Source organism: Pecten maximus, chromosome 14 (genome assembly GCF_902652985.1).
Source record: "Pecten maximus chromosome 14, xPecMax1.1, whole genome shotgun sequence".
Classification (NCBI taxonomy): domain Eukaryota; kingdom Metazoa; phylum Mollusca; class Bivalvia; order Pectinida; family Pectinidae; genus Pecten; species Pecten maximus.
The window spans coordinates 5,114,513-5,186,601 of NC_047028.1; the positions used below are offsets into that span (position 1 = coordinate 5,114,513).

The window sequence follows — 72,089 nt, forward strand, 5'->3', positions numbered from 1 at the left end:
TGATGGGTGGGGTCAAAAAGATGCAATGAAGTTGGGGGTGGGGAGGTATACTGGAAACAGGTTGTCTATCTGTCTGTCAGCAACATTGTACTACTCCTCCTTAATTACTGAGGGAATTTCAATGAAACTTGCTGTCAGTAATCCTTACATATTGTAGATGTGCATAATCTATATCAGTTTGAGTTATTTGCTGTTTCCTGAAAGTTATGTTCATTTAGGGTTGAAGGCAGGCTTACATCGGTTTCCCTTCAATAACTTCAGTAATTTTTAACGGATTAGCTCAAATCTTCATAGGCAAATTTATTGCCACAAGATTTCAGATAAGTTTGATAACCAAATGTATTCATGCATTATTTATAGAGTTATGATCCTTTGAAGATTTGTCTAAACAGATTCCACTCAATAACTTGTGTCGTGTGATATAACTCATTCTACCATGTTTGCTATGCAACGCCAGTTTTGATTGTTTGAACTGTGAGGAACCTCAGGGGCCCCAACCCCTGAGGCCCTATGTATGGGATATTAAAATTTTATTTTTAAGATAAAAAAAAATGGGTTAGTCTTTCATTCATTTTTATCACGACGCGAGTTCGAATCCTACGGAGGCCCACTTTTTCCCCCTTTTTTAGCTCACCTGGACCGAAGGTCCGTTGAGCTTATGTCATGGCGCAGCGTCCGTCGTCCGTCTGTCCGTCCGTCGTCCGTCAACATTTGCTTCAAATCGCTACTAGTCTAAAAGTTCTTATTGGATTTTGACCAAATTTTGCCAGAAACATCCTTGGCAGAAGGGGAACAGCACTAAATGGTGACTCTGACCCCCGAGGGGCCAAAGGGGCGGGGCCCAATAGGGGAAATAGAGGTAATTCCTTTAAATCGCTACTAGTCATAAAGTTATGAATGAATTTGAACCCAATTTGGTCAGAAACATCCTTTGGAGAAGGGGAACAGATTTTGCATAAATGGTGACTCTGACCCCAAAGGGGCCAAAGGGGCGGGGCCCAATAGTGGAAATAGAGGTAATTCCTTTAAATCGCTACTAGTCATAAAGTTTTGAATGGATTTGAACCCAATTTGGTCAGAAACATCCTTCGGGGAAGGGGAACAGATTTTGCATAAATGGTGACTCTGACCCCAAAGGGGCCAAAGGGGCGGGGCCTAAAAGGGGAAATAGAGGTAATTCCTTTAAATTGCTACTAGTTATAAAGTTATGAATGGATTTGAACCCAATTTAGTCAGAAACATTCTTGGAGGAAGGGGAACAGATTTTGCATAAATGGTGGCTCTGACCCCGGAGGGGCCAAAGGGGCGGGGCCCAATAGGGGAAATAGAGGTAATTCCTTTAAATCGCTACTAGTCATTAAGTTATGAATGGATTTGAACGCAATTTAGTCAGAAACATCCTTAGGGGAAGGGGAACAGATTTTGACTCTGACTCCAAAGGGGCCAAAGGGGCGGTGCCCAATAGGGGAAATAGAGGTAATTCCTTTAAATCGCTACTAGTCATTAAGTTATGAATGGATTTGAACGCAATTTAGTCAGAAACATCCTTAGGGGAAGGGGAACAGATTTTGACTCTGACTCCAAAGGGGCCAAAGGGGCGGTGCCCAATAGGGGAAATAGAGGTAATTCCTTTAAATCGCTACTAGTCATTAAGTTATGAATGGATTTGAACGCAATTTAGTCAGAAACATCCTTAGGGGAAGGGGAACAGATTTTGACTCTGACTCCAAAGGGGCCAAAGGGGCGGTGCCCAATAGGGGAAATAGAGGTAATTCCTTTAAATCGCTACTAGTCATAAAGTTATGAATAGATTTGAAACCTATTTGGTCAGAAACATCCTTGGGGGAAGGGGAACAGATTTTGCATAAATGGTGGCTCTAACCCTAAAGGGGCCAAAGGGGCGGGGCCCAATAGGGGAAATAGAGGTACCGTAATTCCTTTAAATCGCTACTAGTTATTAAGTTATGAATGGATTTGAACCCAATTTGGTCAGAAACATCCTTGGGGGAAGGGGAACAGATCTTGCATAAATGGTGACTCTGACCCCAAAGGGGCTAAAGGGGCAGGGCCCAAAAGGGGAAATAGAGGTAATTCCTTTAAATCGCTACTAGTCATTAAGTTATGAATGGATTTCAACGCAATTTGGTCAGAAACATCCTTAGGGGAAGGGGAACAGATTTTGACTCTGACCCCAAAGGGGCCAAAGGGGCGGTGCCCAATAGGGGAAATAGAGGTAATTCCTTTAAATCGCTACTAGTCATAAAGTTATGAATAGATTTGAAACCTATTTGGTCAGAAACATCCTTGGGGGAAGGGGAACAGATTTTGCATAAATGGTGGCTCTGACCCTAAAGGGGCCAAGGGGGCGGGGCCCAATAGGGGAAATAGAGGTACCGTAATTCCTTTAAATCGCTACTAGTTAGTAAGTTATGAATGGATTTGAACCCAATTTGGTCAGAAACATCCTTGGGGGAAGGGGAACAGATCTTGCATAAATGGTGACTCTGACCCCAAAGGGGCTAAAGGGGCAGGGCCCAAAAGGGGAAATAGAGGTAATTCCTTTAAATCGCTACTAGTCATAAAGTTATGAATGGATTTGAACCCGATTTGGTCAGAAACATCCTTGGGGGAAGGGGAACAGTTTTGTAGAAATGGTGACTCTGACCCCAAAGGGGCCAAAGGGATGGGGCTCAGAAGGGGAGATAGAGGTAATTCCATTAAATCGCTACATGCCACACTATAACCATATATAGCATTGTTTGAGATTTAGAAATAAACAAATTGAATATGAACATTATTTTGACATTTGGTCTAATCCAACCAGGTGAGCGATACAGGCCCCATGGGCCTCTTGTCTCTGAAAGTGAAATTTTATTTAAATATTAAACAATGCATGTAAACATTGTGTATTTAGGATTATATCATGTAAACCATAAACTATTTCAAAACATAAAGAACTTTTACTATCAGTCAGTATTACAAGTAAATGTAAGACGGTCGTCATTTGTTTGTATACATGTAATACAAATTCAGCAATTAACCCGCTGAAGAAAATGTTTTAAAGCATGACTTCACCTTAACCGTAACATAATGAACATTTTGGCACTCTGATATGATGGCAGACTGGTAGTAATTTGTATCTGCGTTGTTATAATATACAGCATTAACAACAGAATTAGAGAGGCTGGTAAGGCAACAGTAAATTATAAAACATTTATCAAGAGTACGTACATGATCATCCTGAGCAGTAATCAGATGGTCTATTATTAGGCGACGAGGACATGCTATTACTAGGCGATGAGGACATGCTATTATTAGGCGACGAGGACATGCTATTATTAGGCGATGAGGACATGCTTTTATTAGGCGACGAGGACATGCTATTATTAGGCAATGAGGACATGCTATTATTAGGCGATGAGGACATGATATTATTAGGCGATGAAGACATAATTTCCTTGTCGTGTCTAGATTGATAGTTGGGGTCTGGTCTGGTTGGAGGATGTCATAAAGTCGTGACGATAAGAGAGAGGAAATGATTAGAAAATGTCAATATTTCAAATAATTAAGTAAAAGACGTCCTACTTATCTAATTTTATTTGTATACGTATCATACTTTGGAGATTGTTATATGATCCAAACCAATTAATTAATTAACTAAAAACTCATATCTTATGTGATGACTTTGCACAAATATTGTGTATGTTCACATGAGTAGTACCGTTGTAAATTATATAGTCTCATTTAAATTCTACTTCTTCAATTTTAACAACAAAGAGATGACAGTGATACTTTCCTAGACTACCCGGTAATTAATGAACATACGATACATTGATACGTATATACGAATCAGCACTGCATCAGTTGATGAAACAAATAATGACAACAATGAAGTACACAAAAGTATGGTACATTCATTTTCCCTCAAGTAGATACCAATACAGCCATGTCTTTGACCGTTAGATCTGTCGAAGGGCTCAATTCGATGATTTGTTATATTGATGTCCTTATTTAGAATAGACGAATTTAACCATGTCTCTTGAATACATGCAATGTCAATAGAATTATCAATGACATAGACAGTTCTCGATTCCTGTTGTAGATACTGCAGACATTCCAAGACAAGTAAGTTGAAATTGTCCTTACCACAATTAACATGTCCATAAACAGATGTGCGTGTCTGTTATCTATATATGAATTAACAGATATATACTGATAATAGGTAAGGTCCACAGGTAAGAAAATTGTAGTACAGGTAGATTGTACTGCACCCCACATGATGTATATGCTCAGGCGTTCACACACTATGGGAAACAACAGTCCACATCAATTTAAATTGACTTGGAGGAGTACGAGGTTCGCGGGCACATGCCCCCAAAGTGGGCCCTTTTGGGTTTTTTCTAGTGTTTTACATTTTCATATTTTCATTTTCATTTTACAAACCATCAAATCACACATAACTTTTGATATCAAGAGTATGATGGTAAAAATGATGATCAGTGCAAAGTTTAAGGCCAAAGAAATGATGAAACCATAATAAATTCCATAAAACACAGGAGCAGAAAATTTCACAGCTCACCAGTCACAGTAGTGTCTTTCGTGTACCCGTGTGTTCTATTATACCATCACACCTACATACAACAACATCATTACTTCCTGTTGTCCCAGTGTTGTTGTGCATTGACGCTGAAACCTGACCAGTGTATTAAAAATGTGCCTGATTTTATCGAAAAACAAGTTTCAGGTTTAACTATCACTTCACCGTAGGCTGTAAATAAACAACTTTTCAGTCAATTTGTTTCTTCTTACAGAAAACTTTATACACAACAGAGTAACATAAGGTCGTAATAGTTTGTATTTAGAAAAAAAAACATAAATTAAACAGATATACAAACAATAACAACAATATATCACAGGACTTATTAGTTACAGTCACAGATATAGATTTAACTTGCATCACAAAGTTATGGATTAAGAAAACAAAGATCTAAGAATGAACGTCAGTATAACATAGACACTGTGTTACTAAGGTGTAAATTTAAACACTATAAAAAAGTGTAATAAACATATATGCTAATGTAGCAAAGAAAACAATACCAGAAAACATACTAATATAGTAAACATTTAAAGAAAAATAATCGTGAAAGTATTTCAAATAAATGAAATTAAACTGAAATGTAGAAGGATAAAATCAAAATATGAGACGAAATATATACGAGACACAACACATAAAATTTTCAGAGCAGAACATCACAAGTCATATCTCTGAAAGCACACATACCGAGCATATGTAATAAATAAACAGAAAGGCGTACACCACAGGACAAAAAGTTAAGCTGAACATATTGTACACTTACAGTCCGGGCCGTCCCACATACGGAGCAGACTCCGAAATTCTACATAGTTTTCAACTTTTCGAAGGGTATTTGGAAGGCTACTCCATATACGAGACGCCTTGTATCTGAAGGACATTTTGCCATACCTGATGGTGTTAACACTGGGAATGTGTGCTTTGTTCTCTGCCCTGAAATTATACATAGTTTCTTGTTTATTACTGAGATTACAAATATAAGCTGGAGCGATATTACTAATAATATTAATAATAATTATTAAAGTGATAAGTTTCATCTTGTGAATATGGAGGAAAGATAAATATAAATCAGATTTAGCAAGCAGTTCTCTCAGGTCAGAATCATGGTCATTAAAGACCAATCGCAAGCCCCTTTCTTGCACATTTTTAATGTTCTTTGAAGCAGAAACACTGCAAAAAATGCCAAATAAGGGGACATTAGTTGGATAAAACAAAGCATTTGTAGATTAAACATTTTGGTAAGAAATATTCTATCCTATCCTATTTAGAACTGCTAACTGTTTGGAGGCTTTTCTACATAGAGCTGAAATATATTTGTCAAACTTTAAATGATGGTCAATATCAATGCTAAATAATTTTACACTATCTTAGCAGACAATTTTAGTGTTTAAAATATCGAAATGATAAATTTTTCAGGTTTTCCTTTCATACCGTTGGCATTAAACAAGTTTATTCAAATACTGGCCTGTCTATCTAAACCAGCTCCAGGGCTCGAAATTGGCGGTATTCCGTAGTCACTCGGATACAAAATTTCTCCTCGGGATACCAGCTCCCGTATCCCAGGTATTCCGTCCGGATTACCGATCTTTCTCGTACCTGAATCGGTTGTTATTTATATATATATATGAGACCCCGTTTATTATATTTTTCTCTGTCTTGACTGGGTTTCATTAGGTAATACCTCAGGTAAGATGCCCGTGTGAGACACCTGGACAATAGGTCTGGCTAATTACATCGCCCGAGGTGAATACCTGGCTACTCTAGGTATTGTTTTTACATCTCACTTTCACTCAGTCAGTTCATAACAATAGTCTAAACAAAGCATCCGCGGTAATAGAGTGTTGTCTTAAATACACTGCAAGACAATTAGTATCATATTATAATAAAAGGTTGTTTTTTTCATCGTATTGACTGTTACATTACAGTATCGTTAGGTTAGATGTAGCATACCGATAGTTCAAAGTTTTTTGAAAGTTAAAGTAAAATTCAAAGAACTAATCGATCATAACGATGACAAAGTAAAATATGTTTTAAACTTGCTGATACACTCAGAAATCAAAAACGATTAACAAGCTATTCTAATTATCAATATATCAATTTGTATAAATATCTTCCCCTATTGCCACGTTAATTTATGGCTAGTGATTACAATATTATAGGGCAGACCTCACTTTCTGTTATGACACTAAACAAGATGTAAAATATCTTAATGACTATTATAATATATCGATTATTATGATCTTTTTCTGTGGCAAATAGCATATCATATTAAGCGGCTCCCACTGTATGTGTTAATTTTTATTGTAAGCAATAAAATAGAATAATATATGAACAGACCTTTTATTGTTTTAATTCGACAGAAAACAAGTACTGATCAACAAACAGAGATGGGATACCAGGTATTCAGGCGGGATACCGGGTCACTGTATACTGTTGTTACACTTGACTGTATTATGTATTTCGTCTAGAATACCATCCGTTTTAGCTGAATTTCTACCCCTGATCTCTCAAGGTATGAATGTTACTACTGAAATAACCTAAAGTGTTATCATCTGAATAATCACAAAGATTTGCCTCTTTAGTACAATAAAGAATACCATTCATAAAAATATTACAAATAAGAGGCACGTGGATGGAGCCCTGCGGTACCCCTTTGATGAGAGACATCCAATCGCTAGTGTTGCCTCCAAGTCCCTTCGCTGCTTCCTGTTTCCAACATAGCTACACATGAGACTAACTTCCTGTTTCCAATATAGCTACACATGAGACTAACAGCCTCAGTCGAAACCCCATAACATCAGAGCTTCCTGGGGATTAAGTACTGTTGAAGACAGTCAAAGGCCTCTCAGAGATCAATAAGAATGGCCCCAAATTGGTTGTGACCATCCAAGGCCTGTCGTCAGTCCTCAAGCATGCGCAGCAAAGTGGTTTGACACCCAAAGCCAGTCCATAGGCAGCTAAAAAAAAGATGAAAAGTATCTTTGCAAAAGGTAGACAGTTGATCATGCAGAATGTTTGAAAGACTTTGGAAATACTGAGAAGTATGCTGACTGGCCTATACTTACTTATATCTAAAGAGTCATTTTTCCTGAATACTGGAGTTACTTCAGCATACTTCAAACGATCTGGAAAGGTACATTGGGAAATAGAACAATTTGGAAGATCCTAAAGCATTGGACTAATGGAATCAGTATATAATATGCCGGTAGACCCTGTGACTTTCTTCTTTTTGAGTTTTGATAAAGATAAAACCATGGAGGCATCATTAGTATAAAGTGAAAGTGAACATGATTTTCAATGTTTACAACACTTTCATGGGTATCAATATTAATGGTTTTTTTTTTTATGTTTCTCCCTATGTTTTCTGCCACAGTACTAAAATGAGAACTAAAAATTTCACACAATTTGCTTTGATCAGCCAAGACTGTCAGTTTTATACAAAATAATATCATTGTCTCATTTTACCGCTGTTATGGAAAAATGGTTTGATAATGGGCCAAAAAAACTGTGAGTAATCACTACACCAAGATCTAAAGTATTCAAAAATAGACAGTTTCTTTAATCTATTTACTAAAGTTCTCTGTTTCTTACAACATTCCCAGTTTTTGGTAGTTTTAAGATTCAATAGTCTTGAACAATTCAGTTCGACGTAAACATCCGGTTGTTTTTCATGCTTAATTTCTTTGCAAACCCTTATTTCTCACTTAATAATTGTAAAATCAAACACAGATTCTAACACGATTCGTTTGCAACGCGTATTTTTATTGGTTACTGACCAGGTTCTAATCTGCGATAGAACCATGATCTATCCTGTTAAGCCGCGCCCCGTTTCTAATCAAATCAATATGGCGTCAAGTTCGACTCGTACCGAAATTCAACACTCTGCACCATTTATGATTGATGATCCATGAGATTGGAATCGAAAATGAAGAAATCGAAAAGATGAGATAACTGAATAAATTGAACAAAAATCGTTAACATCATAATTCTTACCGTCATTTATTGATTGAAACGTTCATTTCGTCCGTGTGTAGGCATCTAAGCTTAGGCCTACAGTATCCAAGTAAAATCCGAAATGAAATGAAACAAGTGCACATAACTTTCACATAACGGTTGAGCCCATAGAAACACATCAACTCTGACTTTGTCAAAACGCCCATGTCGTTATGCATACTGCATAAATCCAAATATGTCGTTAAATCTTCGGTAACAGGACTTTCACAACAATCCAAATACACCGCTTCGTCAACATACAGATCGAACTCTCGCCAGTATGGGCGTAGCCAATTGACCGACTTTGAAAGCTTCTTTCTGATTGGTCAATCCGCCACAGTATGACACGTAACTAGCGGAGGTCACAGAGTACTTAACAGCGTACTTGTAGCGATGTAAAACAATGTTTCTAAATATATGCGATAGTAAACGTGTCTCGAGTTCAAACCAAATTTCATGTTCTAATCGCCAGTATGTCACGAAGTCGTGACATTTGTATATATATAATGTGTGACTTCTCTATTTTGTGATTGTAAAACTGAAGGGGTAATTTTTTTAGTGATAGGTTATTTACGGTAATTCAGTATTGAGCCTAGACTGAGTGTGGAATAGATGTATTACAAGAGATATTACGGTATTTTATGGGGCTTAACTTTAATACAGCATGGCCTGTTTACTCAGTTCTGATTGGCCTATGCTCAGAGTGTCAACCAATCGGAGCACGCCTTGCTCTGGGTTGGGGGAAGCACATGGAGAAAATGGCGAGGGACGGACGGCCACATTTTGGGCCATAGAAAACACGCATTATGATGAGATAAAAGGGAGTTCAGGACGTTCCCAGGGTTCAATTGATATGACCAGAGATGTCACGAAGTCGTGACATTATATATATACAAATGTCACGACTTCGTGACATCTCCCCCCTTTTTGGATAGACCAACTACCTTGTTGTCTATCCTATTGGTTACACAGTTCTACGGATATTTACAAACAGTCTTCTAATCACAGTACACCCGACACGCTGTCGGGCTCATACCCGGCTAAGAAAGTCGGCTCCTACATTTTCACATCCAGGAATGGCTTTGATTTTCATCCGAAATGGCTGTAGCAATAAGGCCGATCGCATGATTCGGCTGTTGGCCACCTTTTTGTTTGAAAGGCATGTTAATGGTTGGTGATCAGTCTCAACCTGAAACTCGCGTCCCAACAGATACTGTGCAAACTTGTCAGTTCCCCACACCATTGCTAAACACTCTTTTTCCATAACCGAGTAACGGCGCTCTCGAGGTAACAATTTGCGACTAGCATAGGCTATCGTGTGCATCTCATCATCAGTATCCTGCAGCAAAATAGCCCCGATTACCAGGTCTGATGCATCCGTACGTAGTGTAAACGTTTTCTCCAGGTCCGGTAGACGAAGGATAGGGGTTGAAGTTAGATGTTTCTTCAGACTCACGAACGCATTTTCCTGTGCTTCGGTCCATTGTACATGGTTTGGCATGCCCTTTTTAGTCAAGTCGGTGAGAGGTACCGCTATAGTAGCAAAGTTTGGAATGAACTTCCTATAGTAATTGGCCAGCCCAATAAAGGATCTCACTTGTTTTTTCGTAGTCGGTCGTGGGGCTGCTTGGATGGCTGCTATTTTCTCCGGAGTAGGTTGAAGTTTGTCTTCTCCAACTATGTGTCCTAAGCACTCCAGGCTGTGAAACCCCACAAAGCACTTTGACGGTCTCGCTGTGAGATTCGCATCTCGCAGTCGTTCACACAGGGTTCTGAGAACCCTGACATGTTCCTCCCAGGTTATGGTGAATATCAATATGCCTTCCAAAAAGTTGTCTATGTGCTGCATGCCTGACAAAAGTTTTCCCATTAGACGACTAAAGGTGCTGGGTGCATTCTGGAGACCAAAGCTCATTACCTTGAATTGAAATAGGCCGAAGGATGTAGTAAAAGCTCTTTTCTTCTTCGCATCCGGGCTTAAGGGAACCTGCCAGTACCCCTTACTAAGGTCAAATTTGCTGAAATACTTGCACTGAGACAGCTTAGCAAACAAGTCGTCAGGGGAAGGCATCGGCTCTGCGTCGAAGATTGTGGTTTTATTCAATTGGCGATAGTCAATGCAAAACCTCCAAGTACTGTCTCGTTTCCTTATCATTACTATGGGAGATGAATACTCAGAGTCGGATGGTTCTATTATGTCCATGGCCAACATTTTGTCCACTTCCTCTTTAATTGTCTCTCTAGTATGTAGTGGAGTCGGGTAAGGTTTTACCCGTACTGGTTCTGATGTCGTAGTTACAATGTCATGCGTTGCCAACGAGGTACGACCCGGAAGGTCGGTAAGAACATCCTTATGTTGCTCTAATAGCTCCAAAATTTGTGTACGCTGGTCTCGCGCTAAATCGTCCGATATATGTACACCAGATACTGTTTCCGTTGAGTCAACGTTAGGTAGCAAAAGGGGATTTTCCTCGTTTCTGTCCATTCTTCCATCGCGACTGTCCTCATATGTCTCCTCAATGACTGCTATGCTGGCACATTCAAAGACTCCAGCAGGTTTCGCCTCTGCAACACGGCTATGATACTGCTTTAACATGTTTGCATGGAAGGTCTTCAGTTTACCAGACATGTCGATCTGATAGTCCACATCACCAACCCTAGATACTATTTTGTAGGGTCCCATCCATTGTAATTGCAGTTTGTTGTGCTTTATAGGCCTCAACACCAACACTTGATCTCCGGCTTGCATCCTCCGGTCTCTAGCATGCTTGTTATAGTTACGTGCCTGTTTGAACTTGGCCCCTTTCATGTTTTCATGAGCTAGTTCACAAGTTTTCTCAAGTCGGTCCCTTAAATCCACAACGTATTGGTAGGTAGATTTCACATCCGGGTCCTGGATATCTTTAGTCCAGAGTTCGCGTAATATTTTCAGAGGTCCCCTGACGCTGTGTCCGTATATAAGCTCAAATGGAGCAAAGCCAAGGCTTTCCTGTGGAATCTCCCGGTACGCAAAAAGCACGGGGTTGATGTATTTATCCCAGTTCCTAGGTTGTACGACGCACATCCGTTTCATCATAAGTTTCAGGTGCCATTGAACTTTTCCACTAATCCGTTAGAGGCAGGGTGATAGGGAGTGGTTGTCATCTGCCGCATTGAGAGTAATCTGCTGAGCTCCTTCATAACCCCCGAGGTGAATTGAGAGCCTCGGTCTGACAATATCTCTCGAGGAACACCAACCCTACTGAACACATCCACTAGGGCCTCTGCTATGTCCTCTGTTTCAATATGTTTTAACGGTACCGCATCAGGATAGCGAGTAGCGCAATCCACCACAGTAAGGATATACCTGTGGCCACGATCCGAAGCGGGATATAATGGTCCAACTATATCCACAGCTACCTTGTCAAACGGTTTGTCAATTATAGGCATGTCACCCAGTGGCACTTTTCTGACACTCCCCTTGTGCACCGTCCTTTGACATACATCGCAGGATCTACAGTATCTCCTAATGTCTGACCGACAACCTGGCCAGAAGAATTCTGCTAACACCCGGTTAGTAGTCTTTGCAATGCCTAAATGTCCCGCCATGACAGAATTATGGCCTAGATTTAACACTGTTTCACGAAATTTTCTCGGCACCACCAATTGTCTTCTCGTACTACCCTTCTCCTCCAATTCCCTATATAATAAGTCTTTGGACACAACAAATCGGGTTTTGACTCCTATTTCTTCCTTAGTATGGTTACTGTTTGCCCAAGTCCTTAGTTTCATCAACGTTTTATCCTGCTGTTGCTCTTCCTTTAATTCCTCATGGGTTGCCACATCTTTCAGAGATGGAGCCACCCTGAGCTGAGTTTTCCTAAGCACCGTCTCTTTTTGTTTCTGTGCACGCGTTTCCACTGCAGCTACTGTAGATGGCTGATCGAAGTTCTTATTTGGTTTGTTCGGCGGTTCAGCCCCCGGGACATTCCCAATGATCACGCTATACAAAGGATTGTCCATGCACCACACGTTAGTAACCCCACTGAAATACGGAGTGTGGACGACCACATTGGCAACGGGCACTTGTCGCTCAGTGCCGTCTACCAAACGAAGAGTTTGAGTCATATCTAACAGCTGAGAATCCTTAACTAACTGTCTCTGAACCACAATTCAACAACATCCAGTGTCTCTAAGCACTTTAACTTATCTACCGTTCACAAAACCCGGCAGCACTGGCATCGGTACTCCACTCTGGTGTGAAGATACACTCTCACTTAACGAGTTCTCAGTGTTTCCTGTGTCCCGAGACGAGTTATCTCCCTTGTCTCGGTGAACTCTCCTATGATGCATTTTAGTTACGGCTCCAACTCCAGACTTCTGTTTTCTGGGACACTTAGCCATCAGGTGGTCGCTACTCCCACATATAAAACACGTTCTAGGGTTAGCTGGGTTGTTCTGACGCTTAGTAGACATGTTGTTGTTTAGCCGGTCCGACCCTTTTGAAGGCTGACTTGCCTGGTTCCGATGCTGATTAGAGTTATCCTGGGATCTCCCTGTCGATCTCTGTTGCAGGAATGGTTTGGCCACCCCGCCACGTGCCTCGACAAATTTATCAGCAAGGTTCACGAGAGCCTTTACACTGTCGGGTGCTCTCTCCCTAAAAAACAATGTAAGTTCCTGGTTACAACACAATAACACCTGCTCCCTAATCATCATGTCTCTCAGATCTGCATAAGTTTGCTCGCATTTCGCTAATTCCAACCACCTGTCCAAATAGTTACCCAATCGCGAGGCAAATTGTCCGACAGTCTCACTATGTTCCACTCGGCTGTGACGGAATTTCTTATGGAATCCTTCTTCTGTAAATTTGAAACGCCGAAGTAAGGCCTCCTTCAGTTCTTTATAATCCAACGCTTGATCCGGTGCTAACCGAGAATACACGCTGAGAGCCTCTCCCTTAAGCAACGCGCTAAGTCCCACTGCCCAACGTTCCTCGGCCCACCTTTGAGATCTCGCGAAAGTTTCATAACGCATGATATACGTATCAATATCATCCTTTTGTTCGTCGAAGGGAGGTAACTTCGGTATATAATGACTTCCAGAACCTCTGGCTTCCTGGCTCGCTTGTGAACCATGAGTTCCTGTATCCTTACTCGCATGCCCCTGGAGCGAAATCAACTCCTTTTGACGCTGAAAGCTCTGTTCAGCTTCCTGTCTCCTCTGACTTTGCATCTCTAATTCCATGGCGAGTTTTTGTCTGGAGAGTTCCAGTTCCTGTAGTTTGAACTTCCTTTCCTCCTCTTTAGTTTTACGTTCCTCCTCTTTAGTTTTACGTTCCTCCTCCCTTGCACGAGCTTCTCGTTCATAAGCCCTAACATCACGCTCCTCCGCTTGGAGCTTCAATACGTATTCTTGTAGCCCCGATTCAGCTAGGCCCAACTTGGCACCCATCTCGAGATATTGCTCCAATCGATCCATTGTACCGTACGCGTCCAGGTAATAGGTGATCCAGCAAAATAATACCTAATACGTATCGAGGAACATCAAAATAATAGTTACTAATAATACTTATTACAGCTAACTATCATAAACTCCGAAGCACACTACTAGTCAGAAACACTTAATCTATCAAAAGATTCATTACAATTGTTCAGACGTTTCCCAGGGTTCAATAATATTATTCCAGTATCACATTTGACCAGTACAGTTATCCAAAAATAGTAACAATATAACCTTGACCTTGAGTAATCAAGAATGACCTTGACCTACATATAAATTACAGGTCACCTAATAAGTGTGCCTTTACATAACAGCTAACTGTTAGTAGTGCCAGGCCTAGATATTTAAGGACTAGTTCAAATTTATTATCCAACTATCATAAACACAAAACTCCATGTACTAGGAATAAAATTCTTCTCACCACACAAAGAATTATGTAATTATAATTTACAAAGGGAAATAATTATCCCACCGCTGCCACCATATATGTCACGAACCCGAGGGCCAATACCTTTACAGACCTGGAAGCTACCAACAGCTAACTAAAAGCAAATATGTAAACTTAACAATTTATTTACACAAGAACAAATAATGACATAACATACAATATAAGTACTACCTATCACAACAAATAACCCTAATTCTCATCATACTACGGGATCCCTCACACACTCGACACTTCATAATACATATAGGACTAGGATAATTTTCTCATACTCAAAAATCTATCCAGAGTATATTCAAATACCAAATATCACCGAAATATCCTATACCACTGGATGTTTCTCTCCAAATTAATCACTTAGTTATTACTGTGAATGTTAATTGATAATACAGTTCATCCTAGATGATCCAAGTACTTTAACCAGTACAAACACTACAAAGACAATAATCAGCTGATAATGTAAACATAGAAACAGTTCGGCAACACCACCACTTCCGGTACACTTGTACACACATACTGTTCATAGTTCGGCACTAACATTACTGTACATATAACCTAGTTCTACTGGGTTGGCACGATCCTGTGCTCTCCACAACATCCGTCTTGGGCCGTATCGTGTTTGGTATGCAACGACGATCATCCCGAAGCTGGAATTAGCTGTCCTAGGAAAAGCCGTGGGTCATACAAACGGGCGACGAGGACATCACATGTGGGCACTCCTCCGGAACACTACCTGTCGCCGGACGGAAACATGGCACCCATATCCAGGCGTCCGGGCTACTCACTCAGCCCGAGCCCCTACTGTAGTCTGGTCATATCAATTGAACTATATAAAACAAACAATAACATTTCTCACTACTGTGCCGTGACCAACCAATACCGCAGTTCGGCAAAATCTGCATTCAATACCGTAACTTACTTTTACAACTTATATTACAAAAATAACTTCTAACCTATCTTGTCTAGCTATATAAACAGTTTCTAGAGCTAACATTTATTCCTATTGCCACACAGTGGTCATTATATTACTTCAAAACACAATTCCATAGATTTCCTCACGTGAATTTTACACCGCTGTTTCACCAAGTCATGTTATGTAAAAATACACAAAAATATGGACTTGACAGCTTATACAATTAATACCAATGGAAAATACAAGTTTTACAGATTTGGACTCACCCCTGGGAACGTCCTGAACTCCCTTTTATCTCATCATAATGCGTATTTTCTATGGCCCAAAATGTGGCCGTCCGTCCCTCGCCATTTTCTCCATGTGCTTCCCCCAACCCAGAGCAAGGCGTGCTCCGATTGGTTGACACTCTGAGCATAGGCCAATCAGAACTGAGTAAACAGGCCATGCTGTATTAAAGTTAAACCCCATAAAATACCGTAATATCTCTTGTAATACATCTATTCCACACTCAGTCTAGGCTCAATACTGAATTACCGTAAATAACCTATCACTAAAAAAATTACCCCTTCAGTTTTACAATCACAAAATAGAGAAGTAACACATTATATATATACAAATGTCACGACTTCGTGACACAGTATAGCCACTCAAAACAACATACTATCCCCTAAATAGAACGATGTAAACGATCCAAATTCAAAATTTAAGGAATGGCTTGGTTTTCTTGTTATGAATGCTTTTCCAAGAAATGAAGCCGGCGATATACAGATTCCATAGCGAATCACGAGGAACGTATATCACTCAACACAAGACAAAACCGAAATGTACTGTGGAAGAGTGAAATTGGCAAAATCTTCCAGCAGGCGCAAGGCATACCCGCCTACATGACTCTTACTTTTGCTCGGGTTTCTTTCACCTACATGTACTAGAGTCCGTGTTCTATCAGCGTTTGTCCATTACTAGTTACCGTGTCTACCTGTCCTCTCCCATTGCTAGGTTTCACCTCAGTTGGCAGTGTTACTGACTGAGAAGGAGAGAGGGTAATACATATTATTTCCCGACAGGATATCACTGTACATATCGGTTCTTTTATATTGTACCTTGCAGTTTTCTTTTTTTGACCGGAAGTCGTGATTTTTCTGCACAAACTAAATTTACATGCAACACGTCGTGGAGCGAGTGAAGCAGATATCTGAGATAATATACAGACTGTTTATCATCAACAATTTTTTCTCGTATATTTTTATCGGAAATATCGGATCACCCAGACTTCAAACTTCAGTAACTTTCAAAATGAAGTAGAATTTAGTATTGGAATTTACATCGTCTACTGAGGTTTTGAACATACCGTCATATTAAAATCCTTGTGGAAATATATATGTGATCGAAAAGGAATATAATTGCATTGTACGTATGTAGTAACGTTGCCAACGTACAGCTATATACATACGGTAACCTCAACGCTTCGTTGGACAGTAAGATTCCTGCGCTTGATACAGTAACAGCATGCCTACCAACAGGAAAGTCTCTCCCATCGGACGATGGATGAAGGATAACTTGATACTCATTCTGACTACCGCAGGGGCAGTCTGCGGATTCGCTGTGGGATTTGGTATCCGAGAGGGGAACCCGTCTCCAGACCTGTTGACATGGATAGGTAGGTAGCAAAACTATGTACAGGTGTAAACACAGCGGAATCTGGTTTGGGAGCTTTTCTGAAGTCAATTTATACAGACATTACCATATTACATTAGAGTAATGTTTATAAATTATTGCTGTTGTTTGGCGACATCTAATGATGACGCCCAAATCTTTAGCGCTCTGTGGATGACGTGAGCTGTCCGTGTGATACGCAGTTATGCTGTCTTGTTATCTAATTAAACAAGTAAACAATGCTGCAGGAAAACGGTGTATGTTATGATCTTATACGAGATAAAAATAGGCGGTATTCCGTAGTCACTCGGATACCAGATTTCTCCTCGGGATACCAACCCCTGTATCCCTGGTATTCCGTCCGGATTACCCTGTTTATTAATTTTTTCTCTGTGTGACTGGGTTTCCTTAGGTAATACTTCAGGTAAGTTGTCCGTGTGAGTTCACTGTGGAAACGTCGTCGCAACGGACAGGTTTCAGTGAAATTAAGATTGATGCTGAAATTTCCGATGAAATGAACATTTATTTGACACAGTCGTACCATTATATATATATATATGGGGCAAAGAAGTAATTCAAACAGTGTGAACAATAAGGCTTGTTAAATTTTCGAGGCAATCCGCCCCTTTATCAAGTGTTGAACATGATGCAGTTACGCTAGTATCCGCCTTCGGCCCACGTTTGCCGAAGGGTTCATTGGTGTTTCTCCAGTTACTATAACATTATTCTTATTGTATTTTATTGTATTTCCCTACTTCTTATATATATTATGTGATTGTATTTGTAATTTTTTGTGTTTTGATAAAGGGGCGGATTGCCTCGAAAATTTAACAAGCCTTATTGTTCACACTATTTGAATTACTTCTTTGCCCCATGTGAGGATCCAGTGTTATCTGGATTATACTGTTCATATTACTTCTTTGACCTATATATATATATATATATATATCCATATATATTGCATAAAAACCAGTTCCTTTGTCTGGGCTCGCTCTACGCGGAAAATTGTCACGCTCTGATGGGTTCTCGCTTTACCTGTATAAGTGTTACCTGTGTTGCCTTGGTCGTCGTAACAGTGACAGTCTGATATAAGTGTTATAGAGCTATGGCCAAGCCTACATCCGATGTTGTTGGAGGAGCCCATGATGTGTTATACTCAGAAGATTTTAGTAACTCCTCAACTGACCGTAAACTTGATGCAATATTGGATCTTATCTCTAAAATGGATACCCGATTGAACAATAAAGTTGACAAAGTACAGGATACACTGTCCGCCTTGTCTATTAAAGTGAATAAATTGGAACAGGAGTTGGGCAATGTAAAGGTGAAAAACATTGAGTTGGAAAAAAAGATTCATGATATTGTAACGGTTTAACCTGCTTGGTTCACCGTTGTCCTACTCTCCAGGGTTCCTGCGTAAGATCGTCGTTGGTGCTACTAAGCCGCTAGTGTATAAAACAACCAAACAACTACTGCGATTTGGTGACATTTATTCCCAGACATTGGTTATTTGAGACATCAACAGAGAGAAATGCGAGCATTATGTGGGCACCCGGTGATACATATTCCGCGCCGGCGTAACATGAAGTTAATACATGGTTATTGGCACACTCGGTGGCGTGTGGATGTCCGACCGTCGGCCCGACGTTCCCTGGCCCTCCCCGGCGTCAGTCCGTACGCCCGGCGTACCTGGCGACAACCCGTGCCCGCCTACCTTACGCCCCAGCCAGCACCTCACCCGTCACAGTCCACCAGCCACCTCACTACACCGAGTGCTATTTATAGATGTCGTGTGCTCTCACCTGTTGTCCGGTCGTCGCAGCTACAGATGTCTAAGAGACTCCCGACTACCGTGCGCGGGTATATATAGCCCCGAGCCCACATAATACGTCGCAATCCTTTACATGTAACAACACAGATAGTACGCACTCAATACAAATACAGGTAAATATATACAATACACGTGCAACAAATACACGATCATTACACTACCCCCGCCTCAAAAGCGTTGGTCGTCCCGACAAATATTACAAAAATAATAGTTAACAATTACAAAAAATGTTCATACAATTCAAGTACATTTCTTACTAACTCTTTTCCGTACAGCATACAAAAATACACAAAGTTCTCACTCCCCAGAATCATTCTCAACTTACAACACATACCTACTCACTCACAAGGCATAGTCAATAACTAATATAGATACGAAAAACATTTATACTTATACATACACAAATATAATTATACACAGAACTATACAAATTAACATGAATGCATAACGCTTAGATATACAAATCAACATGAATGCATAACGCTTAGATATACCCCCCTCCCTTAATGGTGGACGTCCCGTCCAACCAAGCAGGAATGAAAACATGTCCTTTAGAACTCCCGCGTCCCGCGATTGGCTCGTCCCGCGTGCTGGTACAGTACATCCCGCGATTTCACTGTGTATGTCCTGGCGTTACTCACACTCCTCCCACTCAATAACGTGGCACGACCGCGTCATCGTTGTTTCCCCATCTGGTCCAGTGGTTGTCCTTATCGTGCTTTCCTACCGGCGATGCCGCTTGACTTTCATGATGTCACACTGAACAGCCACATCGGTGGCATCAACGTGTCGCTCCTTCCCTCCGCTCTCCTCATCCTTTGCCTCCTCCACCACTTTCTGAGGTTCCGCTGCCCGCTTTACTGGTGTGGAATGCCGCAACGGTGATATAACACTGGCATTCACAATAAATGCCCTCATGGAAATGTCAGGATCTGCCCCGATGGACAGTTCCACCGCCTCTTCAACATCTCCCGGCACCACAGAAACAGCAGCTGCACTGTTCGCCGTGACCGTGACTGTGGTAGCTGGTGTAGTCTTCGCTGCCTTCGCTACCTCCGCTGGCGTGACAGTCGTGGTTACACTTGTCACCGCCGACGTCGAAGAGGACGAGCGCCGTTTCTTAGGCGGGGTAAGGTCGAGGGCCTTGGACGGATGCTGCCGTTCAATATGGCGCCGCAAATCTCCTTTCCTGGACAGGGTCTGCTCACAATACTCACAGGAGACTCTTTTGCGGATATCCCCTGTGTCTCACCAGCTCCTGTCCTCCCTAACGGATGATTCTATCCCGAGTCCTCTCTTCGCTCGTTCACATTCCACGATGTGTTGCTGTAACAACGCCATGCTGTCAAGGTACCTCCCACACGCCATGCATCGGAACGAGTCCGCCGTTCGTGAGGAATATCTGGAGTAGTACATTTCTGCAAAATAGACAAAAGGATGCATTAGACCCCCATCCAAAATTGTCGTTTGACTAGTTCATTTCAAATTCCTCAAATCGGCGCGGTAACATTCGTGTACGCGTCGGTCTGTGATGATCACCGTGTGCCCACAAATTATCAATATCTATACCGCTCTCTTCGCTGTAATCTTCTTGGTGATCTTCTACGATGCTGCCTTCCTCTGCGTTGAAACCGCCGTGCCGTACCTTCCGTGGTTTGATACGGTCACTATGTACCACTTGTTTCCGTCCCCCTGCAACAGGCTGTACCTCGTACGTCACATCTGAAATAACGCGTGTGATGGTATACGGCCCGCGCTAAAACGTAGTTAGCTTTGGGCTTGTGTCGACCTTAACAGTAGGGAAGTATACCCAGACAACGTCTTTTGGTTTGAGTTTTGACTGCTTGCACGGGTATCGTGATATCGCTTCTGGCGTAGCATCGCAGATTTCATGAAAACCCTGACATACTTATACGCCTGCTCCATGGCTGTTTGCGTGTCTTCCACCCATTGACTTGTACTTCTCCGTTCCTCATCTGGCGTTCTTCCCACCATTATATCTATCGGCATTGATAGCTCTCGACCCAGCATGAGGAAGTTCGGTGTACAGTTGGTTGTTTCATGCACAGACGACCTGTACGCCATGAGAAGGTATGGTATATGGCGATCCCAGTCAGTCTGGTTACCGTTCACGAATGATCTGAGCATCTCCTTTAGTGTTCGATTGAAGCGCTCAACCATTCCATCACTTTGAGGGTGATATGCTGTAGTTCTCGTCTTCTGTATTGCGAGCATCCTACACATTTCCGTAAACAAAACACTCTCAAACTGTCGTCCTTGGTCTGAATGAAGGGATGATGGCGTTCCGAATCTTGTTACTATCTCTTCTACCAAGATGGTAGCGATCGTAGCAGTTTCCTGATTCGGCATCGCGAACGCCTCTGTCCACTTAGTGAAGTAGTCAGATACCACTAAAATGTATTGATTTCCACTTTCAGTTCTCGGTAGCGGTCCCGTTATGTCAATGGCGATTCGCTCCATTGGCATTCCGCTCTGCAGAACTTGCATCGGAGCCTCAATTGCCCTACCGGTTTTCTTCCCTCTCTGACACTTCTCGCATCCGATAATCCATTGGCGCACATCTTTCTGCAGACCAGGCCAATAGTAGTGTTGACGTACTTTCTTTAAGCATTTCCGAATGCCCAGATGTCCCCCAGTGCGGCTGTCGTGTGTTTGAGTCAATACCGTGACTCGCATTTTCCTAGGCAACAGAACTTGCCATGACTCTTTCCTTTTCGTTGAATCGTTCCATTTCCTGACAATGACTCCATCCCCAAACTGGAACCGCTCAAATTGTGCCCAGAGAGATTTTAGCTCACATCCGCTAGAATTCGCCTCTTTGCAATCAGGACGCTTGCCCTGTCGGATCCACTCGCCCAGTTGCCTTACTGTTTCATCTTGTTGCTGGGCTTCTTTAATAGGCAACTGTGAATCAACCTCCGTGTTTGCGACACGAACATGACTCCATCTAGTTTTGTCGGAATTCTTTTCGACACAGTGATCACACGGAACTCTACTCAATCCATCTGCGTTTCCGTGATCTTTCCCTGGCCGATGCTGAATTTCAAATTCATACGTTAACAATGTCTCAATCCATTGTGTGGTTTACACTTCCGCGTCCTTCTTCTGCATCAGCCATCGCAGTGCACTATGGTCTGTCCGGATAAGGAAGCGTTTCCCTGTAAGATAGTGCCGGAAATAATGTACAAAGTATACGACAGCTAGAAGTTCCATCTTTGTCACGCAATAACACTGTTCGGATTTCGAAAGCGTTCTATTTCCATAAAATATTGCCCGTTCTTTGCCGTCCTTTACTTGTGAAAGCACAGCGCCGATGCTCACGTCGCATGCGTCAGTATCCAAAATGAATGGTAGGTCAAAATTTGGATGTGCCAATATCGGTGCTGATGTTAGCTTTGTCTTCAGCTGATCGAATGCTGTCTGGCAATGTGGTGTCCATACATATGGCTGTTCTTTTGCAGTAAGCTTGTTAAGAGGTTGTGCTATCCGCGAGAAATTTTGTATAAATTTCCGGTAATACCCACACAAACCCAAAAATGATCTGACTTCGGCGACATTTTGAGGTATCGGCCATTCTTGTACTGCTTTTGTCTTCTCGGGATCAGTGGCAACTCCATCTTCAGTGATAATGTGTCCCAAGAATGATACTTCTTTAGCGAAGAGGGTACACTTTCCGGGTTTCAGCTTCAGACCCGCTTCCGCTAACCGCCCAAAGACACTGTCTAGGTTCTTCAGACACTCCTCGAAAGTACGGCCATGGACAATAATGTCATCGAGGTAGATTTAGCATACTTCCCATTGGAGTCCCGATAGCACGGTCTCCATAAGACGCTCAAATGTCGCCGGCGCGTTGCACAGACCAAAGGGTAAAACATTGAACTGGAACAGACCTTTTCGAGTAACAAACGCCGTCTTGGATTTATCAGCCGGACCCATTGCAATCTGCCAGTATCCAGAGGAAAGGTCTAATGTTGAAAACCATTTTGCCCCGCCAAGTTTGTCCAAAGATTCGTCGATACGTGGCAATGGATACGCATCCTTGATGGTGGCGTTATTCAATTGCCGGTAGTCAATGCAGAAGCGTAGACTACCATCCTTCTTGCGTACTAGGACGATTCCCGATGCCCATGGACTGGATGATGGTTCAATTATCCCCCTTTTCAGCATTTCTTCCACGTGCTTGTCAGCTTCCTGAAGCGAATGATGAGGCAATCGCCGCGGCGGCTGTTTAATCGGCTTCTTGTCTCCCGTGTCGATCGTGTGTTTCACAACTCCAGTCTGACCTAAGTCCTGATCGTTCATGGAGAACAAATCGCCAAATTTGCCCAATAAATGTGTACTGCCTTACTCTTTTCTTTGCTCAGCCTGCTGGTGGTATCTTGATAAAGTTTCTCCAGGTGTTCTGGGACCTCGCATGATTCACTTGTCGTAATAGCATGTCTTACCACATCAGTAACAAGCTCAAATTGACCGATCGTCGTACCTTTGTACAAAACCTGTGCCTCGTCCGCTGGATTCAGTAATCTGACTGGTACCGCATCTGCTGCCAGTGCAAGTGTTCGCCCTACAATAGCATTCCCAGTTTTCCCCTTCCCTGAGCGAGGTTCTACCAATCCAAATCCGTGACCAGCTTCTTCTGCAGGAATGACTACCTCACTGCGTGGAGGAATTGTGATTGTCTCCCTAACATGAACTCGAGAACATCCAAACCGCCCTGTCAACCGACAGGGTATTACCTCGTCCCCCATGGTAAGTTCTTTCTTATTCAAGTCTATGTGACAGTTTTGTTGATACAAAAAGTCAAGCCCAAAAATGCCACCAGTCGTAATATCAGCGACCATAGCCCTGAACTATAAAGTTCTCCTGCCCACGGACAACGTAAACTCAGCCTTGCCAAGTGAGCGAATGGCCTCGCCATTAGCAGCTATGACGTCCTTCTTGATAAGCTCTAGTTTCGGTCGATTCGCCGGCGAAATGCTATGAAATAAACCGATCGACAATAACGTTACTGTTGCACCAGTGTCAACAAGCAACTCCGCATCAGCCCCGTTTATTGTTGCCGAGATATAAACGCCAACCTCTACTTGTTCATATCCTGTCCCCATATTCGAATGTGTCGGGCTGTTTTCTGGACAGTTGCGTCGGAAATGTCCTTCCTCGCCACATTTAAAGCATTTATTGTCCCTTGGTCGGCTCCTTCTAGTTCTTGATTCCTTGAGTTTGTCTATCTCCGATTTCATGTCGAACATCATTGTATGCAAGTCTTTGAGTGCGTTGACGGTATCGTCCCGAATTGGCAATTCACTTACTGCTTCCGCAGTTCTGGCGTAACCTCTGAAATCGGACCTGCACCTTTCCGCTTTCTCGAACGCCTCCAATTCTACAGCTGTTCTCACCGCGTCATTAAGAGTACTAGGTTGAATTTGTTGCACGCGTAGGCGTATATCCGAACTAGTCAGCGCATCTATGAAAGAATCTTTCGCAAGAACCTCCCATAACTCTGGCGCGGCGCCTGGATACGCTAGTTGTGTTAATCTTAAAATTCCCTGCCCTAGTTCTGGCAAACTTTCACCGGGCTTTAAACAGCGACTCTTTAACTGTGAGCAATACAATTCCGTCTGGTTAGCTGGGGAAAATCGTTGCTGCAGCGCGGCTGTCAATATACCGAAATCAGTCTTCTCATAAGCCGGAAGATTACCTAATACGCCTTGCGCCTACCCCCTTAAATTTTCTGCGAGATGCATACCCTTCTCACTGTAGGACCAATTATTTAAAGAAGCGCACATTTCAAAATGTGTCCTGTAATCAATCCAGGATGTTAATCCGTCATATGTTGCTGGCTTAACTTTCGTGCTTGATTGGGGTTGCTTCAACGGCAAGATTTGTCTTGTATCCACATCAGGGACGTCTGGTCTTCCAGCATTCTCATGCTGACGTTCCTTATTACGCCACTGTCGATTTATTCCCAACGCCATTGTAGTATCAGTTTCATCACCGGGCGTACTAGTCAACAATTTTTCTTCAATGAAATTGTCTCCTTGTTGCCCTGTTCGGCCTCTCTGCTGCTCAGTCCTCAACCGCGAATCCATGAGTGATATATTTCGGCGTTGTCTAACGCCCGCTGGCGCCATCTCACGTCTCGGCGCTAAACCTTCCAATACACCCCCTGTGTACATGGCTTCCGGTGTCGGGTATTCCAATTTTCTCTAGTTTACATTTACGATACCCTGGCTGTGTCTTTGGCCTTGCTCCACCATAAGGATCAAACTCCTTTTGTTGTTGACTCATAGGTGTCGGTTGTGCCGGAGACACCCTATGCGCGGGCGATCCCTGCAATGCTATAGACGCCTGGCGTGATGGACACGGTAGTTGTGCCGGCGATAGTTGTAACGCCGGTGACGCCTCTTGCTCCCGCGCCGGATTGCTTATGTCCGTCATATTCATATGGTCAATCTCCGCCTGCAGCTTTTATATTGTTATATACAATTCTTCCAGTTTTGACGCCATGTTTACGCAGTATACCGCTGCCACCAATTTTGTAACGGTTTAACCTGCTTGGTTCACCGTTGTCCTACTCTCCATGGTTCCTGCGTAAGATCGTCGTTGGTGCTACTAAGCCGCTAGTGTATAAAACAACCAAACAACTACTGCGATTTGGTGACATTTATTCCCAGACATTGGTTATATGAGACATCAACAGAGAGAAATGCGAGCATTATGTGGGCACCCGGTGATACATATTCCGCGCCGGCGTAACATGAAGTTAATACATGGTAATTGGCACACTCGGTGGCGTGTGGATGTCCGACCGTCGGCCCGACGTTCCTTGGCGCTCCCCGGCGTCAGTCCGTACGCCCGGCGTACCTGGCGACAACCCGTGCCCGCCTACCTTACGCCCCAGCCAGCACCTCACCCGTCACAGTCCACCGGCCACCTCACTACACCGAGTGCTATTTATAGATGTCGTGTGCTCTCACCTGTTGTCCGGTCGTCGCAGCTACAGGTGTCTAAGAGACTCCCGACTAACGTGCGCGGGTATATACAGCCCCGAGCCCACATAATAAGTCGCAATCCTTTACATGTTACAACACAGACAGTACGCACTCAATACAAATACAGGTTAATATATACAATACACGTGCAACAAATACACGATCATTACAATATTGGTTCCCAATCTCGTGACATAGAGGAAAGCACCAAATACCTTAGTGACAAGTATGACACTGTGAGTTGTGAAATTAAAATTATCAAAACCTCTGTGAGTTATTTTAAGAAGAACACCGAAACCGATCTATCTATATTAAGAAATAGTGTTGAAAGTATGAGAAAAGAAAATGACGCCATGAACGAAGAGATTCTAGATATTCGTTGTCGTTCGATGAAGAACAATCTCATATTTGATGGATTGCATGGTGATCAGAAAGATGAGAATACGGAAGCATTATTACGTAATTTTGTACGTGCTGAACTGGGTGTCGACTTCCACGTCGAATTCGGGAACGTACATCGGTTTGGTCGATCCAGGAATGGTAAACCACGACCAATAGTTGCACGTTTTCTTTATCACAAAGAGTTGGAGTACGTTCTTGGCCAGGCTTACAATTTACGAGGTTCTTCTTTTAGCATAAATGAACAGTTCCCTGCTGAAATTGAAAACGTGCGTCGCAACCTGTATCCCGTGAGGAAACAAGCCAAGGCTAATGGACAGAACACTCGTTTAGTTCGCGACAAACTTTATATTGACGGTAAACTTTATACAACTGGACAAACTGGTGATACCGCGGAAAAAGGCAATCGCGAACGAAATGCTGGTAGGAATGCCGGAACCGCGCCTGATCATCATGGTCGTTCATACCGCGACGCGCTGGAGGCCACTCCGACAACTAGTCGCCCCGACAATAAGAGGGGGCGTAAATCTTCCACTCCCAGATAGGGAGGTCGGGAGGAGTCACAGAGACAGTCTGTTCCCAATAGTGACTTGAAAATATTATCATGGAACATAAATGGTGGTTTAGACAAGAAGCTAAATGAACCAAATTTTAAAAGTGACATTTTGTCGTATGATATTGTATTTTTATCCGAATATTGGATCTCCAATGATTATTCTGTAACCATTGACGGTTTTAGTTGGGTTTTCATACTTAGAAAATTAACTCGTTGTACCCAAGGTGGCGGTAATGTACTATTGATAAGTGATCGGATATCTAAATATGTATCGGTTGGAAATCCTTTGTTTGACACGTTAATACCGGTCACTATCGATAGCCGATTAATAGCTCAAGATAAAGACATTACTATTATTTTTACATATATCCCTCCATGCTCGTCACAATAGTATGTACAGTATAACTGTGATATTTTCCAGGAGTTAGAATCATTAGTACTAGAATTTTCAGATACCAAAAGTGTTATGTTGATTGGTGATTTTAATAGCCGTACACGTACGACTGATGATTTTATCTTATACGACACCATTCAAGAAAATGTGAGAAATCATATTGAGTCTATTGTTCAATACTATGGTGATGATGCTGATGAAAATCTGTCTGTTAGGGTCAATCCAGATCCTGGTATAAACGTTTTTGGTAATAGGTTGATAAATTTGTGTAAATCTACTGGCATTCGTATCAGAAATGGCAGAGATACTGTTGGGTCTGCTTCTAGTGACTTTACTTTTTGTGGTACAAATGGAATGAGTGTAATAGATTATATGTTAATGCCTTTCACTCTATTTGATTTGGTCAAAAAGGTTAATGTTGGTAGTTTTTTTGACCACGCCCCGTTACATGTAGAACTTTTTGTTAAACATTTACGCAAAGAGGCAACTTCTTACGATGATAAATGTAATGGGAAAATTAATATTAAGTATGTATGGAATGATGATTTTAAGCATCAATTTATTGAATCTTTGAATATCAACTCTGATAAATTAAAGGATAATGTGAAAATCGCAGGAGAAGTAAATCAGGAATCAATTGATACCTGTACAGAAAATTTTACCAAAGAATTACAGAATCTGATGGATCCATTTTTCCGAAAGGTTGTTGTAGATGATATATCCGAAAAAACTCCAATTGATGTACATATTTTAAAAGATAAGACCATGGATGATAAACCATGGTTTAACGATGAAGTTCGAAAATTCCGTAAACTATACTTGAAAGCATCAAATGATTTTAATAATACCAAAAATGAAAGAACCCATACAGAACTAACCCTTAGAAAAAGATAATATAAATTATTGGAATCTAGTTTAAAAAGACAATATTTAAATTACGAGGGCGACAGGCTGGAGTTTTTACGGAAATACAATCCAAAATGTTTTAATAACAAGAGGCCCATGGGCCTTAACGGTCACCTGAGATTTGAAGTATTTCAGTTAATCTAATTGACCCTTTTGAGCCCGCCCATCAGCCCCTAGGGGTCAGTCAGGGCCAACAGGTGTATACCATTAAGCTGTCATCCAATGTTGATAATGTTAACAAAGTTAGAATGAATTCCAATAGAAATCAAACAAATAATAGTCAAAAATGTGATTTCCCTATATAAACTATAGTAAAATTTATCCCCTCCCCAGCGGCAAACTTGTGACCCCAGGGTCATGAAATTCATAACATTAGTAAAGCACCATAAGACCCTTCCACCTATGAAGAGTATTTGATTCTATCTTAATTGGGTCTTGAAAAGAAGATTTTCAAATTTCAGTCAATTTGACCCGTTTTAGCCCCGCCCATCAGTCCTTGGGGGTCAGTCAGGACCAACATGTGCATACCATCAAACTGCCATCCACAAACCCAAGCTGAAAATGCTAACCAAATTAGAATGAATTCCAATAGAAATCAAACAAATAATAGTCAAAAATGAGATTTCCCTGTATAAACTATAGTAAAATTTACCCCCTCCCCAGGGCAAACATGAGACCCCAGGGTCAGGAAATTCACAATTTTGGCAAAGCACCTTAAGACTCTTCCATCTATGAAGAGTGTTTGATTCCACCATATCTGAGAGTAGAGAAGAAGATTTTTGAAGTTTTAGTCAATTTGACCCTTTTTAGCCCCACCCATCAGCCCCTGGGGGTCAGTCAGTGCCAACATGTGTATACCATCAAACTGCAATCACAAGCTGATAATGTTAATCAAGTTAGAATGAATTCCAATAGAAATCCAACAAACAATAGTCAAAAATGTGATTTCCCTATATAAACTTTAGTAAAGTTTACCCCCTCCCCAGGGGCAAACATGAGACCCCTAAGGTCATGAAATTCACAATTTTGGTAAAGCACCTTAAGACCCTTCAGTTTATGAAGAGTGTTTGATTGCACCATATCTGAGAGTAGAGAAGAAGATTTTTGAAGCTTAGTCAATTTGACCCTTTTTAGCCCCGCCCATCAGCCCCTGGGGGTCAGTCAGGGCCAACATGTGTATACCATCAATCTGTTTTCCCATGATGATAATGTTAACCAAGTTTGAATGAATTCCAATAGAAATCCAACAAATTATAGTCAAAAATGTGATTTCCCTATATAAACTATAGTAAAGTTTACCCCCTCCCCAGGGGCAAATGTGAAACCCCTGGGTCATGAAATTCACAATTTTGGTAAAGTACCTTAAGACCCTTCCATCTATGAAGAGTGTTTGATTCCACCATATCTGAGAGTAGAGAAGAAGATTTTTGAAGTTTTAGTCAATTTGACCCTTTTTAGCCCCGCCCCTCAGGCCCCTTGGGGGTGGGGACCATATAATTCACAATTTTGGTTGACCTTTAGCCATAAAAGCTTCCTGCCAAATGTCATCGAATTTGGTTTAGGGGTTTTGGAGAAGAAGTCGAAAATGTAAATTGTTTCAGACGCACGACGGACGACGGACGACGGACGACGCACGACGGACGACGCACGACGACGGACAAAAGGCAATTAGAATAGGTCACTTGAGACTTTGTCTCAGGTGACCTAAAAACATTGCTAAAAACAAGCCCAATAAACCAAAAATGTCCATGGGGGAAATTTCTGATCACTTTAAGCAAGTAGCAAATTCTGGTAATAGTAATGTTGAGGATGCGATAGATGACGTCATATTCGACGAACCAGATCATCCAATTTCACTCCAGGAAATAACAACATCAATCATTAATCTTAAAAAAAGGAAAATCCCACGGTCCAGACGGATTGTTAAATGAATGTTTTATTGAGGGAAAGTTGTTTTTACTTCCGGTTTTAAATTTACTATTTAATAATATATTAGATTCAGGATGTATCCCAAGTGAATGGTCCTCTGCAATTATTGTACCTGTACATAAAAAAGGTGTCTGTACTGACCCAAATAACTTTAGAGGCATAAGTTTGATAAGTTGTCTATGTAAACTTTTTACCTCTATACTTAATAAAACAAAACAAAATATTTTAACAGACGTCCTGGAGTTAGTACTGTGGACGCTATTTTTGCTTTGCAATCAATTATTTCAAAAACTTTGTCAGAAAAAAAGAGATTATATTGTTGTTCTGTTGATTTTCGTAAGGCATTTGATTACGTTGATAGGGTAAGTCTGTGGTATAAATTATCAAAGTTGGGCATCAGAGGTAAATTCCTAAAGACAGTTAAGTCCCTTTATTCTTTAGTAAAGTCGTGTGTATTAATTAACGGCAGATGCTCAAATTATTTCACAAACAATGTCGGATTGATGCAAGGCGAAATATTGTCCCCATTACTTTTTTCTTTATTTGTTAATGATTTTGAAAATAGTTTTATTGAAAACGGTGCCACCAATTACGACTTTGGAGAACTGAGTTTATTTCTACTATTGTATGCAGATGATTTAGTATTAATCTCTGAAACAATCGATGGTCTTCAAAATCTTTTAGATAACCTATATGAATACTCCAATAAATGGAAACTAGAAGTGAATACGAATAAAACCAAGATAGTTGTTTTCAGAAATGGTGGCCGTAAAAAAGACAATGAATTCTGGAAATATAATGACTGTAACATTGATATAGTAGACAATTTTTGTTATCTCGGTGCCCTGTTCAGATTTAATAATAAGTTTACCCATATGGTTAAGCATGTGGCTGATCAGGGTCGAAAAGCACTTTTTGCTTTACGGTCCAAATGCAACCGCTTTCAATTAAATATTAAGACATTGTTAAATCTTTTTGATACATTTGTTGGAAGTGTTTTAAATTATTCTTGTGAAATATGGGGGAGGTATAATTGTACAGTAATAGAAAAGATTCATTTGGAATTTTGTAAAAATATACTTGGTGTTAAGAAATCTACCTGTAATGCTATGGTTTATGTTGAATTAGGTCGATTGCCACTGGCAAACGAGCACATATTTAGGATGATAAAATATTGGTTTAAGTTATTAAGTCATGATAATTGTATCTTGAATGAAGTTTACAGTTTTTTGTTACTAGAAACTGAAAAAGTTTATCCGAAATCTAATTGGTTAGTATTTGTAAAACAGAAACTTTTTGAACTTGGATTGGGTTTTATATGGGTGAGGCATACTCCTTCCGACATCAGATTATTACCTTTGATTAAACAGCGTCTAGAGGATCAGGCTAAGCAGACCATATTTAATTCTTTAAGTATTTCTAGTAAGTGTGACTTATATAAGTATCTAGTAGACAATGTCACTTTAAAATATTATTTAACCAAGTCATTACATAAACAACATAGAATTGCAATAACTAAGTTACGTTTGTCTGCACATAATCTTGCTATAGAAGTTGGTAGAAGTAGAAATATTGATAGGAAAAATAGACTTTGTATAAACTGTACTCAAAACGAGGTTGAGGATGAATTTCACTTTGTACTTATATGTCCTAAATATTCAGAGATAAGGAAGAAATTATCAAAAAATATTACTGGTTTAAACCATCGGTCATTAAAGTTTTAATTTACTGAATTCAAATAAAATAAAGGAACTACACAGATTAGGTATATTCATTATACACGCAAACAAACAGAGAATGATGTAATATGTGTTTAATTATGTTGCAAATGTATCGATAAATAGATATATAGATTAATCTTAAATATTATAATGTACCTTATGTAATATGTATATCATAATGTTAATGTTCATCTTCATATGTTATCCTTTGTATTCTGTACAACATGTAATATTATGTAATATGTTTTGTACACCACTGATTGGCTGTCAAGCCAAAAGTAATAAATGAATTGAAACTACATCGTCCGAGGTGAATACCTGTCTACTCCAGGTATTTTTTCACACCTCACTTCCACTCAGTCAGTTCATAACAATAGTCTAAACAAAGCATCCGCGGTAATAAAGTGTTGTCTTAAATACATTGTAAGACAATTAGTATTAAATTAAAATGAAAGTTTTTTTTCATCGTATTGACTGTTACATTACAGTATCGTTCTGTAGGATGTAGCATAACGATAGCTCAAAGTTTTTTTTTTGAAAGTTAAAGTAGAATTCTAGAGCAGATCGATCATTACGATGACAAAGTAAAATATGTTTTAAACTTGCTGATACACTGAAATCAAAAACGATGAACAAGCTATTCTAATTATCAATATATCAATTTGTATAAATATCTTCCCGTATTTCCACATCAATTTATGGCTAGTGATTACATTATTATAGGGCAGACCTCACTTTCTGTTATGACACACTAAACAAGATGTAAACGAGCTTGATGACTATTATAATATATCGATTATTATGATCTTTTTCTGTGGCAAATAGCATATCATAATAAGCGGCTTCCACTGTATGTTTTAATTCTTATTGTAAGCAATAAAATAGTATAATATATGCACAGCCCTTTTATTGTTTTAATTCGACAGAAAACAAGTACTGATCAACGAACAGAGATGGGATACCAGGTATTCAGGCGGGATACCGGGTCACTGTATAATGTTGTTACACTTGGCAGCAATGACAATGATTGTTAAATTAAATATAACAATCATTGTCATTGCTGCCAGATGTAATAACACCAAACAACAGACCTGTTAGTAAGGGACAACAATATTGTAGAACCATAACACCAGACACAGTCCGTCATCATTTACATCTATATTTTAATAGGAGGTGTCTTATCTTCATCACTTACATCTATATTCTAATATGAGGTGTCTTATCTTCATCACTTACATCTATATTTTATAGGAGGTGTCTTATCTTCATCACTTACATCTATATTCTAATAGTAGGTGTCTTATCTTCATCACTTACATCTATATTCTAATAGGTGTCTTATCTTCATCACTTACATCTATATTCTAATAGGAGGTGTCTTATCTTCATCACTTACATCTATATTCTAATAGGTGGTGTCTTATCTTCATCACTTACATCTATATTCTAATAGGTGTCTTATCTTCATCACTTACATCTATATTTTAATAGGAGGTGTCTTATCTTCATCACTTACATCTATATTCTAATAGGTGGTGTCTTATCGTCATCACTTACATCTATATTCTAATAGGTGGTGTCTTATCTTCATCACTTACATCTATATTTTAATAGGAGGTGTCTTATCTTCATCACTTACATCTATATTTTAATGTGAAGTGTCTTATCTTCATCACTTACATCTATTTTTAATAGGTGGTGTCTTATCTTCATCACTTACATCTATATTTTAATAGGAGGTGTCTTATCTTCATCACTTACATCTATATTTTAATAGGTGTCTTATCTTCATCACTTACATCTATATTCTAATAGTAGGTGTCTTATCTTCATCACTTACATCTATTTTTAATAGGTGGTGTCTTATCTTCATCACTTACATCTATATTTTAATAGGAGGTGTCTTATCTTCATCACTTACATCTATATTTTAATAGGAGGTGTTTTATCTTTGCTTTGTGTTCTTATCGTACCAGGGCAATGAATGTATAATTTGATTTCTGTACCATGACCAATAAATCATCCTTTCTACACTGTGGTATACGTGAAGGGGTATGTAGAATCATAGCAATTTAACTGACGTTATGGTTGACTGGATTGTTACATGTAGGGTTTTTGATCTTATCGTTGGTATTTATTATGCTAAAACGCTTGACAATAACACGGGTACCATTTTAAATGGACTGATCAACGCAATTTCTATGATAACATGGTTAGATTAGCTAGGAGGTCTTTTAAAATGAGTATTTAATTAAAAACGGTACCTATATGGCAAATGCGCAACAAGCCATTCATTGTATTTGCGTCTGGACTGAGAAAATAGTGTTTTGTTAATACTAAAAGATATATAATAGTGTTGCTTAGAAATCAGGAATTGAATATTATGAAAATTATACAGTTATGGGTCATTTGTACATTCCCATCTGGACTCTTATGCCTTTAAAAAACACTGATGAGTCCTTGAAAGAAGAAACAGCTGTATTGTACAAGTCTTAAGAGGACGAAACAGCTGTATGGTACAAGTCTTAACAGGACGAAACAGCTGTATGGTACAAGACTTAACAGGACGAAACAACTGTATGGTACAAGTCTTAACAGGACGAAACAGCTGTATGGTACAAGTCTTAACAGGACGAAACAACTGTATGGTACAAGTCTTAACAGGACGAAACAGCTGTATGGTAGAAGTCTTAACGGCAAAAGTTTGCAGATGAAAAGGCAAATGATTATTCAGTTAAAGCATCTGATTTATAAAATTGAAATTTTAAATCAATGTCTCATAACACAAATGTCATAAAATACTTTGTGACAATTACCTCCGGCTTCGAATAAGTCTCCTCTTTTTGGCGCGGGATTTACACTTTCTTCCTCTATTCTGTTTCTCTATTTGATTCTTTGTCTTAGGAAGTTGGGGAAAAGTGACGTCTCTCCTTGAACATGAATTCCGGCGTCCCTGCCGTTCTGAATTCGAGATTCATTCCTTGAATCGAAAAACCTTATGCTCCTTGGCACCGATGAATGCGTATCTCCGCTCAAAACGATTGTGTCTAGAGAAACAAATGTAACACGGCCACTCTCCGGTAACTATCGATCTTTTAAATAATAGTTCAACCACAGGTTCGAATTGAGTACTTTAATATCTTGGTCTCCAATTTAAAAAAATACAGTTCTTAAAAACCCGCACTCACTAAATGACCCTTAATGTATAGTGTTTCCGAGTAGTGGACGCGAACAAGATGCTGTCAGATCGTTGGTCCAGGAATCTACTGACGACATCCGGCGGGCTCCAGTATTTAAGAGCTCTTCTTGCCCAAAACTATTACCATATTTTGGTTATACCTGGCAGCTTTCACCGGGGTAATATTTTTACAGTACATGATCTGATTTTCGATTTGTTTTTAAAGGTGCTACATGTAATATATCGTCTGTCTCTTGATGTCATCTGTAAATAAAACGGGTTATCCAATGAACAAGTACTTACATCAGGGGCAACTTATTTTGTTTTTCATTTTGGATTTTAAACTGATGACTGTTTGAAAGGTTATGGTCCTGATGGAATGCTATAAAGAAATTTTCGTTTTGTCCATTTTCTGGTAGACTTCTACGGAATCTATTTATATCCCGACGCTGTTGGACATCTGTAGATTAATTAAGTTGTAAATCTATAGTTTATCAAGGTCTGCCCTGTGATATCAATTTTTATTCGAATAACGGTTATCATTAAAAATCGATTTTCTCATGTAGTTCAATATTTCTGACATATCATTCCCACATTTCAATTCTTGGTCATTTGATGCAAATGTATGGTTCAGTACGTACATGCATGTCTGACCATGTAGTTATATTGATTCCGATTGTTAACGGTGTACACCGTATACTATAAATATGTATTTATAAATCTCGCGGAATAAAGTAGCCCGAAGACTTTAATCTACATGTTCTGTATACTGGAAACCTATCTGTATGATTGTACATGCATATATCTGGGCCCAGCTGTTCAAAAGGTGATAAGCTTTTAATCACTTGATTAGTGAAAATTTCATTTCTCATTTGATGCAAAACCTGTGAGTATATCATCTTTAAATTATGGCAGTTGGAAGAGAATTACAGAATTTTATGAAGTTTTGACAAGCTAGTTCTACCAGAAATTATTTTATCAGGATTTGAAAAATGTTGTTAAAATGCGATTAGGCTAATCATCTTTTGAACAACTGGGCCATGGTGATTTATTAAGTTAAATGCTTGTTACTTGCAATTTTTGTTGAGAAGAATATGTCGAGAATGTAACAGATTATCGATATTTTAGTATAATCTATCTTTTTAGCAACAAATATTCATTTGATTTATATTTCTGCTGACGTTGAATATATATATATATATATATGGGTCAAAGAAGTAATATAACCAGTATAATCCAGATAACACTGGATCCTCACATAAATGTATGGAGGATACGAATTACTTGTAATGATTATATGGGGCAAAGAAGGGGCGGATTGCCTCGAAAATTTAACAAGCCTCATTGTCCACACTGTTTGAATTACTTCTTTGCCCCACATATATATATATATAGTAATAATACCTGAAGAGCTTGCTCTCAAAGCATGTGAAAGCGCTTGTGATTTTCAGGTTTGTGTTTGTTATTATTATTACTATGTATATCCATCACAAGGACATTATTTACTTTTAATTATATATATATATATATATTTAAAAAGAATAAAAAACACGACACAGCAGCTAGCGCTTTCGTCACGTCTAGGTGACTCTTCAGAATGTTTTATTTTTTAAAATTGTCGACGTGACGTCATAAATGTATGACGTCACTATACATTCTAAGGGACATAACAATGAAGTGGAGATTTAAAGATTTGATGATAATAAAAAAAATGTATTTAAAAAAATATGTATATATTATATACAATCGGCGGGGTTCGAACCCACAATAGAGGTTATATCGGAATCAAAAGACGATGTACCTTACCATATGTGCTAGCGAGGTTACAACTAAATTTAGGAAATAATTCATATATATTGTAATTATAAACTGTATTACATGATTGTGCAATAACATACTAGAAAATGAAAAAAATACATAGATCAAATATGCACAGATTATGCTTAAGTAAGTATGATACATGTATGTATATATATATATATGTATGTATGTGTTGATACTTTGATATTACTCGATATGTTACATATTTGTTGTACTGTTCAAACTGGGTTTGAGAAGTTTGATTAATTCAGATTCCTTTGCTTCGCGTTTGATTACATCCGCATTACTCATTTGATAAATAGGAAAAATTTTAAACTCACCATTTGAACATTGATGTATATGTTTACTAACCGGTAGAAATCTTAAGTGGTCTGTGCGTATTTGTTGCCTATGTACTGTCATTCTAGTTCTTAACTCTGTACCAGTTTGGCCAATGTAAAAATCCGAACAGTTACTACAAATTAAAGCATAAATGACATTGCTTGATTTACAATTCATATTCTTTTTAACCTTGAAAATAAAGCCTTCTCTTAACTCAATTTCACTTCCTTGTATAATATTGCTACAAGTCCCACAACGTGGTGTATTACATTTTGACACGCAAGCATTAGATAAGTTATGATTTCCGAAACGTGATCTAGTTAAAATTCTCTTTAGATTTTTAGGTTGTCTTTTACTATTAGTTAGAACACAACGATTCAGAACATTTTTCATCTGTTCATTACTTCTTTTAATTTCGTCACATTTACTTCGGATAATGGGGAACATGTTATAATTGCGAGGATTAAAAGTTGAAATGAAAGGAGTAACATGGTTACTTTTCTCCGTTACCCGAGTACGCGATGGAAATGCCCCCTTTTCTATAGCCATATGTATGCCTTTTTTAATTATTTGGTCAGGATACCCTTGAGATTTTAGGTATATAGTAAGTTCTTTAAGCCTTTTATCCACATTATTTTTATCGCTGACTATGGTAGCGATACGTGGGGCCAAATTAAAAGGAATATTAACCTTTATATGTTTTGAGTGACTGGAATAAAAGTTCAAATAATTATGAGAATCTGTAGGTTTAGCATATAGATCAGTAGAAATCATATTGTCTTTCAAAATAACAAGTACATCAAGAAAAGGCAATGTATTTTCATTTGCTTCCATTGTGTAACAGATAGAAGGATGCAAAGAATTAAGAACATTGCAAAATTCATCAACATTTAATTCGTCTGGCCATATGATGAAACAATCATCAAGAACACGTTTAAATTGCTTTTCAATCAAGCTACGGTAATCACTACCATGTTTCGTCTCAACAAGATCGTACAATTTCTCTTCTAGAAATCACAATACTAGCGTGGCGTACGTAGGTGCGACTTTCGTACCCATCGCTGTACCTTTTTTCTGGTGGTAAAATATGTCATTAAAGCAAAATACGTTTCTTTTAAGAACAATATCCATAGCATCAAGAATAAACTTCCTGCTAAAACGTTGATCTATCTTATTCGGGCATTTCTTTAACCAATAGTCTATAGCTTCTAATCCAATCTCATGCGGTATATTTGTATATAAACTAACGACATCAAATGATACAAGTTTGGATTTAGGCTTCACATGCTTAGGAAGATGTTGAAGAAAATCAAAGTCGTCCTTGATGTAACTTTTAACTGAACTACAGAGGGGTTTTAATATATATATATAACATAGTAACACAACTGACGAAGGAAGACAACTTTATGACTCGTGCCCTGACCGGGCCTCAAACTCTACGATCTACGGCACCCAATCGCCTAGCCAGAAATACACGCAGCTTATACCGCTGCTTTAAAAAAGAACGTATCAATGGCGCAGTGATGGTCGGCCCGATACCCTACTAGTGGAAGTCGTCTATTATACAAATATAACATGGGTCTCTGTGCAATAGTCCAGAATATTTGACACGAGGTACGAGGCCGAAAGCCGAGTACAATAGAACATCGGTCGATTACCTTTAGCGAGGGTCAAATATACTGGACTATTGCGCAGACACCCATGATATACTTGTTTTATTACATAATCACTAAAACACACTTAGAATCACTGACATCTCAACTTTTCTGTAAGCGTAGAAGTCACCATGACTGTCATCGGCAGTGTTGATATCTGAGTGACTTAGTCGCTTGAAAGGGTAGGACGAAATTCCGAAACGTCACAGGTGTTCAAAAGTTCGCACGTTACCATGCAATAGTCATTTCAGCTGTTCAAAATTTAGCTTATGTTTATAGCTAGGGAAAATCAATCGCATTATGTAATAAAAGATTATATGAATACATGGATCGCAATGTATTTACATACATGGATGCGTATTGAACACATATTATAAATATTCATCACAGTACAACTACGACAGGAAATTCAAAGCTTAACCCTCGGATCACCAACACATAGTGCATATGATACATCGGGCTAATTATTTGATATATATAGTAACACAAATGACGAAGGAAGACAACTTTACGACTCGTGGTTTAACAGGGCCTCGAACTAAGATCTAAATTACACTGAACAACAAAACAGCGCTATTTTGAATGAAGTATTAGATTTATTTCTTTATTTTTTGTTGTGAACCTTGGAGAGCCTTTCTAGCCCCAAGAGAGCCATGTCCTCCATTTATACAATATTATATCTCCATTGCCCAATAATCCTCCAGACCAAATTTGGCCAGAATGCATTCAGTCGTTCACAACTAGTAGCGATTTAGAGGATTTGCCCCTGTTTCCCCTTAGGACCAGGTGAACTAAAACTATTCCGATCATTTTTAATACGTTAATCACACGTTGATCATGATCTTATTTACGCATTGTTACGCAATATTCCACATATGTTTCGAACCATCTTCTTGTTGATAAACATTACCATGCTCTAGACTAGAGTTATCTCCCCTACACCACAGAAGGACAACAAAAGAGGTTAGCGTTTTTTCAGCGAATATCGGGTTATTTAACCGATACAGGCCATAAAAAGAGTATCAGAAAGCCGATGATGGCACTCTGCAACTAGTTCTAATCGAACTTGGAAGATACTATCTAAACATCGCTGACAAAAGCAATTCTCTACATAGAGACCGGAACAATGTCTTCCGGTCGTACGAAGAACAATGCCGGCGTCCCTAGCAACGTCGAGAAAAAAGGCCGCGGTAGGCCTTCTCGCCCAAAATCAGCCGGGAAATTGACTACAACTGCCGATGTACAACCACAAGATGTTGCTACAAGCCAGTCAAACAATTTCCAATCCCCTATGGGTAGTGATGCAGAGGATGACGCATGGAAATGTGTTGTATGTGAAGTGGAGTTCACGGAGGATGAAGCCAAACTACTTGAATGCGAGCGATGCATGTCTCAATATTGCATCCAATGCCTAAAGAAAACGGAACGGGAGTATGCGATTTTACAAGTCTCAGATTCAATGTGGTTCTGTAAAGACTGCAAAGTAAGTGTCAAGAAAGGTATACTTACCGAGAGGGAGATAGAGGGAAAATGCAAGGCTATAACTGCAGGGTTTGAATTAAGAGTTGCATCACTTGAAGAGGAGATGAAAAGCAAGTGTAATAAGGAAACTGTAATGAAACTCATCAATGATGGACCTACCTGTACTGAGCCGAAACCGTACAGAAACGATGGACAGGACACCCAAGATGTCCGAACAGAACTTGAGGAATGAAAAAGAACGGAACGGAACATATTGATATTTGGAATCAAGGAGCAAACTAACAGAGAAGCAACAGAAAGAAAGAAAGCTGACGACAAGGAAGTTACAAATATCCTGTTGACATGCAAGCTACCCCAAATTATCATTAATGGGGTAACAAGAATGACAAGAATTGGGAAATTGGATATGGAAAAGGACAGTTCTAAAAACAGACCAAGACCGATTCTTGCTGCATTTAATTCAGTAGAAGATAAAAAGAACTTCTTCAAAAACATCAAAGAACTTCAGAATGATGGAAGGTATAAGGAGATTTCTATAAGCAATGACCTAACGAAACAGGAAAGGCAGAAGCAATCAGAACTTAGAGATGAAGCCAAAAGGAAAACTGGTCAAGGATCGGGGGAATACACGTATCGAGTAAGAGGTCCCCCTTGGGACAGGGAAGTAAGAAGATTCAGAAAACAGGAATAAATCAGAAGGATAATGTCACCAAATTGCAAAATTCTCAACATTATTTTAGCTGTATTTACACAAACGTAGATTGTCTTTCAAACAAATTAGACGAGTTAAAATCAAGGATAAACTTGCTAGACAACACAGATATCATGGGGATTACAGAAATATATCCAAAGAATTTTAGGTATTTGCCAAACAAAGCTGAATTAAGAATTGAAGGATACAACCTTTTCATAAATGAGAACTCGGGAGATCGACAGAGAGGAGTCGGGCTGTACATAAAGTCAGAACATCATGGAGTAGAAGTAGACATGGGAAGCACATTTAAGGAAAGTATTTGGGTTAAGATAAAACTCTCAATAACTAATTGTCTATTGGTCGGATGCATATACAGGAGTCCAAATTCAGATGAGGAAAACACAAAGGAATTACTGAAACTGTTAGATAAGGTATCGTCAAAGAAGGAATATAGCCACTTATTAATCATGGGCGATTTTAATTTGCCGAAAATAGACTGGAATTCATGGTCACCTGGTAATGACAAACAAAGCGAAAGTTTTGTAGAATGTTTAAGGGACAATTATCTTTGCCAACATACAACAGATTTTACAAGAATGAGAAAAGGAAGCGAGCCAAGTATTTTAGATTTAATATTAACAAATGAAGATGAAATGATCAGAGAAATTAAGTACGACAGCCCAGTAGGAAGTAGTGACCACTTGGTTTTGATCTTCAAATTTCATTGTAATAAAACTCCTTCTGCGAATAAAACCCATCGTCTGAATTACAACAAGGGCGACTTCGAAAGCATGAGAAATGATGTCCCTATAAACTGGAATGGAATACTCAATGGCAGCATAGATGAACTGTATAAAACTTTTACAGGGATTATTGAAGCAAGTGCAAACAAATATATACCAAAGAGAAAGTCTAAATGCCACCCAGTATCTGGAAAACTTAATCCACCCCTGAATAAAGACACTTTGAAATTAATAAACAAAAAGCATAGGACATGGCAAAGATACATGGAAACAAAAAGTGAGAGCAAGTACAAAGAATATGCTAAAGCCAGAAACCAAGTAAAGTGGGAACTTAGGAAATCTAGAAGAGAAACGGAAAAAAGTATAGCGGAGGATATAAAGCAACACTTAATGGAGATGATCAGCAGATGGCAGTAACGGACAGGGAAAAAGCCGAAGTACTAGCCATTTTTTTCAGTAGTGTTTTTACAAAGGACCCCCCGGGGCCCTACCAGTTTGAAAACAGGAATCCAAGCTACCCTTTTAAAGAAATCGTTTGTAATCAGAATGTCGTGGAAAAATTACTCGGGAACCTAAATGAAAACAAGTCACAGGGACCAGATAGAATGCACCCAAAAATTCTAAAAGAGATCAGAAACAATATAAGTTCACCTTTGGTAGATATTCTTAACAAATCATTATCAGAAGGAAAACTACCCCAAGCTTGGAAAGAGGCAAACATAACCGCAATCTACAAAAAAGGATCCAAATCTGACCCGGGTAACTACAGATCTGTAAGCCTGACAAGCGTAATAGTTAAGACACTCGAAAAATTAGTGAGAGATAGCATTGTTGAACATATGGATAAAAATAACTTTCTAAGCCCCAAACAATTTGGTTTTATATCTGGAAGGTCAACTCAACTACAATTGCTAACAGTACTGGAAAATTGGACAGAGATAATAGACAAGGGTGGGGAGCTAGATGTTATTTACATGGATTTCATGAAGGCATTTGATAAAGTGCCACACCAACGTTTATTGAGGAAATTGTCAGGATATGGTGTTAGCCTTCCGGTTGTTAATTGGATAAAAGACTTCTTAAGAAATAGATGCCAGCGAGTAATAGTCAACGGAGAATCCTCTAAATCGTACCCGGTAATGAGTGGTATCCCCCAGGGAAGTTTATTGGGCCCAATATTATTTGTTGTATGCATCAACGATCTACCAGAAATACCAGTGTCCCAATCGCCGCTCTTTGCTGATGATACCAAATTATACAGACAAATAAGCAATAGCGAGGATGTTAAAATACTCCAGAACGATTTGGATAATCTTCAAAATTGGTCCGACGAATGGCTACTGAAATTCCACCCTAATAAATGTAAAGTCCTTTCGCTTAAAGCAACTCAAAAACGAAAATACTATATGGAAGGATCGGAGGAGAAAGAATCCAACTGGAACATGTCAAGAACGAAAAGGACATTGGTGTCACCATAGATGAGGATTTAAACTTCAAAACGCACATACAGTTAATTGTCAATAAAGCTAACAGTATAGTTGGACTGATAAGAAGATCTTTTGTGTATCTAGACGAACTCATGTTCAAAATGTTATTTAAAGCTCTAGTTAGACCCCACCTTGAGTATGCTGCAAGTGTAGTAAAGGAAAAGTAAAAGATATAGAACTCATTGAAAATGTGCAGAGAAGGGCAACAAAACTGATCCCTGGATTTAAAAATATATCGTAACCGGAACGGCTACAACGGTTAAATCTCCCAACGCTACAGCACCGTAGGACCAGAGGAGATATGATTAACGTTTTTAAGATAGTAAATAACATATACGATAGTAGAATAACAAAAAACTTTTTCCAAATGAACAAGATGAGTAGAACCAGAGGTCACGATAAGAAAATATTCAAAAAGCGATTTCGTCTTGATGGAAGGAAACATTTTTTCAGTTACCGAGTTATTGATTTATGGAATAGCTTGCCACAAATTGTTGTCGATGATGATTCTGTCATAAAATTTGAAATAATGTTAGATGATCATTGGAAAAATAAACGTTTTTATTCATGAATGTACAGGAACTAATATAAAGCCATTAATTACATAGGAAATATCTATATTATACAATGTATTGATATTGATATGGATATAGAGGCTACAAGCCTGCGTCCATTATTTATGCTAATAAATGCTCGATTCATTACAAAAAAGCCGAATCGGCCATATGGTGCGCCACGTAATTAGGTCATTTACTTCTGTCAAAAAGAAAGGACGTGTTTTCCCCGAAGATATGGCGGAAAGGCCCGAGTAGTTTAACGATTGGGTTACAATTGGTAATATATGAATTAAATAAAGACCGCTCTGTTTTCATTCTTTTTTTTTTCGATATTTAGATATCAACCAAGAATTGTTGCAGTCACTTTTGATTTTAGTAATAAATAAACAGTCTTGGAAAACATCACGTTTGATATATTTTCCTCTCTTTAAACAAATATCGAAATGTTCACTCTACCCCAGTAGATGAAATATAACTGATATTCACCAATAAACAGGGAGTGCTCTGTGATATGCTTTTCTCTCTCCACTTCTGATGCCAGTTTAAATCTGCAGCTCTGTCTATTTGCTTGCCGTATTTTATTATTACTCCACTGAATAATATAGTTCCACGTATGGGAACAAGTTTCGAATAATATCAACATCAAATAAATAATGCAGCATGTGTAACATTCCAACAATTTAATGCAACTATTATAGGATTTATAAATTAGAATTTATACATTTGCAAAATTATTGATAATTGCAATAATATCATCGGCAACAGAGCTGTCGCAATATGGCGGAATACAATGTTCGGACAACAGGCGCACATTACGATGTGTAGATGTAGCTGGGTATACGAGGGAGGTGGCTAGGGGGTTTGGTTTGGTTTATTTGTTTAACGTCCTATTAACAGCTAAGGTCATTTAAGGACGGCCTCCCGTGCTGTGCGACATGCATGCATGTGGCGAGTGCGTGTGTGTGTTTTGGGAGGCTGCGGTATGTTCGTGTTAAGTCTCCTTGTGATAGGCCGGAACTTTTGCCGATTTATAGTGCTACCTCACTGAAGCATACTGCCGAAGACACCCAGCAGGACACCTCACCCGGTCACATTATACTGACAACGGGCCAACCAGTCGTCCTACTCCTAATATGCTGAGCGCCAAGCAGGAGCAGCAACTACCATGTTTAAAGACTCTGGTATGTCTCGGCTAGGGGACAGAACCCAAAGCCTTCATCACAGCGGCGAACGCTCAATTAAAGGCCAAAAGTGAGGCATTGTCAAGGGAGACATTAGGAAGAAGAAAGTTGTTCAGAAAGAAGAGAAAAGATACGATCCCAAATTTAGTCGCCTCTTACGATCATGCAATGCGGGCAGCAGGTACAATTCTTAGGGGCACGGACGCCATTATGTGGTGAGTATTTCATATGATAATGCCATCATTTCTAACTTTTATATGTTATTCTCTCTGCGCAGGTTTACCGGGGGAGCTGTTCATCAGGATGTTAAAGTTGATGATAATACCTCTTATAGTCAGCAGCATGATTGCCGGTAAGATGTCATTGTCACAAGTGCAATTAATTCCGTAAAACTGGTAACAATTCCGTGAAAGCTGTGAAAATATATAAAAATCTGTGAAAAAAAGCACATACACATTTAGTTAAATGAAAACAATCACTGAAATGTATATTTTGAAGTGTAAAGTTATGTGTTATATACTTCCTTTAAAATGTGCAATAAATGCATAAATGTGTTAATCGTAGTTTAATTAATGTTATATGTTTGAAAATTGTGGGTTTGAAGAATAACTTCCAAAATTGAATCCGCTCGATTACCAGTCTAAAAATTCCACTCATGAAAGAGAGGAGAAAGGATAAGACCTGACAATAATAACCCGTTCCTCTTGGATTCATTTCATGTGCTAAAACTGCATAATACAGCTGTTTTGATCTTCTTTGGACTCGTCAATGATGCTTAGGGCAAAGGAGACGAGGAAAGAAATGTAAAAATAAATGAATAAATAAGATTCGAAAGAACTTTCCAAATCTGGAAGAGGTGATGTATAACAGCCTGGTGATTTCATAAATTTCTAAATGTTCCATATTGAACTTTAAAACAACATTGAACAGTCTGTATTATCTGAACCTTGTAATTGTTCAAATGAATTAAAATGGTATGTTTTGTTATAGCCACTGCTTCTCTGAACCCCAAGTCTAATGGTCGGATAAGTCTCGTGTCGATTACGTTCATCGTCGCCACTAATAGCCTGTCCTCTGTCGTCGGCGTTGTCCTTGCTCTCATCATGAAACCAGGTATTTTTTACCTTCATCATAACACCTGTTACATTTTATACAGGTTATAGTTGATAAATCTGTCTTTAAACACGATATTTAAGTTCTTTATTTCGTTTTTATTTCATATTATGTCAAAGGAGTCGATATGATACAAGTTTGGTAATTGTATAATTATAATTATAATACAGATGTCATTTACGATGGCTTGTTACTTTTTTCTATAAAACACGATATGATTCACCTACAACATCTATATTGTAACACAATCATACAGACATCTTTCTGTCCGTTTTTATTTCAAGTGTTTTAAAAAACCGTTAAAATGCTAAGGTTCTGCCTATCATATTTTTGTTTCAAAAAAGGGCACGGAGTACAGTCAGGTGATACAGACACCACAGACACAGCTACTATAGAAACATCAGATATATTTGCAGATTTACTCCGGTAAACTATCAAACTTTACGATATTACTTATTTAACGCCATTTGGAAATATATTTTCATTTAGGACAATTTTAAATCTTTAGTGTTTCCAAGATGCTGGATCCAATAATCTAACTAAATTAATTCAGCATTTAATCTTTCTCGCGATTCTTTATAATCTTAAGCTTATATTTTAACATTATTCTATTTGTACCTATACTGATTGATTGACTGGTCTATCACTATGATGTGTTACTCCAGGAATATAATGCCGGACAATATAGTGGACATGGCTTTCCAACAATCACTTACACAGAATGACGTCACTTATGAAACATTCACAAGGAACACAACTAATGGGACAGTCAACGAGACTGTGAGGAAAATAACCAAAACTGTAGGGAAGACCCCAGGTACCAATGTTCTCGGTAAGTACAGCGTCAAAAATACGTAAATATACTCTTATACTAATTGTCTACACCTGCACAGAACGATTTTCATTAACCCTTTCAAGTATTTGTTTGTTTGATGGGTTAAGGGCCGCGTGCACATCCTTGTTGTAGCTTGTGGCTACTTCACTGAACAAGATATGGGTCCCAGTGCATGTTATCCATAACAGTTGGCACAATTGGTTATCTAAGGACATAACTACGAATGTATAGGAGAACAGGACATTTCTTTGCGATCTCAGCTTAATGAGCAAATCAAACCACCAAATCAAACGAGACACCTGTCTGATATTACATTATACAGGCCCTTTACCGACTGAAGTATCGCGCCCCTCCGTTGAAAAAATATGTTAAAACAACTGATCCATCATCATACTTGATCCATACAAGTTATAAAATCCCCAAACCAATGTATGTTTTCCAATATCAGATACATGGTTTGGTTTTGTATTTTTAACGTCCTTTCAACAGCCTGCCCTGCAGGTAGGGCGGAAGAATTGTACCTGCTGCCCCCATTGCATGATCGCAAGAGGCGACTAAATTTGGGATCTTATCTTTTCTCTTCTTTTTGAACAACTTTCTTCTTCCTAATGTCTCCCTTGATAATGCCTCACTTTTGGCCTTTAGTTGAGCGTTCGCCCCTGTGAGGAAGGCTTTGGGTTCTGTTCCCTGGCCGAGACATACCAAAGTCTTTAAAAATGGTAGTTCCTACTCCTGCTTAGCGCTCAGCATATTTGGAGTGGGACGACTGGTTCGCCCGTTGTCAGTATAATGTGACCGGTGTGCTGCTGGGTGTCTTCGACAGTATGCTTCAGTGAGGTAGCACTATAAATCGGCAAAAGTTCCGGCCTATCACAAGAAGACTTAAGACGAACATACCGCAGCCTCCCAAAACACACATACGCACTCACCACACGCATGCATGTCGCACGCACGGGAGGCCGTCCTTAAATGACCTTAGCTGTTAATAGGATGTTAAACAAAATAAACCAAACCAAACCTTTCAACAGCTGAGGTCATTTAAAGACGGTTTGCCCGGTATGCAAGATAATGCGTGAAGTGAGTGTGAGTACGTGGTTTAGGAAGCTGCGATATATTCATTTTTGCCTTCCTTGCCGAATTTATAGTGCTACCTCACTGAAATCTCACCCGGTCACATTATACTGACAAAGGGTGAACCAGTAGTATCACTCCCAAAATGCTGTACGGTTGCCACTACCATTTTTATCGACTCTTGTTTGTCTCGACCGTGGGACAGAACCCATTGTCTTCCTCACAGAGGCAAACGCTCAGCTGAAAGCCTAAAAAGTGAGGCCGTGTCAAGGGAGACATTATGAAGAAGAAAGTCGTTTAGAGAGAAGGGAAAATATGATATCCCAAATGTAGTCGCCTCTTACGATCATGCCATAAGGACAGCAGGAAAGAAGGTAGGCTAGGTCAACCACATGATTAGACTTTTTGTTTATTATTTCTGAAGAATCGGAAGGACCCTTATCCTCTACTTCAAATTGAAGAAACTCTCCAACCAAATACCGTTAAATGCAAATAACGTCACGTTTATAAACTCAGATCCGAGATAGAGACAGCAAGAAATAAAAGAACTACATTGTCGAAATTAAAACATTGTATTTTGCCAAAGTTCCATTGTTTTACCTGTGTTTTCCCGTTTTGATTTTCCATGCTGGTGAGCGTGGAAATATTAGTAATTCTCAATGAAATCCAATATTTTTGTGATTGATTATTACATTCAATAATGTTTAATTACTAATTGGTGTTATCTTCTTGGTAGGTATGATAGTGACATGCATGCTGTTGGGATTAGCTATCAACAAGGCAAAAGGAAAGGGCAAGCCAGTACTGAAATTCTTTACATCACTGACCGATATCATTATGATAATACTACAATGGTTGTTATGGTAATTACACATCACTGACCAATCTCATTATGGTAATACTACAATGGTTGTTATGGTAATTACACATCACTGACCAATATCATTATGATAATACTACAATGGTTGTTATGGTAATTACACATCACTGACCAATATCATTATGATAATACTACAATGGTTGTTATGTCAATTACACATCACTGACCAATGTCATTATGATAATACTACAATGGTTGTTATGGTAATTACACATCACTGACCAATATCATTATGATAATACTACAGTTGTGTGATTGCACAACGTTCCAAAAACGTCGTGCGCACATCGTGCAGACATCGTGCGCACAAATGTGCGATATGCGATACAAACCGCACAACTGTGCGATGTAAACCGCACAGCTAACGATAGGTTTATAAATATTGCGAAATAACTAGTTATACGAAAACATATACGAAAAAAAATAAAATTATCATATTAGATGGTCGCTATTATATATACATGCTGCATAACAATTGTTTTCATTCATGGAACATGTATGACCTGTTAATTTTTGCCATTTAAGTACCGTCATTTTGTCTCGCATGTATTCGTGATGTTTTCGACGGCCTGGTGATACATCTACATGTTCATGTACCAGAATGGTAGACGGGCTCCACTACGATTATTTTTCTTACTTAATACATAAATCACATATATTATGTATTTTTAAACAAAATGGATATCTTTCTTTTCAAAATAAGTCGTTTTAACTGTAGTTTAGTTCTAGATGTATAAAATATCCCGTATATATAATCTCGCCGAATACCTCGAGGTGTCCTCGACGACGTCCGAGCAAATTGTATAAAGGTCTTTAAAATAATTTAGATAACTTATTTAAATATACATCGGTATTTAGTTTCATTCCTAATAATAATTGCATATATTTCAACAAAGATATGGTAATTAGCTGCCTCGTAAAATGTTATTCGTTGTATATCTTTTACAATCGTTCCACACGTTTAAATAATTAGATGCTGTATTCCTCATTTTATATCTACCATGTACCTAACGCACATGTACCGTTCCAATCGCCCATCGTGCGCACATTTTCCTGCACGATCCGTATCGCACATATCGCACATCGTGCAGACATCGTGCGCACATAGCACATCGTGCGTGCGCACATCGCACATCGTGGAACGTTGTGCGATCACATAACTGTACAATGGTTGTTATGGTAATTATATATCACTGACCAATATCATTATGATAATACTACAATGATTGTTATGGTAATTACTAGTACCTAACCATTAATATAGAGGAGTTTGATATTGTGTTTCAATTTCATAAAAAGATGATAAATTACAGATACGATTCATAAAGACTGCTTAATCTTATTTCTATCAATAGGAAAATTTTAGTTTATTGTTTTCGATAAAAAAATCTTAAAGACGGATTGATGTGACTCATATTTGTGACCGAATTAGGTCCAATTTAGATATGGAAAAGCACTTTTTTTTTTTCATTAAATACATTTATTTCAAATGGAAGCAACAACAGTTTCACTTTAAATTTCTATAGGGGCGTATTTGAGTATTTTAAAATAATGGAAATATACATAAATGCTTCCGATCTTTTATCTTTATCTCTTCAAATAGGGATTCAGTAGATGTAATCTTTATATCACCAAGTGTCGAGGGAAAGTATCTTTCCTGAATAATTTTAAGTCTTAGCTTATCATGCATGTACATTTCCACATTGAAATAAACAATTTACGTTCTAATTCATGTTAGTCTGTCGTTACAGGTCCACTCCCCTGGGTGTCTTAAGCCTGATCGCTGTTTCCACAGCTACCGTGAAGGACCTCGATCAGAATTTCCGAGCTCTGGGAAAGCTGGTCGGGCTTGTAGTTATAGGAATCATCATACACCAGTTTATCATAATGCCGATCATATTTTTTGTGACAACTCGACGGAATCCTTATAAGTTTGCGTTACAAATCATTAAAGCTTGGATGATCGTCTTTGCTACAACGAGTCCGTAAGTTACAACATATAACACGATGTAAAACATACAGTATTTCACATTGTCAACTTACCATACTTATAGTATACGGTAATTGTGACAACGTATACGGTGTTAGTGACATCATATACGGTAATGATGACATCGTATATGGCAATAAATAGTGACACCATATCAGAATATGCATAGGTATTCGACTTCCAAGAATTATTGATTTTTAATCTATTATAGAGCTACTTAAACTATGGAGCTAGTAGAAATCGCTTTCTATTTCAATATGGTTTAAGACTAATTATATATCTATTCTTTTTTTAAATTTTCGTTCTTTTGTTCAATTCGCCCAAATCATCGCTAAATAGTCTTAAACATCCTAAGAAGTATTCGTGTCACGTGTGTATGTCACTTGTACAAACATTTAAGATGTATAACTTTTTGTTGCGTTTTTCGAAACAGGTTTACATGATGAAGATAGCTATGAAATGTACATTCAATAACGATTGTTTTGGTCGATAATATCAATGTCGTCTTAAAAAACAGATCGAGGAAAATCAAACTACATTGTATTATTTCGCAGTGCCGTTGCTATCCCTGAGATCCTGTCTGCGTGTGAGAGTCACCAGAAAGTAGACAGGAGGGTCAGTAGGTTTGTCGTGCCATTGTCAGTGACTATCAGTGCCAACGGAAGTGCCCTGTTCATCACATCGGCTGCCATATTCTCAGGCAATATCACGGGAATTAGTCTGAATGTTGGTGACATTATCATTATTAGGTGAGATGATCAATTGGAATGTTAAACCTTCTTTAATGTAGCCGTTCTCTAGTCTTACCGGTAATAATGTCTATGTATATCATTTCTATACCTTTAGTAGCGGTAAGGTTACATGTATATCTTTAGTGATAACGGATATCTTTTTTCGTTTTGTTATGATCCATTTACATTAACCCTTTACTTCTCAAATATAAAATAATGTAATCTCATTTTAGTATTTTGACCGCCATCTGCGTCATGGCGTTACCCAGCATACCGAGTTCTGGAATCGTTACCTTGGTGATGATACTAACCTCCATGAACATCCCGCCGGATTCTATTTCTCTCCTGTTCGCGGTTGACTGGTTTTTGTAAGTATCAGAATTTAACACTGTATTAAATTGATATCAAACAGCGTGTATATATATGTTTTGCAATTAAACCGTGTCTGTGGAGATGTGATACGTGAATGAAGGCTATTATTGAAATTCTTCAGTTTCTGTGTAATATCGTATTGTTTAAATACTGTAAGACTCATCAGCGTAAATCTAAGAAACTTTCTTCTCGCGAGATATTAAACTTAAGAACATATAGTCAAAAGTTTTGCAGATCATTAATTATTTACGAAAACATGACGTCTACTTATATCAAAATTAAATCTTCATGTTTATGGTTTAAATGCTTTCATGTTTTGTATCATTCTGAGAGTAGGGACCATTTATCATAACCTAGCTCTAACATGTTTATACATGTATGTAGTGAAGACGTTTGGGATGATTTTGAAGTGGTGTTTTTGTTGTAGAGACCGGGTACGATCGTCAAGTAACCTCGTGAGCCATGCACACTGTGCAGTTGTGACGTATCATTTCTGTAGGAACGCTCTGGAGCAGTCCGATATAATACAGGACATCGGAAAAGACAATGACAACACAGAGTTGGAAGTTTAGACATTTTGTTAATTATCGTCAAATCAGTAAATATATCGTGGAAGAAGGTCTTTTCTTCGATACAAAGGTTTATACTAAGTTTTGATAATCACCTACTAGTGATTTGATATGTTATTTTGCGTGGTTCTAGAGTTCACCATCAAATACCTGGATGTCAACTGGAATATCAATATAAGTTAAATCAAGTTAAATATAATTATTTTGTAAGAAAACAGATGTTGATACTACTTGTTCATTATAGTTGTAAATAGGTTTTAATGGCATTTATTTATGGATTAAACGAGTTAATAACAAGTTCTATTGATGTAAACACCAAAAACTGAAGTGCTCCCAGAATAAGCCGTGTAGAGGTTTGTGTATTAGAATCACTTTAGTTTTCGGTTAATACGTCGATAAATCAATCCATTCTCTCGTTCAATCCTTGTGGTTTTATTACAAATCTGAAAAGAAAACATTCAATAACGAAATATGTTTTGAATCACAACAGCAAGTGTACTTTTGGTAAAATGATTTTGACGTTTTCACAGGCCACGTTTTAAAATCTCCTCGCTTCAAGGAAGCTCATATCTTTATGTAACCGCGAAATGAATACAGCATCTATAATTTGATGTTTTACTTCAATACTTTGCTGACCTCTTTACTCTTTGTGTTGTTCATCTGAGGTTCCCATGGTATTAATGACGTCATATGCACTGTTTCTGTAACCCTATTGGACATCATTGGTAACCCAATTGGCCATCATTGGTAACCCAATTGGACATCATTGGAAACCCAATTAGACCTCAATGGTAACCCAATTGAACATCATTGGTAACCCAGTTGGAAATCATTGGTGACCAAGTTGGACACCATTGGTAACCAAGTTGGAAATCATTGTTAACCGGACGCTATAAATATCTCATTGTCTGGATAAACATGTATATGTAAATCGTTTCGGTTTATATTCTTCTTGAGACTGCTTATTGCGGATAGCTTTTTCCTGGTGCCAAGAGAAACGTTAGATGATTTCATCGAAGAAATTAACAGAGCAGGCCATAAAGTAAAATTGACCATGTCAATGTTCAACAGAAGACTTCCAGAAATCCATTTCTGTTCTGATGACTAACCTGAGCAGGCCATCAAGTAAAATTGACCATGTCAATGTTCAACAGAACACTTCCAGAAATCTATTTCTGTTCCGGTGTCATCGCTCTGATTTGAACATGGTATTATTCTTGATGTGTGCCATCGATGATGCATACAACGCTTAACCTTCAAGAACACCTTTTGTCTTGGTACTTTTTCGACGGTCTCCTTGAACATTTACATTTTGTTCGCATTTTGCTTTTGCAAATAACCAGACATCTTCAGTGTCCATTAGATTGGAACACCCCTGACTCTACCTGGGCTAACTTTTTTCGTCTCCTTCGATGTTGGGGTCTCGATAGTCCTCTTAGTAGAAACATCTAAGAACGCATCCCCGGTTGTACGGTAAGATAATCAGACATATTCTCTCCAATTTCCTGAACGTATTTTCAGGTAAATGGTACATGTTGGTATTTATATAGATCGTGGCTGTCAGACTTCTGGATATATAGTATTAACAGTATAAGTGTGATAGAATGAATGTTTTGATATAAAGCAAACTTGTCATGCGGCTTCACGTGCCTCTACTGTTGTACATAACGTATTGCTGAAATAAACGATTAACACAGCACCAATACGAACTAATGTACTCTTTTGTTTCTCTGTGTATTTGTCGTTCTATTTTTTCACGATTTTGCTATGTGAGATTATGTTATATCTTTTAGTTTACACGATCAACATGAAATGAATTAATACCTTATTTCCGGTCTCTTTAGTGTCCCCTAAACAAGAACATGATATGTTTCTGCCAAATTCATGCGTGACAGCTTATAAGTAAATCTGCATCAAGTGTATGTTGATAATTGACATCATAAATTTCGTTCACATTCTAAAATGATTTGGAGTTATCTGCCTTTACTATGATAATGGATACCAAGGCAAAATAATACATGTAAAAACAGATTTTGGTCGTAATACATTGAAAAGGATTGGCATAGGCTCTGATGTCCAATTCATTTGACATATTGAAAAAAAAATAAAAAATTGAAAAGTGAAAGTGAAACCGGAACATCAGAGATACTACTCCGTTGCGTCTTGTACAGTAGACATATACTGTCCCTACTGTTCAAGGGTGATATATAGAGGTAACACAACGAGTGGTTGTTGTATATGGTATCTTTTTTTCTCGAGTTAGTCATTTTTCAGAAGTTACAAAAAACACCTGCTTTATCGAGTGTTTTTGTAACTTTTGAAAAATAACTAACGAGAGTGAAAGAAATACCATATACAACAACCACGAGTTTGTGTGACCTGTTTCAACCACAATAGAAAAGCTATTCTAAGAATGAAGTGACCTGTTTTGTGTTCTTTTCAGAATATTAGGTGTGGTGTAAGGATATGACCTAATTTAAAATGCCGCTAATTAATATGCAAAACTGACAAAATCGGAAATGTAAGGAAACATTACAATTTATTACAAATCATCAAAAAAAAAAAAAAAAAAAATAAGTAGATTCATTCTTTCAAAGCAATTAATTGATAATAATTTATATATATATATTTAAGAATCTTTGTCTTCATCCTTGTCCTCATCTATTTCTGCAGTCGATATGACTTCCTCAATGAGGTCATCTGTTGATCTGTCATCTTTGTCTCCAAGAAAGCTGGGTCCACGTCCCGAGACTGGGTACACTGGTGCTCTGCCCACATCGATTGTTTCGCGGGGGGGGGGGGGGGGGGGGGGGGGGGGGGAGAGAATGATCGGTGAGCGCTGGGTATTAGTGTAGCAGAAGGCTTTCACAGCAGTTCCAATTTGAGTCAACCTGTTTGCCGTGTAACCCTGACACTTCGGCGCTGGAGAGCCGCGCCTCCAGCAGTGTCCCCTTGTTGGGCTCGGAGGAGGGTGGGGGCACGCGTAATGAATCACATACTTACTTAACATGTCTAAAATAAACCCAAACCCCCAAAATGAGAATAAACTAAACAACACAAACATCACAACTTCCGATACGACTTTCCCTCAGTATCTCCTTATATCAGCGAAGGAGACTGGGAAAAAAATATCATCGCTATCGCCCATTATCATCCAGAAAACTATCAAAGGATGCATCGGTACAGCTAAATCCGTCAAGCCTTTGAGATCGGGAGACCTCCTTGTTGAGGTCTTCCGCAAGCAACAGGCGGATAATCTCCTGAAATTGTCAGGATTCTCTGGGATCAGTGTCCATGTTAGGGCCCATCAGTCTCTTAACTTCAGCAAGGGGTAATCAGATGCCCTGCCTTGCAGAACGACACTGACGCAGAGATTCTGCAACATTTCAAATCGGAGAATATCCCGATCTCGGAGGTAAGGCGGATCAAAATAAAACGCCAAACTCTAAGCACAAATACGTTCGTCCTCACGTTCGCGGTGCCAAACCTTCCTCCATCGGTAATGGTAGGTTACATGAGATTCCTCTACGATGCCGTAACTGCCAGAGATACGGCCATCATGAGGACAGATGCAGGCGGAGAGAGGTTTGCTAACACTGCGGACGAGAGGGCCAAAATGACGCTGATAGTTGCGATATCACCGGCAAACGATGTGTTAATTGCAAGGGCAACCATGCAGCCTCATCTCGAGACTGTCTTTCCTGGAAGAAGGAGAGGGAAGTTCTGCGGGTAAAATATACTCGCAACATTTCCTTCCCTGACGCCAGGAGTGCGGTCGAGAGTAATGACCCTGCTGCGTTGTCCTATGCATCAATAACAAAATCCAAAACACAACAGCATCAAATTACAGTCAGCGATGCGAAAGTACAAGCTTACTTTGATAAGCCAGCTTTCGGTGCGGAGGTACCACCTTTGATGGACGAAAGGAATGACAAGATTCTTTTCGGTTTGGCATGCCGTTTCAAGTCAGGAAGGGTAGCGTCTAAGACCACCTCAACATCAGTTAGACCTTCCCAGCCTGACGAAACGGCAGTTATCAAGACCAATATGCCAGCACCTTCAGCACATACACTTGCACGCCATATAACATAAACATCGACGCCGAGGGTCACCCACCATAGACGGACTGTATCACAGCCGTCAGACCTTAATAAGATTGCTGGTAACACCAATAAACAACCAGAAACCACACCACCTCAAGACCAACGAAAACCGAAGGTAAAACTACACAGATTACCTTCCTTAAACAACACAAAGCCCAGCAAAGGCTCAAATGACCCTATCCACGGTCATAACAGGTACGACGCTCTTGCGGACGACAGCGAGTTTGGTGACAGCAATGCTGCTGTTACCAGACAACCTACTCCAAGTAGTCCTGTCAGTCCAAAGAACGTCCATCAAGAACCTGGATAGTGGTCAGCAATACTAACAATTTTATTCTACAATGGAACATACGCGGACTAAGGGCAAATTTAGAAGAGTTTCAAAATGTATCAAAAGAATTTAGACCTGCCTTATTTTGCCTGCAGGAGGTCATGTTAAAAAACCCAATTACTATCAGAAATTTCTCGCTCTACAACAGCATCGCAACGGTAGGAAACAGAGGTGGCGCAGCTGTAGCTGTCCATAAAACTATTCCTCACAGAATTATCACGTCAAACACAAATTTACAGGCTGTTGTTGTCTGTGCAACTTTACACAGACAAGTAACTGTCTGTTCAATTTATCTTCCTCCGAGTATTGCTTTCACTAGTGAGCAACTTAATAACCTCGTCTCGCAACTCCCAGCACCATACATAATTCTCGGAGATTTTAATGGGCATAACAGTCGGTGGGGCTCCCCGAACACAGATGAGAGAGGAAGACGTATTGAGGAATTTATAGATAAAAACAACCTGTGTCTTTTTAACAATAATACCCCAACATATCTACACCCTGCTACAGGCTCTCGTACCCACATAAACCTATCATTATGCCACCATCCATTTTACTCGATTATGAATGGAGGGTAAATGATGATCTATGTGGGAGTGACCACTTCCCTTTTTTTCTTAGGAATATTAGGACCCCTCTTGATAAACCACTTCCTCGATGGAATGTGCACAAAGCAGATTGGGGCCAATTTCAACACCTGTGCAAAGAGGAGCTTACTGTAGAAAAATTCACTAACCTCGATGACCCAATTAAAACATTCACTGAAACGATAACTTCTATTGCCACAAAAACGATACCAAAGTCCGTCCCAAAACCTACAAAGTTCCTTTTATCTGAAGAATCTTTTATCGATAGATCCGGCCGAAAGGCAGCTCTAAGACGATTTCTGACTTCCCCTACAACTGAAAATTACAATAATTTTAAAATTTGGAGGGCGAAGGCTCGGCGATCTATTAAGTCCGACAAAAAGAATAGCTGGAAGGAATACATTTCTAAAATATCTTCAAACACATCATCAAAAAAGATATGGGATCAGATACGAAAAATAAGTGGAAAACGAAAAACAGCACCAGCATCCCATCTTATCAACAATAGCCAAATTTTCTCTTCTACATCTGAAATTGCAAATGCATTTGCTAGAAATATAGACCAGAACTCATCCGCCAAAAATCACTCCAAAAAATTCCAAACTTTCAAAAAAGACAAAGAAAAGAAACGTCTTAACTTCAAATCATCCAACACAGAGAGTTACAACAAGCCTTTCGATCTCCAGGAGTTGCTTGAATCGCTAAAAAGATCGACCGATTCAGCAGCTGGGCCAGATGAAATTCCGTACCAATTCCTGAAACATTTACCAGAATCATCATTACGATGTCTCTTATATATTTTTAATCAAGTATACGCTTCCGATAAGATCCCCGAGTCTTGGAAGGAATCTACAATTATTCCAATTCCAAAACCTGGTAAGGACGCCAATGAACCAAATAATTATCGCCCTATCTCTCTAACAAGCTGCGTCTGTAAAACACTTGAACGGATGATAAACACTAGACTAGTTTGGTTCCTTGAATCCAATAATATTTTGAGTCCACCCCAAAGCGGATTCAGAAACCGCAGAGGAACATTAGACCACCTGGTCAGATTAGAAACCTTTATTCGAGAAGCTTTCGCAAAGAAGGAACATCTTGTTACTGTGTTCTTTGATCTGGAGAAAGCATACGATACTACATGGCAATATGGTATTATGAAAGACCTGCATGAAATTGGTGTACATGGGAATCTCCCTAAATTCATTTCAAACTACATATCTGACAGACATTTTAAGGTTCGCGTTGGCTCAACGTATTCTGAAACAGCCAAACAGGAAATGGGAGTCCCTCAGGGTGGGATCCTTTCCGTAACTCTTTTCGGTCTGAAAATCAACAGTATAACTAAATGTCTCGGTAAGTCAACTGAAGGGTCTCTATTTGTTGATGACTTCTTGATCTGCTATAGGTCGAAGAACATGCACACGATAGAACGACAACTTCAACAATGTTTGCGCAAACTACAAACATGGGCAGATGAAAACGGCTTCAAATTTTCCAGATCAAAAACTGTCTGCATGCACTTCTGCCAAAAACGAAAACCACATAATGATCCCGACCTAACATTGAATGGAAGCAAAATTCCAGTTTTCGAGCAGACCAAATTCCTCGGACTAATTTTCGATTCAAAACTCTCCTTTGTTCCACATATTAAACACCTAAAGGATAAGTGCTCAAAGGCAATGAATATTTTATGCGTTATATCCCATACTGACTGGGGTGCAGACCGTGAAATGCTCTTGCGCCTTTATAGGGCACTTATTCGATCAAAACTCGACTATGGGTCCATCGTTTATGGATCGGCACGGAATTCTTACCTGCAGATGTTGGATCCTATCCATAATCAAGGATTACGTCTAGCACTCGGTGCTTTCCGAACAACACCAGTGCAGAGCCTTTATGTAGAGGCAAATGAACCATCTTTAAATGACCGAAGGAAAAAACTTGCTCTTCAATATGCCGCCCAATTGAAATCCAACCCGAAAAACCAGCTTTTGATCTTGTTGTCAATCCGCAATACCGAAACATATTCACTCAAAATCAAAAACTCTTACCAACATTTGGCATTAGAATTTCGAATTTTCTTCATGAACTTAACATAAGCTTAGACAACATAGGCGAATACACCGTATCGGATGTACCGCCATGGCTTGTCGAAACACCGGATATTAACCTTACTCTACACGAGAGGGCAAAAGTGAGTGCATTACCCGAAGAACACAAATCCTCCTTTCGGGAATGCATTAAAGATTTTCCCGATCACGTTCAGATCTACACTGATGGCTCAAAAGATGGGGAAAAGGTATCCGCAGCATGCTACACGGATCACCATTGCTAGTCGAGTTTTGATCGAATAAGTGCCCTATAAAGGCCGAGAGCATTTCACGGTCCGCACCCCAGTCAGTATGGGATAGAACGCGTAAAATATTGATTGCCTTTGAGCACTTATCCTTTAGGTGTTTAATATGTGGAACAAAGGAGAGTTTTGAATCGAAAATTAGTCCGAGGAATTTGGTCTGCTCGACAACTGGAATTTTGCTTCCATTCAATGTTAGGTCGGGATCATTATGTGGTTTTCGTTAAAGAGAGGAAATGATTAGAAAATGTCAATATTTCAAATCATTAAGTAACAGACGTCCTTCTTATCGCATTTCAGTTGTATACGTATCATACTCAGGATATTGTTATATGACCAAACCAATTAATTAATTAACTAATAACTCATATATTAACTGACGACTTTGCACAAATGGTGTATATGTTCACTTGAGTAGTACCGTTGTAAATGATATAGTCTCATTTAAATTATACTTCTTCCATTTTAACAACAAAGAGATGACAGTGATACTTTCCTAGACTACCCGGTAACTAATGAACATAATATACATTGATACGTATATACGAATCAGCACTGCATCAGGTGATGAAACAAATAATGACAAAAATGAAGTACACAAAAGTATGGTACCTTCATTTTCCCTCAAGTAGATACCAATACAGCCATGTCTTTGACCGTTAGATCTGTCGAGGGGCTCAATTCGATGATTTGTTATATTGATGTCCTTATTTAGAATAGACGAATTTAACCATGTCTCTTGAATACATGCAATGTCAATAGAATTATCAATGACATAGACAGTTCTCGATTCCTGTTGTAGATACTGCAGACATTCCAAGACCAGTAAGTTGAAATTGTCCTTACCACAATTAACATGTCCATAATACAGATGTGCGTGTCTGTTATCTATATATGAAGTAACAGATATATACTGATAATAGTAAGGTCCACAGGTAAGAAAACTGTAGTACAAGTAGACTGTACCGCACCCCACATGATGTATATGCTCAGGTGTTCACACACTATGGGAAACAACAGTCCACATCAATTTAAATTGACTTGGAGGAGTACGAGGTTCGCGGGCAGATGCCCCCAAAGTGGGCCCTTTGGTTTTTTTCTAGTGCTTTACATTTTCATATTTTCATTTTCATTTTACAAACCATCAAATCACACATAACTTTTTATATCAAGAGTATGATGGTAAAAATGATGATCAGTGCAAAGTTTAAGGCCAAAGAAATGATGAAACCATAATAAATTCCATAAAACACAGGAGCAGAAAATTTCACAGCTCACCAGTCACAGTAGTGTCTTTCGTGTACCCGTGTGTTCTATTATACCATCACACCTACATACAACAACAGCATCACTTCCTGTTGTCCCAGTGTTGTTGTGCATTGACGCTGAAACCTGACCAGTGTATTAAAAATGTGCCTGATTTTATCGAAAAACAAGTTTCAGGTTTAACTATCACTTCACCGTAGACTGTAAATAAACAACTTTTCAGGCAATTTGCTTCTTCTTACAGGAAACTTTATACACAACAGAGTAACTTAAGGTCGTAATATTTTGTATTTTGAAAAAAAAACATAAATAAAACAGATATACTAACAAAACAACAATATATCACAGCACTTATTAGTTACAATCACATATATAGATTTAACTTACATCACACAGTTATGGATTAAGAAAACAAAGATCTAAGAATGAACACCAGTATAACATAGGCACTGTTTTACTAAGGTGTAAATTTAAACACTATAAAAAAGTGTAATAAACATATATGCTAATGTAGCAAGGAAAAAAAATCCAGAAAACATACTAATATAGTAAACATTTAAAGAAAAATAATCGTGAAAGTATTTTAAATAAATGAAATTAAACTGAAATGTAGAAGGACAAAATCAAAATATGAGACAAAATATATACGAGACACAACACATACAATTTTCAGAGCAGAACATCACAAGTCATATCTCTGAAAGCACACATACCGAGCATATGTAATAAGTAAACAGAAAGGCGTACACCACAGGACAAAAAGTTAAGCTGAACATATTGTACACTTACAGTCCGGGCCGTCCCACATACGGAGCAGACTCCGAAATTCTACATAGTTTTCAACTTTTCGAAGGGTATTTGGAAGGCTGTTCAATATACGAGACGCCTTGTATCTGAAGGACATTTTGCCATACCTGATGGTGTTAACACTGGGAATATGTGCTTTGTTCTCTGCCCTGAAATTATACATAGTTTCTTGTTTATTACTGAGATTACAAATATAAGCTGGAGCGATATTACTAATAATATTAATAATACTTATTAAAGTGATAAGTTTCATCTTGTGAATATGGGGGAAAGATATATATAACTCAGATTTAGCAAGCAGTTCTCTCAGGTCAGAATCATGGTCATTAAAGACCAATCGCAAGTCCCTTTCTTGCACATTTTTAATGTTCTTTGAAGCAGAAACACTGCAAAAAAGCCAAATAAGGGGACATTAATTGGATAAAACAAAGCATTTGTAGATTAAAAATTTTGGTAAGAAATATTCTATCCTATCCTATTTAGAACTGCTAACTGTTTGGAGGCTTTTCTACATAGAGCTGACAATTTTAGTGTTTAAAATATCGAAATGATAAAGAGTTTTATTCCTAAACAAACAGCCTGGAATTTTTCAGGGTTTGCTTTCATACCGTTGGCATTAAACAAGTTTATTCAAATACTGGCCTATCTATCTAAACCATCTCCAGGGCTCGAAATTGGCGGTATTCCGTAGTCACTCGGATACAAAATTTCTCCTCGGGATACCAGCTCCCGTATCCCAGGTATTCCGTCTGGATTACCGATCTTTCTCGTACCTGAATCGGTTGTTATTTATGTATATATATGAGACCCCGTTTATTATATTTTTCTCTGTCTTGACTGGGTTTCATTAGGTAATACCTCAGGTAAGATGCCCGTATGAGACACCTGGACAATAGGTCTGGCTAATTACATCGCCCGAGGTGAATACCTGGCTACTCTAGGTATTGGTTTTACATCTCACTTTCACTCAGTCAGTTCATAACAATAGTCTAAACAAAGCATCCGCGGTAATAAACGTGTTACCTTAAATACACTGTAAGACAATTAGTATCATATTATAATAAAAGTTTTTTTTTTTCATCGTATTGACTGTTACATTACAGTATCGTTAGGTTAGATGTAGCATACCGATAGTTCAAAGTTTTTTTTGAAAGTTAAAGTAAAATTCCAGAGCTGATCGATCATTACGATGACAAAGTAAAATATGTTTTAAACTTGCTGATACACTGAAATAAAAAACGATGAACAAGCTATTCTAATCTAGTTATCAATATATCAATTGATATAATTATCCTCCCGTATTTTCACATCAATTTATGGCTAGTGATTACAATATTATAGGGCAGAACTCACTTACTGTTATGACACACTGAACAGGATGTAAACGAGCTTGATGACTATTATAATATATCGATTATTATGATCTTTTTCTGTGGCAAATAGCATATCATATTAAGCGGCTCCCACTGCATGTGTTAATTTTTATTGTAAGCAATAAAATAGAATAATATATGCACAGCCCTTTTATTGTTTTAATTCGACAGAAAACAGGTACTGATAAATGAACGGAGATGGGATACGAGATATTCAGACGGGATACCAGGTCACTGTTTTATGGTATTTCGTCTGGAATACCATAAGTTTTAGCTGAATTTCTACCCCTGATCTCTCAAGGTATGAATGTTACTCCTGAAATAACCTAAGGTATTATCATCTGCATAATCACACAGAGTAGCCTCTGTAGTACAACAAGAATACCATTCATAAAAATATTACAAATAAGAGGCACGTGGATGGAACCCTGCGGTACCCCTTTGATGAGAGACATCCAATCGCTAGTGTTGCCTCCAAGTCCCTTCGCTGCTTCCTGTTTCCAATATAGCTACACATGAGACTAACAGCCTCAGTCGAAACCCCATAAGATGAGAGCTTCCTGGAGATTAAGTACTGTTGAAGACAGTCAAAGGCCTCTGAGAGATCAATAAGAATGGCCCCAACCTGGTTGGCACCATCCAAGGCCTGTCGTCAGTCCTCGAGCATGCGCAGCAAAGTGGTTTGACACCCAAAGCCAGTCCTATAGGCAGCTAAAAAAGGATGAAAAGTATCTTTGCAAAAGGTAGACAGTTGATCATGCAGAGTTTTTGAAAGACTTTGGAAATACTGAGATGTATGCTGACTGGCCTATAATTACTTATATCTAAAGAGTCATTTTCCCTTAATACTGGAGTTATTTCAGCAGACTTCAAACGATCTGGAAAGGTACATTTGGAAATAGAAAAAAATTGGAAGATCCTAAAGCATTGGACTAATGGAATCAGTAGATAATATGCAGGTAGACCCTGTGGCTTTCTTCTTTTTGAGTTTTGATAAAGATAAAACCATGGTGGCATCATTAGTACAAAGTGGAAAAAGAAAAGAAAAAGGAAAGTCAACATGATTTTCAATGTTTACAACACTTTCATGGGTATCAAGATTAATTTTTTTTATGTTTCTCCCTATGTTTTCTGCCACAGTACTAAAATGAGAATTAAAAATTTCACACACTTTGCTTTGATCAGCCAAGACTGTTAGTTTTATACAAAATAATATCATTGTCTCATTTGATCGCTTTTATGGAAAAATGGTTTGCTAATGGGTCAAAAATCTTTACACTGCACCAAGATCTAAAGTATTCAAAAATAGACAGTTTCTTTAATCTATTTACTAAAGTTCTCTGTTTCTTGCAACATTCCTAGTTTTTGGTAGTTTTAAGATTCAATAGTCTTGAACAATTCTGTTTGACGTGAACATTCGGTTGTTTTTCCATGCTTCATTTCTTTGCAAACCCTGATTTCTCACTTAATAATTGCAAAATCAAACACCGATTAGAACCATGCAAACGATCCAAATTCAAAATTTAAAGAACGCCTTGGTTTTCGTGTTATGTATGCTTTTCCAAGAAATGAAGACGGCCATACACAGATTCCATAGTGAATCATGAGGAACGTATATCATTCAACACAAGACAAAACCGAAATGTACCGTGGAAGAGTGAAATTGGCAAAATCTTCCAGCAGGCGAAAAGCATACCCGCCTACATGACTCTTTTTCACCTAGTAGAGTCCGTGTTCTATCAGCGTTTGTTCATTTCTACTTACCCTGTCTACCTGTCCTATCCCATTGCTAGGTTTCACCTCAGTTGGCAGTGTTACTGACTGAGAAGGAGAGAGGATAATACATATTATTTCCCGAAGGATATCACTGTACATATCGGTTCTTTTATATTGTGCCTTGCAGTTTTCGTTTTTTAACCAGAAGTCGTGATTTTTCTGCACAAACTAAATTTACATGCAACACGTCGTGGAGCGAGTGAAGCAGGTATCTGAGATAATATACAGACTGGTTAGAATTTTTTCTCGTATATTTTAATCGGAAATATCGGATTACCCAGACTTTAAACTTCAGTAACTTTTAAAATGAAGTAGAATTTAGTATTGGAATTGACATCGTCTACTGAGGTTTTGAACATACCGTCATATTAAAAGCCTTGTGGAAACATATATGTGATCGATAAGGAATATAATTGCATTGTACGTATGTAGTAACGTTGACAACGTACAGCAATATACATAGTGTAACCTCAACGCTTCGTTGGACAGTAAGACTCCTGCGCTTGATACAGTAACAGCATGCCTACCAACAGGAAAGTCTCTCCCATCGGACGATGGATGAAGGATAACTTGATACTCATTCTGACTACCGCAGGGGCAGTCTGCGGATTCGCTGTGGGATTTGGTATCCGAGAGGGGAACCCGTCTCCAGACCTGTTGACATGGATAGGTAGGTAGAGAAACTATGTACAGGTGTAAACACAGCGGAATCTGGTTTGGGAGCTTTTCTGAAGTCAATTTATACAGACATTACCATTGTACATCAGAGTAATGTTTATAAATGTATGAGTATGAATCTGAGTCTGATTATTGTTTTACCTTGATGTATATTTTGATGTCGCTTTCAAGTGTCTTGATCTATAAACATATTCTCGTATACCCTCCATATATACCAACCAAGCGTAAGATACCCTTTTCTGGTTCTATGAGTGTTGGATGTAGTCCGTTTGTGTCGGTTTAACGTTCACGGTACAACACACCCAACATTATGATTTATGGTTTAGAGAGTAACTATGAACACACATAATAACAAAATAAAACATTCCAGGAAACTCATGAATAATTATGCCGGTATCAAATTCAACGTATTAAGTGGTAAACTATATCAAACTCTATTAAATCGAACAACACAATAAGTTACAATAATGTTACCCCACATTGTTCGCTGATCATTAGTGTGTATGATGACGTCATGTTATTGTTGTAGTTTGGCGACATCTAATGATGACGCCCAAATGTTTAGCGCTCTGTGGATGACGTGAGCTGTCAGTGTGATACTCGGTTATGCTGTCTTGTTAAGTAAGCAAGTAAACAATGCTGAGGGAAAACGGTGTATGTTATGATCTTATACCAGGCTCAAAATTGGTGGTATTCCGTAGTCACACGGATACCATATTTCTCCTCAGATACCAACCCCCGTATCCCTGGTATTCCGTCCGGATTACCGATCTTTGGTCCTGTTTATTATATTTTTCTCTATCTTAACTTGGTTTCATTAGGTAATACTTCAGGTAAGGTGTCCATGATACATATGGACAATAGGTCTGGCTAATTACATCGCCCGAGGTGAATACCTGTCTAATCCAGGCATTTTTTCACATCTCATTTCCACTCAGTCAGTTCATAACAATAGTCTAAACAAAGCATCCGCGGTAATAAAGTGTTGTCTTAAATACATTGTAAGACAATTAGTATTAATTTAAAATGAAAGTTTTTCATCGTATTGACTGTTACATTAGAGTATCGTAATATAAGATGTAGCATAACGATAGTTCAAAGTTTTTTTTGAAAGTTAAAGTAGAATTCTAGAGCAGATCGATCATTACGATGACAAAGTAAAATACGTTTAAAACTTTCCGATACACTGAAATTAAAAAGATTAACAATATATTTTAAGTGTCAATATATCAATTTGTATGAATATCTTTCCCTATTTCCACATTAATTTATGGCTAGTGATTATATTATAATAGTTCAGAACTCACTTTCTGTTATGACAAACTAAACAGGATGTAAAAGATCTTGATGACTATTATAATATATCGATTATTATGATAATTTTCTGTGGCAAATAGCATATCATAATAAGCGGCTCCCACTGTATGTGTAAGCAATAAAATAGAATAATATATGCACAGCTCTTTTATTGTTTTAATTCGACAGAAAACAAGTACTGATCAACGAACAGAGATGTGATACCAGGTATTCAGGCGGGATACCAGTTCACTGTATAATGTTGTTACACTTGGCAGCAATGACAATGATTGTTGAATTAAATATAACAATCATTGTCATTGCTGCCAGATGTAATAACACCAAACAACAGAACTGTTAGTAAGGGACAACAATATTGTAGAACCATAACACCAGACACAGTCCGTCATCATTTACATCTATATTGTTATAGGAGGTGTGTTATCTTCATCACTTACATCTATATTCTTATAGTAGGTGTCTTATCGTCATCACTTACATCTATATTCTAATAGGAGGTGTCTTATCGTCATCACTTACATCTATATTCTTATAGGAGGTGTCTTATCGTCATCACTTACATCTATATTCTAATAGGAGGTGTCTTATCGTCATCACTTACATCTATATTCTAATAGGAGGTGTCTTATCGTCATCACTTACATCTATATTCTAATAGGAGGTGTCTTATCGTCATCACTTACATCTATATTCTAATAGTAGGTGTCTTATCGTCATCACTTACATCTATATTATTATAGGTGTCTTATCGTCATCACTTACATCTATATTCTAATAGGAGGTGTCTTATCGTCATCACTTACATCTATATTCTAATAGGAGGTGTCTTATCGTCATCACTTACATCTATATTCTAATAGTAGGTGTCTTATCGTCATCACTTACATCTATATTCTAATAGGAGGTGTCTTATCGTCATCACTTACATCTATATTCTAATAGGAGGTGTCTTATCGTCATCACTTACATCTATATTCTAATAGTAGGTGTCTTATCGTCATCACTTACATCTATATTCTAATAGTAGGTGTCTTATCGTCATCACTTACATCTATATTCTAATAGTAGGTGTCTTATCGTCATCACTTACATCTATATTCTAATAGGAGGTGTCTTATCGTCATCACTTACATCTATATTCTAATAGGAGGTGTCTTATCGTCATCACTTACATCTATATTCTAATAGTAGGTGTCTTATCTTTATCACTTACATCTATATTCTAATAGGAGGTGTCTTATCTTCATCACTTACATCTATATTTTAATAGATGTCTTATCTTTGCTTTGTGTTCTTATCGTACCAGGGCAATGAATGTATAATTTGATTTCTGTACCATGACCAATAAATCATCCTTTCTACATTATGGTATACGTGATGGGGTATGTATAATCATAGCAATTTAACTGACGTTATGGTTGACTGGATTGTTACATGTAGGGTTTTTGGTCTTATCTTTGACTGGTATTTCTTGGCTTAAAACGTTTGACAATAATAACACGGGTACTATTGTAAATGGACTGATCAACGCAATTTCTATGATAACATGGTTAGATTAGCTAGGAGGTCTTTTAAAATGAGTATTTCATTAAAAACGGTACCTATATGGCAAATGCGCAACAAGCCATTCATTGTATTTGCGTCTGGACTGAGGAAATAGTGTTTTGTTAATACTAAAAGAAATATAATAGTGTTGCTTAGAAATCAAGTATTGAAAATTATGAAAATTATACAGTTATGGGTCATTTGTACATTCCCATCTGGACTCTTATGCCTTTAAAAAACACTGATGAGTCCTTGAAAGAAGAAACAGCTGTATTGTACAAGTCTTAAGAGGACGAAACAGCTGTATGGTACAAGTCTTAACAGGACGAAACAGCTGTATGGTACAAGTCTTAACAGGACGAAACAACTGTATGGTACAAGTCTTAACAGGACGAAACAGCTGTATGGTACAAGTCTTAACAGGACGAAACAACTGTATGGTACAAGTCTTAACAGGACGAAACAGCTGTATGGTAGGAGTCTTAACAGCAAAAGTTTGCAGATGAAAAGGCAAATGATTATTCAGTTAAAGCATCTGATTTATAAAATTGAAATTTTAAATCAATGTCTCATAACACAAATGTCATAAAATACTTTGTGACAATTACCTCCGGCTTCGAATAAGTCTCCTCTTTTTGGCGCGGGATTTACACTTTCTTCCTCTATTCTGTTTCTCTATTTGATTCTTTGTCTTAGGAAGTTGGGGAAAAGTGACGTCTCTCCTTGAACATGAATTCCGGCGTCCCTGCCGTTCTGAATTCGAGATTCATTCCTTGAATCGACAAACCTTATGCTCCTTGGCACCGATGAATGCGTATCTCCGCTCAAAACGATTGTCTCTAGAGAAACAAATGTAACACGGCCACTCTCCGGTAACTATCGATCTTTTAAATAATAGTTCAACCACAGGTTCGAATTGAGTACTTTAATATCTTGGTCTCCAATTTAAAAAAATACAGTTCTTAAAAACCCGCACTCACTAAATGACCCTTAATGTATAGTGTTTCCGAGTAGTGGACGCGAACAAGATGCTGTCAGCTCGATGGTCCAGGAATCTACTGACGACATCCGGCGGGCTCCAGTATTTAAGAGCTCTTCTTGCCCAAAACTATTACCATATTTTGGTTATACCTGGCAGCTTTCACCGGGGTAATATTTTTACAGTACATGATCTGATTTTCGATTTGTTTTTAAAGGTGCTAATATATCGTCTGTCTCTTGATGTCATCTGTAAATAAAACGGGTTATCCAATGAACAAGTACTTACATTACATCAGGGGCAACTTATTTTGTTTTTCATTTTGGATTTTAAACTGATGACTGTTTGAAAGGTTATGGTCCTGATGGAATGCTATAAAGAAATTTTCGTTTTGTCCATTTTCTGGTAGACTTCTACGGAATCTATTTATATCCCGACGCTGTTGGACATCTGTAGATTAATTAAGTTGTAAATCTATAGTTTATCAAGGTCTGCCCTGTGATATCAATTTTTATTCGAATAACGGTTATCATTAAAAATCGATTTTCTCATGTAGTTCAATATTTCTGACATATCATTCCCACATTTCAATTCTTGGTCATTTGATGCAAATGTATGGTTCAGTACGTACATGCATGTCTGACCATGTAGTTATATTGATTCCGATTGTTAACGGTGTACACCGTATACTATAAATATGTATTTATAAATCTCGCGGAATAAAGTAGCCCGAAGACTTTAATCTACATGTTCTGTATACTGGAGACCTATCTGTATGATTGTACATGCATATATCTGGGCCCAGCTGTTCAAAAGGTGATAAGCTTTTAATCACTTGATTAGTGAAAATTTCATTTATCATTTGATGCAAAACCTGTGAGTATATCATCTTTAAATTATGGCAGTTGGAAGAGAATTACAGAATTTTATGAAGTTTTGACAAGCTAGTTCTACCAGAAATTATTTTATCAGGATTTGAAAAATGTTGTTAAAATGCGATTAGGCTAATCATCTTTTGAACAACTGGGCCATGGTGATTTATTAAGTTAAATGCTTGTTACTTGCAATTTTTGTTGAGAAGAATATGTCGAGAATGTAACAGATTATCGATATTTTAGTATAATCTATCTTTTTAGCAACAAATATTCATTTGATTTATATTTCTACTGACGTTGAATATATATATATATATGGGTCAAAGAAGTAATATAACCAGTATAATCCAGATAACACTGGATCCTCACATAAATGTATGGAGGATACGAATTACTTGTAATGATTATATGGGGCAAAGAAGGGGCGGATTGCCTCGAAAATTTAACAAGCCTCATTGTCCACACTGTTTGAATTACTTCTTTGCCCCATATATATATATATAGTAATAATACCTGAAGAGCTTGCTCTCAAAGCATGTGAAAGCGCTTGTGATTTTCAGGTTTGTGTTTGTTATTATTATTACTATGTATATCCATCACAAGGACATTATTTACTTTTAATTATATATATATATATATATATATATTTAAAAAGAATAAAAAAACACGACACAGCAGCTAGCGCTTTCGTCACGTCTAGGTGACTCTTCAGAATGTTTTATTTTTTAAAATTGTCGACGTGACGTCATAAATGTATGACGTCACTATACATTCTAAGGGACATAACAATGAAGTGGAGATTTAAAGATTTGATGATAATAAAAAAAATGTATTTAAAAAAAAAAATATATATATATATATTATATACAATCGACGGGGTTCGAACCCACAATAGAGGTTATATCGGAATCAAAAGACGATGTACCTTACCATATGAGCTAGCGAGGTTACAACTAAATTTAGGAAATAATTCATATATATTGTAATTATAAACTGTATTACATGCATTGTGCAATAAAATACTAGAAAATGAAAAAAATACATAGATCAAATATGCACAGATTATGCTTAAGTAAGTATGATACATGTATATATATATATATGTATGTATGTGTTGATACTTTGATATTACTCGATATGTTACATATTTGTTGTACTGTTCAAACTGGGTTTGAGAAGTTTGATTAATTCAGATTCCTTTGCTTCGCGTTTGATTACATCCGCATTACTCATTTGATAAATAGGAAAAATTTTAAACTCACCATTTGAACATTGATGTATATGTTTACTAACCGGTAGAAATCTTAAGTGGTCTGTGCGTATTTGTTGCCTATGTACTGTCATTCTAGTTCTTAACTCTGTACCAGTTTGGCCAATGTAAAAATCCGAACAGTTACTACAAATTAAAGCATAAATGACATTGCTTGATTTACAATTCATATTCTTTTTAACCTTGAAAATAAAGCCTTCTCTTAACTCAATTTCACTTCCTTGTATACTATTGCTACAAGTCCCACAACGTGGTGTATTACATTTTGACACGCAAGCATTAGATAAGTTATGATTTCCGAAACGTGATCTAGTTAAAATT

The 72,089-nt window shown here is 38.4% G+C and overlaps 2 protein-coding genes and 1 long non-coding RNA gene across 3 annotated transcripts in view; 2 read left to right on the forward strand and 1 right to left on the reverse strand.

Annotated features, from left to right (window-relative positions):
• Positions 1–14,622: 14,622 nt before the first annotated feature.
• LOC117342954 lies at positions 14,623–15,861 on the reverse strand. Its single transcript, XR_004535931.1, has 2 exons — positions 15,690–15,861; positions 14,623–15,336 (listed from the first exon to the last, which is right to left on the reverse strand). It is a non-coding gene; the product is annotated as an uncharacterized LOC117342954 (long non-coding RNA).
• Positions 15,862–16,889: 1,028 nt separating this feature from the next.
• On the forward strand, positions 16,890–54,218 carry LOC117342709 (excitatory amino acid transporter-like). The gene is made up of 10 exons (XM_033904927.1): positions 16,890–17,080; positions 45,222–45,296; positions 45,935–46,057; positions 46,402–46,483; positions 46,723–46,889; positions 48,700–48,826; positions 50,595–50,828; positions 51,388–51,582; positions 51,798–51,932; positions 52,364–54,218. Exons 1-10 carry the CDS (start codon positions 16,930–16,932, stop codon positions 52,506–52,508), a joined length of 1,434 nt encoding a protein of 477 aa, XP_033760818.1. The 5' UTR covers positions 16,890–16,929; the 3' UTR covers positions 52,509–54,218.
• An 11,403-nt stretch (positions 54,219–65,621) lies between these two features.
• The window catches only part of LOC117342906 (excitatory amino acid transporter-like), an 18,999-nt gene continuing 12,531 nt past the window's right edge, over positions 65,622–72,089 (forward strand). Inside the window, exon 1 of the mRNA XM_033905202.1 lies at positions 65,622–65,774. Coding sequence (XP_033761093.1) covers positions 65,624–65,774 — 151 coding nt within the window. The 5' untranslated portion in view covers positions 65,622–65,623. The remainder of the gene's footprint in view (positions 65,775–72,089) is intronic.

What these genes read in the sequence shown, in the direction of transcription:
- LOC117342709 (XM_033904927.1), top strand. Translation starts at nt 16,930, where the DNA reads ATGCCTACCAACAGGAAAGTCTCTCCCATCGGACGATGGATGAAGGAT. An exon ending in AGACCTGTTGACATGGATAG is followed by an intron (nt 17,081 to 45,221) that starts GTAGGTAGCAAA and finishes CTCTCTGCGCAG; the next exon opens with GTTTACCGGGGGAGCTGTTC. An exon ending in ATATTTGCAGATTTACTCCG is followed by an intron (nt 46,484 to 46,722) that starts GTAAACTATCAA and finishes GTGTTACTCCAG; the next exon opens with GAATATAATGCCGGACAATA.